Here is a 72,089-nt window from a genome sequence, read left to right as displayed (position 1 = left end):
TGCAACCTATAAGTTAGTTGGTACTGACCCTTTTTGGAAATAAAGGAACCTTAAAGTGAAATAAACGGAAAGGTTTCACACCATATATTCCAATTGTCCATATCAACTCTTAAGGATGGGTGATGGGCTAATAATAGGGCCGAATCAGGACTCTGTATGATCTAGTCATCATCAATGAGTATTAAAAGTCTAGCTTTGACACTCACACGATAGACGGTTGGTATGGAACGATTCAGTTGGATGGTTAGATCCTTACATTAATGTCCATAAGATGGACATGTCATATCCAATACTTAAGATCCACATGTGAAAGTTTCATATTCTTTATCATCCATTTAGTGAGTGGTCCAAATTATTCGCTCATTATAAACTAAACAGATGACTCAGATATAGGAAGCGGATATCAAACTTGGCCCTAAAGGGAAGGCCCAAGCATTAGTTTGAGTATCCAACATGCGCTAAATATGGGTTGCATATGGACAAGCTATATGCCTTAATCAGGCCATAATATATCAAATGAATGTGAACTGGATGGTTCGAAACGATGGGTCCATACGCATGAGGCCCACTAGCGGTATGGAAAACACGGTTGTGTGGCGAGGATATACTTAATGGGCCCGTAACAGTGTCAAGCCCAAGATTTGGACATAGGTGATTCCCGTTTGCGGGTCCACAAGCGGATCCGAATCAGCTACAATCGGGTCCACTAACCCGATGGAATATTGGGCAAGAGAACTCCAGTTTTCGACTCAAAAGGGTAGAATGCCCTATTTCGAGCAAAGACAGACAGAGAGAGAGCAAGTTGCCCTCGATGTCCGTCTAACGAATGGAGATGGAGACGGAGCTCCTCTATAATCCCCAGCCGTTTTCGATTTACTGCATGCAGCGACTGAAGAGATTGGGATGAAATCCCCAGCCGCAGCAGATGTATTCACAGTCAGACGAAAGCCGGGCTGCTGACATCTTCCACAGTGCCGATCAAGATGGCACTACCATCTCTAATGAAGGTTATCACGGCTGACGGTGTTCCTGTATGCGAAAGATGTCGGAGGTGGACTGGAAATCCACGTCTGCCTCCACTGAGGATATAGGTAAGGGTGCGAACCCTATGCTATAATGATGGAATGAAATCCGAATTGGATTTAGGGTTTACGAGATCCAAATTGGATTTGGGATTTCAACTGCAAATACCCAATCTGACCGAATTTGGGGATGATGGACCTGAAATCCTCAATGTATAGGATTGGGGTTTTGAATAGAGGTGGGCATCGGACCGAGTCGGATCGGATTCGGCCCAACCCGACCAGATTCGAAATTTGTAGAACCTGATCCGTACTCGTTCCGATCCGGGACCGAGTTTGGATCATCTAATTCGAACAGATTCGAACGTTTGTTTTCCTAAATCGATCCGTGTCCGACCCGGTCAAGAAAACCGAGTCAGATCAGATTGGGGAAAGCTTGAATCGTTCGTTTTTTCCAACGACATTAAAATCATTATATCAGTGTTCCGTATGGTGTGATCTACTTGATTATTGAATTCACTTAAAATTTAGTATCAACTCCTTAAATGATCTGAAAAAACTGATGGACGGTGTAGATAAACCAAGAAAATTCATGATGGGCCCACATAGTTTACCCAGTTGAATAAAGCCTATTGCTGTGTAGCTTCTTGAAGAAGCTTCACATCGGTGACATAGCTTCCTAGAGAAGCTTTATAAATGCTTTTTAATGCTATTTGAGGCAGCACCAGCTAGCCTATTTAATGCTATTTGTAGCTAGCACCAGCTAGCCTAGGAAAGGTCCGTGTAGTATACTCTTATCGTGCCGAGTAAACTAGGTTGGGCCCACTGCGAATGCATGTGGTTTATCCACGCCATCCATTCGTTTTTCTAGATCATTTTATAGGTTCAATCCAAAATTGATGTATACACAAAGTTTAAGTGGGCCATACCACTGGAAAAAGTGAAACTATTGATTGCAACCGTTGAAAATTTTTTAAGGCCCTCAGTATGCTTATTTGTCATCCAACCTGTTCATAAGATGAGAAGGACATGGATGAATGAAAAACACATATATCACCTTGATCTAAAACCTCTTTTGTCCCCAAGAATTTTTCAACGGTAGATTTTCAATTCACACATTTTCCAGTGGTGTGGTCCATTTGAGGTTTGGATATAATCCATTGTTGGCATAGAGATCTAAAATTATGTGTTAAAAGAAATGGACGGAGTGGATACAACGCACGAGTGACACAGTGGCCCACGGAGTTTACTCAGTACGCTTACCGTACTGAGTTACTCAGTACGCAGTCTGCTTCCCTACTCCCTAGCCTATTGGCTACGTGCTGTGCGAAGACAGCACTGACGCGGTTCAAAGGAGATCAATGTTACATCTTATGTGGGCCCCACAGTGATGTATTTATTATATCTACACCGTTCATCTATTTTTAGAGATGATTTTAGAGCATTATCCAAAAAAATAAATCATATCCAAAGATCATCTAAACCACACCATAAATAGCAATAGAGATCATGATTTTCACCGTTAAAAAATTTGTAGGGCCCACTATAACGTTTATTTTACATCCAATCTGTTTATAAGGTCACAAGTAACTGAATGAATAGGAAAAATAAATTTCATAAGATCTTAAGTACCAAATGAAGAGGAAAAACAAAATTTGATCCAAAATTTAATGTGACCCTAGAAAGGGTAATTACCTACTAATTTTTGAAATGTGGTCTAGTTGAAGGTTAGATCTGTCTTATTTTTTGTCTGAAGCCTTAAAATAAGCTGACCAAATGGATGGACGGTTTGGATATAATACATACCTCGTGATCAGACCCGTTACACCGGCACCTGCTACGAGTACGACTCTCTCTCTCTTTCGAATTAAACTATACACCACTTCTCTGTATATATTCTTCTCCAACAGAGAAATATCACGAAGCTACAAAACCCAACAGCAAAAAAAAAGCATTTGATCTATCAAAGAATATTTAATTAGCCTTCTTCTTACTTTTTTTCTTCAACTGAGACAGAGGGGCAAATATAAAGAGAAATAGATAGATATAGAGATAGAGTTGGGCGAGACATTTTGGCGCCGAACGAAAAGCCTAGGCGATGAAATTTTTTTTTAGATATATATTTATATCCGGGTCGGGTTGGGTCGGGTCGGGTCGGACCATTTCGGTTTGAGTTTTCGGATCGGTTCTGTCCGGATACACCTCTATCCGAACCTGACCCGAAAATGATCGGATCTGGATTGGCAAACTCGATCAGGGCCGATCTAGGCTGTCGGTTCTGTTCGGAACGGTACCGAGTTGGGTCGGATCGGGTCGGATCCACCGGATCGGGTCTAATATGCCCACCTCTAGTTTTGAAATCCATAATCTAGATTTGAGGAATTCGAAAAACCCTAACTGAATGTCTGGATTTGGGGTTCGAATCCAAAATCCTCAATTTTAACTGGATTTCTGAATTCAGGGATCCAAAAAAAAAATCCCTAATTAAATCTGGATTTGGTTTTCGAATTGGAAAAACCCTAATACTGATATGGGTTTCGAATTCGAAAAACTCAATTGCTGATATGAATCTGTAATAGATGAATCTGATCATCCATGCCTTTGCACAGTGGCTCTGATACCAACTGTGGGACTTAATCTATATGCGGAATATGCCCATGGATCTGTCTGTATAAGGGACATGGCGATCAGGGGTTCAGATGGCTTACCTAAATGGGACGCCGCCATGGAAGCCGGATAAGAATACCAGAATACCAGAATTCCCGTAAAGCTTAGGATCTTCCTTTCCTTCATACCATTTCTGCAATTCACAAGATGGGACTCGAATTTCTTCCATGGTGTAGGATCGGGGACCCAGCTCTCTTTTATAGAGTCTGTGGAGAGGGAGTTTGAAACCCATCACAACTCTCTCTCCCATGCTCCACATTGTAGCATCCTAGTACAACTCAAATTACTGTCTGCGTAAGACAGTTATAGCATTTCAGCCCTAGTACGCAAAGCTGCGCAGATAGACTGCGCAGCGCATCACCTGAAGTAGGGCCCACTGTTCTACTCAATCATCCAGTCCAACTGAATGACAATCCAGACCGTTGATCAGTAAGGCCCACTAAACAGAGTTCTTACATTTTATCCTCACGGTTAATCCATTTTAAAAGATAATTTCATCGCACGAGCCGAAAAAGTAAGGAGACCTAGAAGCTCAAAGGAAGAATGCAAACAACAACACCCACTATTGGAGTCTTCCTAAGGCCGACCGTGGTGTTTATTTGCTATCCAATCGGTTCATAAGGTTTCAAGGACCCAAGGAAGGAATAAATATTAGTTTGATCCAAAACTTTTTTTGGCTCTCAAGACATTTTCAACGGTAAACATTCAATCTTAACATCTTTCTACGATGGGGTTCATTTGAACCTTAGATCTCCCTAATTTTTAGGCTCATGCTTTAAAATTATCTATTAAATTAGATTGTAAGAGTGGATAACAAAGATACATTACAATGGGGCCACAAAAACTTTGACAAGACATATCTCTAGCTAGGTCCAGGTGGGGTAGTACCCATGCGCCCGGAAATTCGAGTCCACCCCTGTAATGATTGACTCAAACGCGTCTTTCCCAGTCGGCACGTGTGGCCGAGATTCACCTCATCTGTCTCTCCGCGAGCACTAATGGGTGGCATTTACTATCCCGTGCAGCGTTAATAGACTGGGAAAATTGTCCGGTTTAAAGCTTCGCAAGCCGGACCGCCCGGTCGATCATTGAACCGTGGGTTGATTGCATGTGTGATGGCACGAAGCCAGAGGGAGAGATAAAGTAAGGATCGCGTCTGAGGACAGTCGTCAATCAGAAGGTGGCCCCCTTCCCCATTCCCTTTAACTCGGGCCCCCCTCTTAAATACAAGGGGTGCGCAGTACGCTTCCTCTTCGGAAATTATGCTCCGGGTGATAAATATCGCCGATATTTTTAAAATATCGTGACAATATTGTTAAAAATATTCTACGCGATATTATCGCGAAATTCCGAAATATTTGATACTCATCAAAATTTCCGATATTGTCGCGAAAATATAACGATATGCAGGATTCTTTAATTGATATTATCAGGATACTACTAATACAGATAGTTTTCAAAATCGCAGAAATATTTTTATATTATTTTTTACGGTTTTAACTCAAAAATATCTAAATAAAAATCTTTCATGCCTCCAGAGAATGCTCCACTGCTCCCAGCTTGGAGAGTGCATTAGATCGATTCCTTGTGTAAATGATCTCAACCGTCTATATAAAAGATTAGATCTGATTGTTAAGATGGCCAAATCAGGATGATGTTTTCATGATGGCCCTTGAAATGATCATCAGACATAGTGAACAGTTTAGATCAACGGATTGATTGGATTACCTAGATATTCTTTGAAACCACTGGATGCTAATGTAAAAATAAGATGAATCGCCGATGATGTCACGATAAAAACTCGAAATCTGAAGATCTACTTGGAATTCCAAACGTGATAAATTGCCGAGAACGAGATCTGCCGCAATGACATCTTAAAGAGAAAAACTTTGATACACTGGTATGATGGATGATACGCGGGCACTTATAAATTACTTAAAAAATGCACTGGTGAAATATATTTTATTCAAATTAAACCGTCCAAATAACGGGTTACAGTTTAGATGTATCATTGGCCAAAACGTAAGCTTGTTTTGTTCTCTGACTTTAGGATTGGTGGATATTATTAGACGGTCAAAATGAAAAATATCCGATGATCCTCTCCCACACAAACAAGCGTCCACAAATCAGAGGTGGATTATTCGACCAATGCTTATGCTGCTTATCAATCATCATCACAGCCGGAGTATCAAATCACCCCCTTATCGCTTGTTTGTGTGACCATCAAATGGACGGCTGTAAGAAGATTTGGCCCCGTGATTATTTACTCAAGGAGGGTTATTAGATTGCCGGGGGTCCACACGCATGCATGCATGGACTGAACAAGTGACACGTGTGTACCTTAAGCCAGAGCATCCAAAGTTGTGGGCCCAGCAGGGAAAAACGTTATTGATCAATCCATCGTAACCGCTCGATCATCTGCCTTCTAATGGACTAAAGTTAAATAGGCCCAGGGTTGGGACAGATGTCATTGCAGATCTGATGGTTAGGATCATCAGATCAGTTAAGTTCTTGATTATTCCTTCCACGGTTTGACCCATCAAATGTGGTCGATTCAGATTGCTTAGACGGTGGATGATTTGTGGCCCATATTCTCATCAACAGTTATTGGATGGATGCCCAAAATTTCATCCATGGTGGGACCCACCATATGGATGGTCGGATCGACGTGGCAACGGGCTGGAGAAGGGGTGACCCGTCCACAAATGATCCTGTGCCCGGCGGGATCACCTAACGATGGAGGCAGAGCCGCAGGATGGAGTGAACCTTCCACAAATGATCCTGTGCACATGCAGGCGTACGGAGAAGTGTGGGACCAAAGGGAATGTATTGTCTCCATCCATGACGGCGACCGAAAGATTAACGAGCCAACGTGAAAGGTGTTACGCAGGTAAAACTTTCGTGGGTGAACCTCTTAGTATGTGAGGCCCACTTTGATGAATTTTTTCTACATCCACGCTGTCTATATATTTTTTTCAGATCATTTTAGGAAAAAATTCCAAAAATTAAGCAGATAAAAATCTTCAGTGAGCCACACCAATGGAAACAGTGGTGAATGGGCATTAAAAAAAAAATTTGTCAGACACAAAAGATTTTGATCAAGCTTCTTTTTGTATTTTACTTCCATCCATATCTGTTTGACCTTATCAACGGGTTGGATGGAAAATAAATTTTACAGTGGGCCCTAGGAAGTTTTTAATTGTGGGAGTTTAAGAATCACTGTTTCCAATGGTGTGGTCCACATGAGACTTGGATCTTCTTAATTTTTGACACAGATTTCCAAAATAGGCTGGGAAAACAGATGGACAGAATGGATATGTGACATATCAACAACGTGGGTCCCACCGTAAGCGTAACACCCACTAGGGTAGTGTTACCCAGGTAACACCTAAACCACTCCCATCTCCGAAAGGTATGGATTTCAATTTTCTGACATGTTAGTACAGTGGGCCCCGCGATTTGGACAGTGTGGACTGATGCACGGTAGCTCTGTGCCTCAGAAATGCTATTGGTAGCCATGCGCGTGTACGAACAAACTACCGCCTTGCACGTGTTTACACGGTACACGTGTATCATATCGGGCTCGTTTATCGTTTGCATTCTGCTGTGTATTTCCACCTCCTCGGAATCCGGTCTGTCTACTTGTTAGTGGGACACGTGTGATAAAAATAGACGGATGAAGAAACGATCGAGATAGTCAGAATTCAATGTGCATATATGGCCCACCTGAAGTATGCACTGTCCGAAGTCTCTAATAAGGTAAGGTTTCCACACTGATGAACGTCTCAGATTTTGCAATTGTTTGTCATTTAGGCAAGCGTGGGGCGATAGCCTTCGGCAGGTGCAGGTGCGCCGCAGGCCTGCAAAAACCGGATTCCTTGGGACTTGGAAGTGGTTTAGGTGAGACCCCGGATCCACCTACGTGGTTGGGACTCCTGACAGTGGGGCTCACTTTGATGTATGTAACTACATCCACACCGTCCATTCATATTGAAACCTTATTTTAGGGTATAATCCAAAAAAATGAAGCAGATCCAAATCTAAGATGGACCATAATACAGGAAATAGTGGTAATCGACCATTAAAAAATTCTAGTTGACCAAAAAGTTTTGGATCAAGCTGATATTTGTGTGGTCTCTTAATCCAGATCTTAGTGACCTTATCAACAGGTTGGATGGAAAATAAACATTCTTATGGACCCCATGAAGTTTTAATTGTAGGGATGCAATCAATAATATTTCTCATGGTATGGTCTACATGATATTTGGATATGCTTTGTTTTTGGGTTAATGCCTTAAAATGAGCTTTCAAAACGGTTGGACGGTATGGATTTAAGGATCATCTATCACTGTGAGCCCCACAATCAGGGTCCCACCCACCTCGGTGGATCTGGGTCTTAATCCGCTTCCGGATTCCTCGAGCGGGAGTGTGTGATGCCCGTCCATCCTCTCTACTGTACGATGTGATTTTGCCCGTAATTAATATGACCGGATCCAGCTCCTCTGGAGCATAGAAGCATGAAAGCTATATCGTGCGTCCACGTCATTTTTGCACACGTGTCATAGATGTATCTAAACCGTTAACCTGACATATTAGATGGCTGATGGTCCATAGTGTAAGTCCTATCCGTTAAAAGAAAAATCAGCGATGGCTCGAAATCTAAACAGAAATGGTCCACTTAAAATAAATTATTTATTATTTTCATATCAATGGTGGACCCCGCAGGGTGTGTGATTCGGATCTTCATATGCATTTACACGTACGTATACGGTACACAATCTCGAATCACGAAAATGATCGGTGCCTTCAGTTGCACTGGATCAGCTCCCGGAATTATATACATTATGTAAACGCGATGGGGGGTTTGCATACTAATGATGTACAACACTACGAGCGCACGATAGCAATGGACCACACCGTACTTTTATTATTATTATTATTATTTGTGTTAGCCTGTTATTACACCCCACTCTCAGTTCACACTTCACTGTTAGCCACCCCCTTTGGGGAAGGGATACCGAGACCTCATTGATGAAACGAAATATCTTTCACTCAGTCTACCACCTGAGCTATGGATCTGGGTGTTAACAGTGAATCGCTGAACCTGAAGAGGATTGTGTTTTGAGAAACTGTGGGCTCACTTGTATGTCCCACTTGGATGAGGGGTCAGAACAAGTTTCAGACGCATCCAAAGTTCATGTAAGTCCCGCCAAGTGCTTTTATATGTTTTAGACATATCTTCACATATCTTTAAATGGTATAGTCCACCAGAGTTTTGTATACGGCTGATTTTTGAGATATCCCATAACTTAAAAGGAACACATCAAATGCATACGGCTGATTTTTGAGATATCCCATGACTTAAAAGGAACACATCAAATGCACGGTGTTGATATTCAACATATATTATGGTAGGGCCCACACAGCTCTGCCTCATGGGAAGTTCCTATGAGGTCCACCTTAGACCTTATGGTACCATTTCTCGTATCGTTTTTATCCATTTGATTTTACCATATTATTTTAGTGTATGATAGCAGCATTAAAACATCGCTAAGTTTTTAAATGCTATGGGAGTTTTGGATGGATGATATTTGTATTTTCCATTCATCCATGTATGTGTGATCTCATGGAAAGGTTGGATAATAAACGAATATGATATTGGCCCAGGAAATTCCAACATCATTATCTCTTGTCGTTTGGTATCGTGCGGTCTACTTGAATTTTAGATATGTTTTGATTTTGGGTTCATTTAATTAAATGAGCCGGTAAAAATGGATGAACGGTGTGGATGAGGCACATACATTGCAGTGGGCCCTATGGAATTTACTCAGTACGTAATCTGCTTCAATCCTCCAATTCTCCCACATGCCAACGTGGCACATCTACTGCGAGATCCGGCCATCCATCATGTGGGCCCACCGCCAACATGTCCTGGCACATATACGAGAAAATGGACCGTGGAAAAGAAAGAAACGCGAACGAAGATCCCACATCCATCTTATCCCTGCGGCTCATCCGATGAGTGGGCCAGCCCAAGTTTCAATCGACGGTGGGGCCCACCACCTGATGAAGGGCGCGGGCCACGTAGGCACTAGTTTCCCGAAGAAGAACTTCCTGGCGAGAGAGTAAAGAAAACATGCGTGTCCTGTCTGTTTCTTTCGCTATATAGAGGAGATGAGATATCAGTGGTACATATAGGCATAGCAATGATTGTCCTATCCCACGTGTGCATCCTCTCCTCTGTCGATATTTGCAACTTCCAACATCGTCTTGTCTAATCCAACGGCAGTCAGCGATTCTTCCAATCCCTTGATGGGCCATGGTATGGCCAGTGTTGGCCAGGTGTATAAGTTCCTGCGAGGGCAGGTACCTTCGTTCCTCGTGTCATTGCCGTCGTACACGTGGCATAGACGGACGACATCCTTTTCGCGATTTGATTTTCCACGCAGAATGTAACTTTCAATTCTACCGAAACAGAAGGGAGCATTTTAATGGGGAGAAATGCTCTAATGCTGTCAGAGCACAGTTAAGTCAGGGGACGCGGATTGTCCTACCCCTGCCCGTCTCTAGCCCCCAAGAGGGAGCTCTGTGGGCACGCCCTCCATGATGTATCTGTTTATCCAAGCCGTTCATCCCTTTTCCGAGATCATTTTAAGTAACAAACATAAAAATGAAGCAGATCCAACATTTGAATGCTAAACACCAAATAATAAGCTTGGTTGCATTGAATGCACAAAGCATTAAATGCCAATTGCATTAGATGAAAGAGCCATACGTGGGGTGGTCCATTTGAGCGTTTGATCTGCCTCATTTTTATGTTTATGCCTTAGAATGATCTGATAAAAGGGATGAAGGGTTAGATAAACAGATACATCATGGTGGGGCCCACCCACAGACCTGCCCCTACGGGGCTAGAGACGGGCGGGGTAGGACGCAACCCGCCTCCCAAGTTAGGAAGCAAATTGCATCTGCCCCCGCGTGTACGATAATCCGTCTAACCGGAGCTCTTTGGGGCCACTGTTAGGTTTTATCCAGGCCGTTTATTCAATTTTCAAATTATTTTAAAATAAGACATCCAACCGTCCACACAGTGGGGTTGAACTCTCACTATTAAAAATTTCTTGTGAACAGTAGAAATTTTGGATAATATGATATTTGTGTTTTCCCTTCATCCATGTCTACATGACCTTACGAGCGGGTTAAATAGCAAATAAACATTATGGTGGCCCTGGGACAGTTTCAGGAATGAGTTTTATTAGTGCTGCTGCATGCTATGGTGTGGTCCACTTGAGCATTGGACCTGCCTAATGTTTAAACTCATACCTTAAAATGATCTTGGCAACAGAGTGCATGGATGGCAGGGATAAAATTCATACATCACAGTAGGCTTCATAGAGCTCTTGCCGGACAAGATGTCCACATGTGCTCTTTATTTTTTTTCTTTTTTCTATGATTTTTTTCACACACCACATGAGTACTTGAACCCATGATCTTGGTGTGGAAACTTACATTCTACCACCAAGTCATGAGTAATATCATAATTATATGGTGTTGCTAATTGCATTCACTAATAAGATGACTTATTACAATTGATACATTTGGACTATCCATTAAATTATAACACATTTTATGGGCTACTATAGAGAGTAATCAATTGATTCAATCCATCTTTAATTTGGCCTTTTCTTGTAGCCAACCTTTTAGGGTTTTAGGATTTTATTACTACTAAATTCCTCAAAAATCTTAGGATTTTAGCAAATAATGGTGTGTGAACCTAAAATGTTGTGGGAGTGCTATTTGAGAGTGAAATTAAAATAATACCCACCTTGTATCATTTTCTTTAAAAGGTATTGAAATCAAGAATTTTCAAACCCACATGATATTTGTATGATATTCAATCTATCCAATAAATATAATCCACCACGATATTTTGGAGAACAAAAAATTTCATCAATCTAAAGTGAAACACACTTTTAAAAATAATATACGCAACTTAAGGGCATTTGGATCATAAGTTAGTTTAGATAAGTTACTTATGCCACAAGTATCATATCTTGGCTTCTACTTGATCAATAGATAAATATGTTTGGTAAACAATATACTTATCAACCAAAAATTAGAAAAGCATTTTTAGTATCCAACATCATAAGTAATTATTCCAAATGTTTGTTTGGTCCCCCTCACATCTCTTATCCATCATGTAGGGCCAACCTTTGATGTAGATTATTCATTGTGTGGGCCCACCTTTGACATGGGTTGTCCATCATGTAGGGCCCACCTTAGTTGTGGGCCATTCATCATTAGGGGTCGATCTTTGATGTCCATGGTTCATGGCCCACCTTTAATGCTAGTCATCCATCCTGTGAGGCCCACCATCAATATCTATCATGTCAGCTCATCTTCAATATTCACTACCCATCATGTGGAGCCCACATTTGATGTGTACCATCCATAATGTGGGCTCACCTCCAAAGTCGGTCGTCCATCATGTGGGACCTACCTTAGATATGGGCTACTCATCATTAGGCCTACCTTTGATATGGATTGCCCATCATGTGGGGGAGCCTCCTTGATGTGGATCATCCATCATGTGGGGCCCACCATTATTAATTGCCCATCATGTGGAGCCCACCTTTGATGTGAGTTGCACATCATGTGGGCCCCACCTTCAATGTGAGTTGTTATGCGAGGCTCACCTTGGATGTGGGTCATTCATCACTGGGGCAGACTTTTGATGTCGATCATCCATCATGTGGAGCCACCTTGATATGGGTCATCATCATGTGGGGCCCACTAGATCATCTACCTATTCATTGGATAATTTTCTAATCTCATTAACTTAGAAGGAGTTCATCGCCACTTGAAGCATATTCTTTAAATAATTTTATAAATTGTTGTGTCACTGATGAAAATAATTAAAATAAGTTACTTTAAATTACTTTTACTAAAAAGTCACTTATTTAAGTTTAAAAATCAAAATAACTAATTTAAGGAAAGTAACTTATTAACTTTAAGTTAAAAAAGTTACTTATTGGATAGTATCCGAAAAGGTCATTAAAGACATCAAAATCCACATACACCTCGATTAGAAAGATTTTAGATTAGCATGATTATCACACTTGTGTGCATATGTTTGAGAGGTCAAATGCCATACAAATCCTATGTGGGCCCCAAAATCTTTTGACTTTCTTGAAAAGGCATTGCCTAGGTCATTTGATTTAGGGAACTTTCTTTAGCAAATTTAAAATTTATTAGGAATTTTTCAATAAAAATTCCTACAAGCATAAGCAATGGATGATGGGTGTAACAAATACAACAATCAAATTATTGATTAGACCTATTATTGAAATGATCCTGACTATCAAATATTAAATGCTAATGATCATATTGTTAAGATTGTAAATTGATATATTGTTTGCATGGCTGCCCATGAAATGAGCATTGAACCTAATGAGCAGTGGATGGATTGAATGGTATAAATGCCCCAATGCAGGTGGGAGCACCATAACTTACAGTGCAAGCATTTCGCTTTAGCTGGTGTGGCAGACAAACGAACACTAAAATACAAAAGTTAGAACTGGCTCCGTTTGGATGGTTAGTTATTTTTAAAAAAGTTTTTTATGCATTTGATTTATACTTAATCAGCAAATAAGTACATTTAGTAGGTATGTTTTTAAAACACCTCACCCAAGAAATCTACAAGTTGCCTTGTTGCAACACCTAGTCCAGAATGCCATGACTGTAGGGCCTACCTTAATGTATGTGTTATATATCCGCTATCCTCTATTTTGCAAGCTCATTTAAGGATATAGGCCCAAAATTGAACTAGATCTAAATCTTAAGTTGTAACATTCTGTAAAAATTTTGTACTAGATCCAAGCATGTACATGAACAAAATTGTCAAAGAATCATACAATCTTAACTAATTATCCTACACATATCCAAGTCAGGATTTAGGTCGATTAGGACCAAATCATTAATTTAACTAATTTTGAATATGTCACGCTATGAACTTAGATAATTCGAGTCTTAATTATTATGTACAAAAAATCTTATTAATTAATTTATTTCAAAAATGCTTGGATTAACCAAACAAACTCTAGACCGCTCGTTAGTGAATCGTGAAACTCAAGACTATAGAAATACATTCATATTAGTGGGCTTGTCATCTATCATGGGACAATGAGCTAAGATTGCACCTCGAACTATTCAACCTGGACTCGCAAGACGAACGCTTGAGATGTGTGATTACCGTTAGAATTGTTAAGAACTTGAGCTAAATATCCCCGTTTGAGTTTTGCCAAAGTTATGACTTTTGAATCGTTAGATTACGATTAAATTAAGGACATCAACCTAAGTTAATATCCTACACATATCCATATAACCACGACCCCGATTAAGAATCGATAACCATCAAACTAACTCCAAATCAGATCCATTAATTGAGGCATCCAAATAACTGGGCAATCATAACCATATATAGATCATCTTCAGGAACAACTATCTTACGATATAAATCGACCTGTACATCTCCTAGTGAGCTCCAATAGCTATAAGCAACCTCCCATATGGTTGACATTCCAAATACCTGGGTATCAGGGCCAGTTGCACCCTTTCTAGCACTATAAATACGCATCTAATTCACACTCATCCCCTTTATATGAATTTTCCCTAGCAAGAGAGGAAGAGAGAAAGAAAAGAAAAGTGAGGGCATAAGAAAAGCACTATACTTTCCAATTTAGGTTTCTTAAGGATAGATTACATGAATCTTATGGTTCCTTGGTTTGATTTAGCAATTGGTATTTTTTCTAAACCCAAATCCTAAAAGTGTGAATTGGTTGGGCAAAACCCTAATAAGGTACAGAGCATTTTTTTAGGTTTTCTTTTATCAACCCTTGATAGTGATAGCTAATGATTTTTTTATTTTTTATTTTGTATTGTTAGAGTTTTATATGCCGTTGTGCTTGAATCGCTTTATTATTGTAACATTACTATTACTTATTATTGGTAGTCAACATGTTTGATAAAGTGCTTAATCAATATGAAATTTCTTTTGTCAGAATCCGTTTATGCCTTTCGATCAATGTTATTGATGCACATTGGTTTACATTGATACATATCGGATTGTGCTAATTTATACATATGTTCGATTGATGTACTCTATTGGGGTATTAAGTTATATTGTGAATATAATTACAAATTTGCTATTTTGAATTGAAATCGTAGTGGATTGAGCCTTAATAATCGCTTAAGTAAGTGGATAGCCCGTTTTAGGTTGGCTATCCCAGTCTTATACGATCAACCGAAGTTAAACACGAACGACCATCAGTAGTTGGAACTACACGGGATGCTTTGTACCCAATATTGGTTTTGTCAAGGGTTTCTCGTAATCAATTGGATTAGTATAAAGCAAAGCCAATCGCTTTGATGCTTAGTGATTGTATAACATTTAATAGAATATGAAATACCACTGTTATTGTTAATTTAAGTTTATTCATAATTGTTAGTGTATTACAATTCTACAAAGACTTATGAGCCGAATATGGTGATATGTGATACAATATCCGAGTTGTCAGCCTATACTGTAGTGACAAGTCTCCCTGTAGTGCCCATTAAGCACTAATGACAGTAACGTGCCATATCACAATAAGATACTTAGTCGTTGGTACTTTTGGGTAACAAGCCTTTGTGATTGTCTTTAGGTGATGAGGTCTAACCGATTGATTGATTGTACAAATTAGACTATTGGGTGACAAACCGTGAACTGAATCAAGGAACACTGGTGAGTTCCGCAATGAGCCGCATGATCTGGTTAAAGACTAGTGATATAATGTCGGTATCCTGAATTCGCCAAATTACTGTTTAAACTTGGACTAATAAATACTCAACTAATCATACATATCATAAAAATTGTGGTGTTGGTGATGATGACAAGTCACATTTCACTTGGGCAGTTATTTTGTTAATGAGAAAATATTGAAACTGTTGTTATTCTCGAGCCATACATTACATATCATGCCATCCATGCGTTTAATAAACAAACATAAGAAATTGATTTTGTAATATTATCATTAATTGTGCTTGATTGTGATTAATAACATGTGTAACTTAAGGAAATGAAACTTGAGTTGATCACTCACTCCCATCCACCTAAGACGGTGTTTTAAAACACCAATCAAACAATATTATTGATGCAAGTACAACAAAGGTATATGCTTTAAATGATGCGTACGATGGAGTTCTCGTACTTCCAAACGTCGGATGGGCAATTGTAGTCCAGCTTATTTTATTATCGGGATGCTATGGATTATGTTGGGGAGGAACACTATACACTATTCTTTTGAACATGTATATTGAGTCCCCAGCGAAATGGTATCTATAATTGGATAGATGTGTATTGTATATCTTGAATTCTTGACTTATCTGTACTTGAATTCAAACTATTATACATTATTTAATTTAGATCTTACGATTGTTTGGATACTAATGTTACTGTTCATAAATATTACGTTTACACAAGGCAAAAATGACACCTGAGAGTTTGTACCTGACTTTTGAAATTTGAGGCATTGCACAGGTGGACCACACCATAGGAAACAGGGATGATTGAACACCCATCATTAAAAACTTCATAGGACCAACTATAATGTTTATTTGCCATCTAACATGTTGATAGGGTCGCATATTCTGGAACGAAGGGAAAATACCTATAAGCTTGATCAATAACTTTTGCAGCGCAATGAGTTTTTTATGGTGGGCATTCAACCAACCTGTTTGCTATGTTACGGTGGGCATTCAACCATCATGTTTCTTATGGTGTGGTCTACCTGAGATCTGGATCTACTTCATTTCTGGCTTCATATCCTAAAATAATCTAGCAAAACAGATGGCATGGATAAAGGTGGGCCCACGGTTGCAACCTCGCCAAAATGCCTTGTTACCCCTCTGCTCCTCTCTCCTCTGGCTGGAGGCGATTTGCAAGGTGACCCCAAGGCCAAGTACCTAGATGTTTCTGAGAAATCAACCTCCTCCATCCCTTTTACCGTATCATATTAGGAAGTGGGTCCAAAATTAAAGCAAATCCAAAACTCAAGTGAGCCACACGGTATGAAACATTAGGGAGGGCAATGCCTACTATTGAAATCTTCACTGGACCCGGTCATTTTGGTAGCACCCACCATGATGCATGTTAGAAATCCACACCGTCTGTCCATTTTCCAGCTCATGTTAGTGAGTGGGCCTAAAAATGAGGCAGATCCAAAGAAATGGGCCACTTTGAAAGAAACAAAACCACCATTGAAATCTTCACGAGCCCACTGTGTTGTTTATATGCCATCCAAACTGGTCATAAGGTCATTCCCACCCCACAAGATCATATGAAGAAACTAGCGGACAGGATGGATATTTCAAAAATCAATGTGGGTCCCATGACTATTTCAATAATAGAGGTTCACTACTAAAGTTTCGAGTAGTGTGGCCCACTTGAGTATCCCACTTGAGTATCGGATCTATCTCATATTTGGGCCCACAGCCTAGAATAAGCTTATGAAAACAGTGAATTGTGAATTTCTCAAAAACATCATGGTGGAAGTTTTAAAAATAATAATAATATTAGTTTATGCCACATGTACAACTTCTGAGTGCCTGCATATCAAGCATCATAAGCTGCCAGAGTATAAAATAATTCCCTCTTGAAACTCGAAAACTAGATGTGTCCATTTGGGTCGAGTCATGCATTCTATTTTTAACATGTTCGAGTTCTATGAGCCTAGTTGATTCAGCACCAAGTTAGCCAATTGATGAACAAATTTTCTTTTCTTTTTTTTCCTTCTTATCTTTTAAGCTTTGGGGCATGCAAATCATTCCATCTTATTGAAGATGAAAATACAAATATTTATCAAGGTCCACCCTTTTCTTCCAGCCCAGATGAACAGCCCCAACCAATCTCCATCATGCACACCAGAATTTGATCAGAATACCATGGTTCCACCTTGGATGGGTTACACATCCAATAGTTCACAAACCATGCTGATTGGAGAGGTTAAATAGCTTGGATTCCCAACTCCAGTTCCGTGGCCCGCACAGACAATGGAAGGAATCCACAGAAGCCCATCCGTTGAAGGGGTGAGACCCCAACCACCAGCTGATTGGAGGTTAGACAACACCTCAGTTGCTACTTGTACTGAGTTTCTCATCACAGACCCTCTTATAAAAATGACAGGTTCAACAAGCAAAGAAAGGCGGAAAAGTGCAGTTAGCAGAACACAACTAAGGTTTTTTTTTTTGTTACCTGCTCAGAAGAAAGTGTTTGGATGCACAAGCGCATTGCAGTTTAATCAAGGGAAAATGACAAAAGTTATCAATCTTTCGCCCTACTCATGATGCCGAAGTAGGGCCTTCAAATTGCTGTTAAGTTCTTCTCAAGCCCATCTTGACAGCAGCATAATTGTAATTTGCAGCCCAAATCCTTAATCTGAAGGCCAGGGAAGGGAATCACAATTTCGATGTTTCAAAATTGCAAGTGATTTCAATAGTGCATTCAAACAAACCCCAAAATCCAATAAATAACCAATCACGCAGGAAATATCCAACACATGAATACCTGGGAAGTACACATACTGCAGAGAATCCAAACCCACCCTATAAAGATAAAACTACCCAGAGGTTTTGTATTCATTGCGTCGTTTTGAATTCATTGCAGCGACCCAGCATTGTTTCATTTGTGATGGGATGCCACCACATCCATGTGGCTGTATTGTCCGTGCATCCCACCTTCCATCTGGCAGGCCCTACTGTGAATGGCCCTTAGTACAAAATCCGCAAGATTGGAAGATTCCTAACCATCCGACTGATGGATCTCCCCTTCAAATATGGACCATTGAACTTTTATATTCCATTAGCAGGTCACAGATGGAAGTGGGACAGCAAGGTTTGCCCAATCGGTTTTGTTTTCCTGTAAAAGGGCATGATTTGGATTCACCAGCAATGCAGCCAAGTGTTGGGTTGCGATGAACAAATACAGATTGGTTACCTGTTAAAAACTAGTCTATACCCTTTAGTTACTACCATTTGAATTCAATGCCAACTCCTCACACTTAGAGATTGCCGAAAGTTGAATATTTCAATTGTTGAATTCTACTTGTGCTGCATTCTATTCCCCATAATGTAAAATGGCAATATTTGGGAAATTTTCATTACCAATTTCTCTATCTGAAAAAAATTAGGTGTCGGTTACCAGCTTGCTGCCGTTGTTGACTCTCTAAACATCCAATCAATGGGGAAAAATCAAATTTATGTTGCACCCTGTGAAATGCAAACCCAAATAAAGCTGGATTTTTTAAAGGTAAATTAGTAAGATAATGTCAAATTCTAACCTACCTGACTGGGGAGACAGAATGAGTATTGATCCTGGATGGCCCTCTAAAATCACTGAAGGTTTTTCTTGGTATCTTGAATATGGAACATTAGCTGCAAAACAGTAACAATTTTACAGCTAAAACACTTCAGAGAAAATGAGAATTCACCCTACTCCATGCAATCAAATGGAATGAAAAGCATGCAATTCTTACCTTTGTCCCTACATAAAATGTTGTGAAGATGCCACCAAGTACAGGAAGTCCTGTAGAGAGATTAAAAGCTTGCATAAACTGAGATGGCTGTATGTTTGTAGAATGAGTACTAGAGATGTGGTCTTAAGCAAATACCATCTCTGTGTAGCAATCTCGAAATCAACCAATTTATGCCCGACGGTCCAATAACATAACCGACAAGGTTGGCTACCTGTAGAAGTGCCAGCATTGACAATCAGTAACAAGAGGCATTCCACCAAGACAGCTGATTCATGTGAAGTCTTTCCAGCTTAAAAGCATGGCATTGATGCAAAACATGAATCTTCTTCGAAATGCAGAAGTTGATGTTTGGGTCAGCACAGGAAAAATACTAGCATTAAGCAGAGCTTTCCAGCTTTTTGACGAGTGAGGTATGCACAGGGAGGGTTTGGAACATGTTTCACTAGCATTTTGGCACCATCCTACCAAGTCGACCTGGGGAACAGGGAACTCCTATACGTGCCCATATAGAATTTCTTCTCTCTAAAGAGTAGTCATATAGAACTGGTTTTAGGTTGGTTCAACATACAACCTATCTCATGTATGGGACATCTAAGCTGTTCAAAATGTAGGCCCCACCATGACAAGCACCTTGAACAAAAACAGATTAGTGCATTCATCAAGATGGTTATACATGTTAAGCTAATATACAACCAGTTGTATGAGACCATTCCTCGTCTTTAAATTCTCAATAATTTCATGTTCCTGGTTTATGTAGCCTAATAGCCTCTACTCTAAATCAACGCCTTGTGCTGCTCTTGGACCCACGGCAAAGCCTCCTGGGGCATATGTGGGACCCCAGTGGTTGATTAGGCAAAAACCCTTGGCTGTCACTCCACATACTATTGATTGGGATATTGCCAACAATGGGATCAAAGGGCTCTAATGAGCTTTGACCCTTCCTGGAGTGGGGAAGCATCTGTTTCAAAAATGTTTTCAAGTAAAAAACAGGTATGAAGCGGGAGTGGGAGTGCGACTAATGCAGGGGCATTTTCACATCGGGCTCGAGTAGGGTTGCCTATGGGATGCAGAGGCACACTCAGGGTGGGTGGCCCGTGTGAGGTAGGTGGCTCGTGTGAGGTAGGCCCCACCCATGTGAGGCGGGTGGCTCTTGTGAAGCGGAACCCATCTAAAGTGGGGCCCACGAGGGGGGTTCGGCTGATGTCCTAACCCATGGGATGTGGGACCTGGGCTATAAGATAAAGGAATTGATTCACCATGCTCTATCAATTTAAGCTTAACCCATGGGATGTGGGGCCTAGGCTATAAGATTAAGGAATTGATTCACCATGCTCTATCAATTTAAGCTTTTAGAGCAAGTGGTCAATTGTCCTACATCAAAGTGGTATCAAAGCGGGAAGTCTTGTGTTCGAGACTCCTCACCAAGGGTGATTAATTCAGGGGCATTTTCACACTGGGCTCAAGTAGGGTGGGCGGCCCGTGTGAGGCGGGTGGCTCATGTGAAGCGGAACCCATGTGATGTGGGGCCCATGAGGGGGGATCAGCCGAGGTCCTAACCCATGGGATGTAGGGCCTGGGTTATGAGATAAATGGATTCATTTGTCATGCTCTATCAGTTGGAGCTTTTGGAGCAAGTGGTTAATTGTCTTGCATCAGCGCCTCCATAGCGCGATTTGAAGCAAGAGCAGCACCTCATCAGAAGGATCATGCAACTAAGTGTCAACGACTAGAGCAAGCAAATTTTTTGCTTTATTAAAACCTATGATATTATGACTAAAACCTCTTAAGCTGTCTCATTTTGTCTTGGGAAGAGCATCTTCTGTTAGATGGTTTGCATCTAATCCAAGGGTAGAATTGGTTTTCTTAGGTTGATCTAGAGGTTAGAGAACATAAATCATGCAGAAACTGAATTAAAACATGATATCAAAATATAACAGAGACTATGTTAGTAAGCGTTGAAAGTTACAGAAATTCAAGGCTTATAAGAAACTAAAAGTCCATCAATGTAAGCTGCTAAAACATAAACAAGAAAGACATACCATGAGGCTTGTAATTGTAATAGCACCTGCCACTGCACCTAGTTCACGAAGAATGAACTCATGGATGGCACTCTTAGCCTGATCATAAAATACAAGGTAAGAATTTAAAAACACTAGAACCAGATATGAGGGTACCACTACTATGCACAGCAAAACAAGCGTGGGTCCATTTTGAAGAAGCATGTATAACATATGATTAATATACATGTACACATTTCTTAAAGGGCCGGGCTCAGGCCTAAAATATTGGCCCCTTTCAGGGTCGGATCAGGGTCAAGCTCAGGCCTTGCAATTTCAAGTTGTGCTCCAGTTGAGACCTAGCTCAGGCACGACCCATTGACATTCCTACCACTTGTACCAATTCAGTGTCCACGGAAACTTGCATATATCCTTGGATCGAGGATCATGTCATTCCTTAATTTTAAATAGGTTTCTCATAAAGAAAGAGGCACTTATTTTTTGCCTCCATGGTATTTTTCTCCATAAGAACCATTGGGACCCATCTATCCAAAAGACTCAAGGGCCATTTTTTTCCAGAAGATGACAGTTTCATTAAATCATGAAAGAAGAAAACAACAATATAGGAAGCAGCCATGGAAGGTGACCCTATTGTCACTCCACATTAAAACAGACTCAAAAAAAAACAAAAAAAAAAACAAAAAAAAAAAAAAACAAAAAAACAAAAAAAAACAAAAAAAACAAAAAAAAAAAAACAAAAGGTAGGATAGGATGCCTTGGCCCAGCTATCGGCTACTCATCCAAAGATGCCTAGTCCCAATCACTTTTCACAGATGCTGCAGTGGATCCTGAGAAGTTGGGGAGATTTCAAAACAATTGAGAAGCAAAGAGCAATCATTGAGACAGATTTCTTCTTGAAAATTCTATCATTTTTTTCTCTTTCCAAACACTCCATATACAGCATAAGGAAACAAAGGCCATATTCGCCTGCCCCATTTTGTGTCAACCATGAACACACTGTTCGAACTGATTCTTCTCAGAATTGTGTTAATCTTCTGAAAGGACATTTCTAGTGTGGATCTCACCTTTCCTCAATCTCTAATTGAAAAAAAAAACTCAGCAACATAGCTGCTATGCCTACCTCTTCTACCAACGATGCTGTCCTCTCTTCTCAAACTATCCACATTTCTATTCATGTTCAGGGTACTACGGCTATACTCCAATAAGTGAGATAAAAAAAATAAAGAGGCACTTAAGGACACATTAATTAGCATAGGCATTACCTTGAGTGCACTAACAGCTGACTTCACTATCATTTCAGGGATAAAAAATAAACATGTTAACCACGCCCATGAAAGAAGCCTCCTGTGCCATAGTAAATAAACCATCACGTGAGGACTGGAAGAGCACCAAATAATCTGGTGCACCTAAAATTAAGAGGAAGAATTACTAGTTCAAGTAACAAAATATATGCAGGGAGCAAAAGGAGAAAAGTTAGGTGCCAGCAGTACCATTCTAAATCATGCCATACTGCTACGAATGTGAATATGACCCAAACATTGAGTAGCTTTTTCCGAGAACCCCCAAGAGGAATGTACAAGTACCTAGAAATAATAAATGGCTTTTTAGTACATGATACTCTTCTTAAAGAAATTTAAAGTGAGGAATTATATGATCCTCAACCCAATAAAATGTACAGTATACATGGGTTTTCAGCTGTAGAAGTGGGGCCCATGGTTCAGTGATGTAGACAGTAAGCCTGTATGGCCCCACCATGAATGGACACTTGTGCCAAAGTCTCCTCCATAAGACAATCCTTAACCTTTCAATTGCAGCCTGAAAACAAACAGTCAAGGAGGAAAATGCAGCAAGATCCATATTCAACTGAAAAAAAAGACTCAGGATTCATGTTTATGATTTTCCAATCTGGGATTTTTGGGGCATGGTCCATCCAAGCTGAGGCCCAACAAGATAAAGGTCAGCATCACTGAGCCATGGGATGCATGCTTAGAAACTGACATGCAGAGTATACTGTGCATATCCTCAGCTCAAGAATCACTCAAGAAAAGTACCCTAAGCAAAAGCTTGCTAAGAATATAGCATGAAAGCCACACCTGACAAGCCATTTGTTGAAAGATGCATGCCAATTTTTCCAGAAGCTTTCCAAGTCATAGCAGTTGTTGATGCACCTAGGCATATTCTCAGGAACATCAACACCTCCTACCTGCAATCAAGGCCCAAGTAAGAAGTTGAAGCTATGAAATGAATGAAATTTGCTACCGTGTCCCCCTTCATATAATGGTTATTTCCTACAAGCTAAAAGGTCTTCTATGTAGAACTAGAGGCGACAAGGAAATGTTTTAAAGCGTCCTACATATGAAATTCGTTATTTCTTTTCAAATAGATTGATCAGAGTGGGGCAATTAGATGCAACATGAGGTGTTCCAAGGATTAGAATGTGGCCAGACTAGAATCAAGGACAAGGGCATCCAACGCAGCGTAACAGTAGTCCAATAGGAGAAAATGATGGAGAGAGGAATTAGATGGTTTGGGCATGTGCCACAAAAGCTGGAGACAGCACTAATAAGAAAGAGAATTTTGATTAGGGCCAAAAGGCCTGAAAGAAGAATGAGGTAAAGACCTAAATGGGCTTGGCTTGAGATGGTGAGAAGAGTTATGAAGGCCTGTAGGTTACCAATATAGGGTGTTAGGAATGATAGGCAAAATAGGATTCCTGAAGCAAACCACAAATAGTCAGGACAAAGCAATGACGATGATGATGAAGATTCCTTTTTAATATAATGAACCCACTGCACAGACCCTACAAAAGAACATTTAAATACTCATCCTGGGGTGAACCTATAGGGATCCATATCCCTAAAAGATTCTACAGAAGGTATCTAAATCCTCATCTTGGAGCAATCCCAGTTATCAGTTTTGCTGAGAACCAATCTTCCATCTTAGATTCTCATCCCATTTTCTGCAACCCAGGATCCTATAACCCTAACTCAAATCCTAAACCTTCAAAGAGAAGAATAGGCATATGCTTTCATTCTTTTTGCTGCATAGATAAAACAGTGAGGAATAGTACTGGTAATTTGTAGTTGCCAATAGGGTCATCTATGGAAAATTCCTAATTTCCTTACTTTGAAAATCTAGAGACTTCTTGAGGCATTATATGATATGTAGCCCACATATTTCAACAGTACACAAAGGTTTTCAATTCTGATGTATGGGTCCCATGTTTCAGTAGTCGAGACCATTGCTCTTTTGTGTCATTGTTTATGGACTAGGCCTCAAAAATCTCCTTGATAGGACAATCTTATATTTGCCCACAGATAGGGGGTTAAGAAGAGAAATAAAAACCATGTTCCACATTGAACAAAAAAAAGGTCCTCATTGGGATCTTCCGATCTGGGAGATTTCAGGGGTATTCCCCGCCAATGGTGGGCCACAAAAGACCAACTGTCCAGATTATCAAACATATGCCCACTTTTCATAATTGAAAACCCATGTACATTGTGGAATGATGCAGATCACATATTGTAATTCCTCATACTTAACATATACAGCACAGCTCAGAAATTGGATTTTATGTGCCATATCAGAACTACGGAAGAAGAAGAAGAAGAATATAGATCTACAGCTTTGGTATGTAGGACCTATTTGTGTGTGTGTGTGTGTGGGGGGGGGGGATCTAAACCTTTGAGCATGTAGGATCAGTGTTCAAAATATTGGCATCGCGTTACGTATCGCATCCTTGGGATACAAATACGTATCGGTTATCGCAAAGGATATATCATTTGTATCGGATAATTTATTGCACTTTCTGGGAAACATAGGGAACATGGTTGAATTTTTTGATGAAACTTCAAGGACTATTAAAAAAGACCTTAATACACACTTTCAAATCATAACATCTCAAAAAAGAAGTGCACATTTCTACATTAAATGAAAAAAAAAAATGGAAAGAGAGACGTGAAAGAGAGAGAGGCACCTCCTCTTTTGCCACTCCTCTTTCTTCCTTTCCTTGTGCACGCCCACCCCATCTCCATGAGATAGAGAGGGGGTGCAGTAATCTTGGTGGGCCATCAACCCCATCCCTTCCACCATCAAATTCATCCTTCAATCTCAACCATCCATCTTGATCACCAAGAAAGTGAATGCAAAGAACTGAAAGAGACCAAAGAATTGAAAGGACAAAAGTGACCCCGAAAGTTGAGCTTGTACAATGAAGGCGATAGTGAATGCAACGACATGATCGCCCCCGTATGTGGGGCGATTCCTCTTTAGCCTCCTCTCATAAAGAATCACGACCATCTGTGGCAACAGGAGGTTCGAAGGCAAAGGCTTCGCTGTCGTGATGTAATGAGGAAAGGGAAGAAGATGAGATCCTAGATGACCAAGGATGGAAGAAGGTTACTCGTCGTCGTCCGGCCCATATTATGAAAGATAGGAGAAGGGATTCATTCCCTACATTGTTCGTTCGAGGGCACCCGGCAGGATGGCTCCCTATCAACATATCAAGGGTTTTCGGGAGAGCAGGTGTGGTTATGGACGTTGTGATGCCGAGAGATTAGTTTAGTGGTGATTACAGAGGGTTTGCTCTGGTCCGCATGTCATCTGAGGAGGAGCTCGCTAGGGTAGTGAAATTGCTCCATGGTGTGAAATATGCTGGCCAACTGTTGCTCGTGCAACGGGCAAGGTTTGGGCCAGATCGCTTGGGTCAAAAGAGGAAAGATCCCATTCCACCCAAAAAAGTATACAAACCTAAATCCCCCTCCCATCAGCCAGTATCGAAGGAAGGCATCTCCTTTAGAGATGTCCTCCTCAACCAGAACCCCACCCCACCCAACGGACCCATCGATAATATCCCACCTCTGTCCCCCATGCCAGTACCTATAGCCGCATCTTCTATCTTTGTTAAGGAGGGGACCATTCATATTAATCAAATCTTGTTTAATAAGGCCAAAGAAGACCTTAAAGACACGATCGTCATTATCACCAAAGATGGGGCATCCATATCCCGGGTGAGAGACTAGATTGCAGAGACAACTGGATATCGTCCCGATAATTACAACATCAAACCTCTAGGTTACAACGAGCTCTGGGTGAAGGTATGCCCGGGCCTTAATCCAGAGATATTGTTAATGGCAGGACATCTTCATTCAGGTGGACCAGTAGCAAAAGTATTGAAATGGGAGGACTTCTCATTGTTCAGTAAAGAAAATATCTGCGTCCAGGTATGGGGAATTCCTTTGGAACTTTGGCATGACAAATTTTTCATCTTGGTTGCGGCATCTCTAGGATCTTTCTTGGGACCTGGACAACAAGACGAAATTGGGAGAGGAGCTTATGGTTATTAGAATGAGAATTCGTAGACAGAAGGGTTCCCCTCTTCTTCCTCACATCAGGGTATTCGTCGACGATCGTACGATCGATCTCCCGGTGGTCAGAGAAGCCCCTGATGAAATCTACCCTCAATGGGGTGACCTTTGGCGCACCAGAGAAGGCCTTTCCACTCCTCTTGCGGAAATTCCTTCGACGTCGACCAAGGGTCATACAACGCCCCCATGCTTCAGCGGACTACCTTCCAATCCTACGGTCAGTGGCTGCACCCATCCCGAAGTTGGTGAACTCATATGTCCAATCAGTAGGACGCGTGGGTCACCTGTCCGGCCTCGATCCTTGCCCCCATCTGATATAGGGCCTCCTGCCTCGGCCCCTTCTACGATCGGTAAGGAGATCGTTCCACGTGGCACTATTGCGTATTCAAGTTATCTTCCAGCATCAGGCATTTCCCCTTAGTGTGACATGTGTAGAACCCCAGTCAGCTCCCGTCACCTCCTCTCGTCAGATACACTTATTACGCAGTCTTGAGATCAACCCCCCTCCAATCCTGATAACCACATAGCCCACCTCGCCTGCGTCTCGAGCCCATCCCAGTTGCACGTGCTTCCACGTTTAATAGAGTCGGGTCCTATTTCTCCCCACGTGCAAAGGCTGTCTCCTCCATCCGGGTCCTCTCCTTCGAATTCGGGTCTGGTTTTAGACCTCTTTCAACCGTTTGTTTCTATCTTCCACCCTTCACCTTCTCATCCTTCGTCTCTTTCCCATCTTATCATCCTGACTCTCCGCCAGTGACCTAGAAAACACCAAACTTCCTCCTTTCTCCCCATCATTTAGATAACAGTAGCCGAGGTGGAGACTCTGAAGACGATTTTTCTGAGGAAGACATATCTAATCCGTATTCTAATTATCAATCCAGACCTTCATCCCCAGGATCATCGATTTATCCTTTTGGGGACTCGGCAGAAATGGGCCCTATCACATTATTCCAGGATTCGCCTGGCGATGTGATCATAGCCGAACCTCTCCAGATTTGTTCCGATCTTCAGAAAACTCTCCCAGAACTCCTCAACGGATTCTCTTCGGGATGGTGATAGAGAAGTTTTGCTCGGCAAGATGCTCAACAAACGATGGGTTTGAAAAGCTGTAGAACACGTGGGCAGAAAGCTTGGTTTATCCTTCGGGGATAGGATGGAAGATTATGACGCCCTGTTTTAATGTATTGAAAACAGGGGCCGCCCTCTTTCCGATCATCGCTCCCCTTCGAAGCCTTCTCCCAAATCTGGCAGTAGTCGGGAGCTCTTGCGGTTGGAACCAAGCTCAGGGCTCAAATCAGCCTCCAAAACCAAGCTGAGGAGGCAGGATAAGCGGGGAAATTCAATTGCCCAATGAAGATTATCTCCTGGAACGTTAAGGGGGTGGGCTCAAAGCAAAAAAGAAGCCTAATCAAAGCCTCCATCAGTAGAAAAAATCCAGATATTATCAGTTTTCAGGAAACAAAGGTGCTGATTTTCAACGATAATCTCATTAAATCCTTGTGGAAGGAGCTGGATGCTAAGTGGATTTCGTTAGATTCTTCTGGGTCTTCAGGGGGTATTCTCGTTGCCTGGAAATCGTCCAAATGGGCTCTTCAATCGTCGTCGATAGGATCCTTCTTAGTTTCTGTAACTCTGAAAGATATATCATCTAATTTCCAATGTCTATTAATTTCTGTTTATGGTCCCTCTGCCGATGCAAGCAGCGCGGACCTTTGGGATGAATTAACTCTTGCTAGTCATTCATTCTCAGGTCCATATTGTGTGATGGGTGATTTCAACATCACTCGTTTTGCTGAAGATCATTCCCACATTCGTAGGACCTCTCCAGCCATGCGTCGTTTCTCAGATTGGATTCAGGCTAATCAAATCGTAGATCTCCCGTTGCTTGGTGCTAAATTTACTTGGACAAATGGTCGTAGAAGCCCCATCAGATCCAGGTTGGATAGATTTCCCGTCTCCCCGGACTGGATTGAGGCCTTTCCTTCTATTCTTCAGCTTGCTCTCCTTAAGACAACTTCAGCTCATTGTCCTATTCTACTAATCATGGAAGATGATAATTGGGGCCCGAAGCCTTTTAGATTCAATTCCTCCTGGCTCAGAATTGAAGGTTTTAAACATAAGATCGTTATGTGGTGGGCGACTTTTCAGGTGGAAGGTTTTGCTGGCCACAAACTTCTATGTAAGCTCAGATCTCTTAAGATGAAGATCAAGGAATGGATCCTTGAGGAGCTATCCAAAAAAGAAGCAGATTCGGAAGCTCTCCTCTTAGAACTCCAACATATTGATGAAGACCAGGATGCAAGGTGTCCCGTATCGGTATCGGTTGGCGTAACGGTGACCTCCAAAACCGATACGGATACGGGGGCGTAACGGCCCGTAACGGTGCAAAATTATTTTTTTTGTCAAAAAATATGAAAATATGGATTAAATCCAGAATATTCTAAGCATTCCAAATATGCATTCATTTATAAATTGGAACATGTTTATGGTGGTGTAACGGTCCACTCTTTGGTGAGAAGTTGTATCGGACTATCTGATGAATTTATGAACCAGATAACCTGAATTTGACTACAAAATTCATATATTTAATTTTCTAACTATCTACTATCAATGATAGATATATTAGAATGAATGTAATATGAAAATATCTTACATTTAGGTGTTTGCAATTATTTTTTAGGGCCAAAATTCATGCGTAAATAGAAAAAAATATATAAAAAAAATATAAAATGGCACCCCAAATATGTAAAATGCACATTAACATGTTCTACTATGATTAACACATCATATGACATCATTAAAACAGCAAAAGAATCATTAAAAAATGATTTTTCGAATTTTCAAAAAAAGGGCCGAAATAAATGCGTAAATAGAAAAAAATATAAAATGGCACCCCAAATATGTAAATTGCACATTAACATGTTCTACTATGATTAACACATCATATGACATCATTAAAACAGCAAAAGAATCATTAAAAAATGATTTTTCGAATTTTCAAAAAAAGGGCCGAAATAAATGCGTAAATAGAAAAAAAATAAAAAAAAATATAAAATGGCACCCCAAATCTGTAAAATGCATATTAACATGTTCTACTATGATTAACACATCATATGGCATCATTAAAACAGCAAAAGAATCATTAAAAAATGATTTTTCGAATTTTCAAAAAAAGGGCCAAAATTCATGCGTAAATAGAAAAAAATATAAAAAATATATAAAATGGCACCCCAAATCTGTAAAATGCACATTAACATGTTCTACTATGATTAACACATCATATGATGTCATTAAAACAGCAAAAGAATCATTAAAAAATGATTTTTCGAATTTTCAAAAAAAGGGCCAAAATAAATGCGTAAATAGAAAAAAATATTAAAAAAATATAAAATATAAAACCGCAAATCTGTAAAATGCACATTAACATGTTCTACTATGATTAACACATCAAATGGCATGATTAAAACAGCAAAACAACCATTAAAATTTGATTTTTCGAATTTTAAAAAAAGGGGCCAAAATTCATGCGTAAATAGAAAAAAATATTAAAAAATTATTAAATGGCACCCCAAATCTGTAAAATGTACATTAACATGTTCTACTATGATTAACACATCATACGACATGATTAAAACAGCAAAACATATTAAAAAAAGTATAAATACCTATTTTTGACGAATTTCTGAAAAATGGCCCACCGAGCTTTGATTCAAAAAAATCTGTGATATAATGTGTTTTTATCTCAAATACCTAGCTAAGGTTGGTCGAAATTAGTAGTAGAAGGAGTGAAAAACAGTTTGGAAGCAAGAGGTTTCAAAAAAACAGCAAAAAATGAGCTAAAAATGAAAAAAAAAAAAAAGTTACCGTTACGGGCCCGTAACGGCTCGGCCGATACGGGTACAAAAAATCGTATCGGCCGATACGGCCCCGAAACGGGTAACGGTTCGCACCGTTACCGTACGGCCGATACGTAACCGATTCGGCACACCCTGCCAGGATGATATTCAATTCTCAAACGAGGTTTTGAGCAGGCCGATCCAAATCATCCAATCCCTTTCATCTAGAGCTCTTCAAGATAAGGCGGTTTGGAAGATAAAGTTTAGACCTAAGTGGATTGTCGAGGGGGATAAAAACACGAAATATTTCCACTATATAGCTAATATGCACTCCCGGGCCAAGGCCATTATCGGTATCATGGACAATGATGTGTGGATTGAAGATAAACAGAAACTTGCTGATCTCGCAGTCAACCATTTCAAATCTCTCCTTTCTGTGGAATCCCGGGTCAGACCTCGGCTGGTTGACCTCTCTTTCAACAGTCTACAGCAACATGAAGCAGCCCTCCTAGAAGCTGAATTCTCCGCTAAAGAAATTAAGGAGGCAGTCGATTCCCTGGGGGGCGATAAATCTCTGGGCTCTGACGGTTTCCCTATTAGCTTTTTCCAATCATGTTGGGATTTGGTTGGTCAGGACGTGATTCTCTTCATCCAGGAATTTCATAAGAGAGGTAGGCTGTCAAAAGGTCTCGGTGCTTCCTTCATCTCGCTGATCCCTAAGGTGGCGGGGGCCGCTAATTTTTCTGATTTTAGACCAATTAGTCTGATCGGGGGGCCATATAAGATCCTAGCTAAAGTCCTCTCTTCTCGCATCGCGAAAGTCATTGGTAAATTAATCTCGCCAAATCAGAATGCTTTCATAAAAGGAAGACAGATTACAGATAGTGCACTTATAGCTAACAAGATCCTTCACTCATACCAGAAATCTTCCAGGGAAGGGATCTTCTGCAAGCTAGATATTGTCAAGGCTTACGACCATGTTCATTGGGACTTTCTTCTTTATATGCTTTCCCGTATGGGTTTCGGGTCCAAATGGAGATCCTGGATAGAAGCGTGTATTGGCTCCGCTCATTTTTCGGTCTTACTCAATGGTTCCCCAAACGGATTCTTCAAGAGCTCGAGATGGTTGCACCAGGGGGATCCCCTCTCTCCTATGCTATTTCTTGTTACCAATGAAGCCCTGTCCAGAATGATGATTAAAGGTCAGGAAGAAGGTATTTTGAAAGGATTGGCCATGCCAGGTTTTCAGTCTCCCATTACACATATCCAATTTGCTGATGATACGCTCATCTTTTCTGAAGCCTCAGCATCTTATATCTCCAACCTTCACTTCGCCCTGTATTGCTTCGAGGCGGTATCTGGTCTGCGGGTTAATTTGGCCAAGTTCAAACTATTTGGGGTTAACGTCCAGCCTGATAAGCTTTTTTCCTTCGCTGCCTCCCTCGGTTGTCCTGTTGGGGCCTTCCCCACTTCATTCGGGGGCCCCCTGGGTTCTCCTCCCAAAATGATGTGGGATCAGATTATCAATAGATTTCAGAAATACCTAGCGAGGTGGAAATGTTGTTATTTATCTCTTGGAGGCCGTCTTACCCTTATCAAAGCGGCGCTGTCCAATCTTCCTCTTTACTTTATATCCTTATTTAGATGCCCTTCCTCTGTTCTGAAAGCTATCGACACAATCATAAGAGATTTCCTCTGCTTCGGGAAGGAAAATCAAAACAATATTCTTCTCCTGGAATGGAAGGAGGTCTGTAAAATATTAAGCGAAGGTGGGGCCAATGTTAAAGATATGAGAAGAATGAATACTACCCTTCTCGATAAATGGACTTGGAGACTTGGATCAGAACCAGAGGCCTTATGGGTGAAAGTGGTTAAAGGTAAATACGGATTGTCTCAAGGGGGTTGGTGGACTAAAGAGTCCTCGTCATACAGGGCATCCCATGTGTGGAAAGGCGTCCTTAAAGCTAAACAAGCAGTCCTCCACGACATCAGTTTTGAGTTGGGAAGGGGTTCCTGTATCCGGTTTTGGGAAGATGTCTGGATTGGAGAAGAGCCGCTAAAGTTTAAGTTTCCCCAATATCTTCCGCCTAGCTCCTGTTAAGAATATAACAGTTTCAGATTGTTATTCAAGCTCTTTTGGTCAAACAGTGTGGGATGTGAGATGTGTTAGAAATCTCAGAGATGACGAGATTTCAGAATTTATGGATCTCCAGCTCTACATTTCCAACTCTCTGCCGCAGCTGTCAAAGCCGGATAAGATTATTTGGAGGATAGATAAATCCAACTCTTTTACAGTTAAATCCTTCTATTCCTCCCTTTCCCCTCCCCCCTGATAGCTGCAGAGCTTGCTTCCCCTTTCATTTGGAAATACCCTCCCCACTCGCCCCCCCACCCCCCCCACAACAGAATTTTAACTATTGACAACCTCCGTAAAAGAGGGATGCAGCTAGTTAATATTTGTCTTTGTTGTATGAAGGCAAAGGAATCAGGTGCCCATCTTCTGGTGAACTGTCCGTTTATTTCCCATCTCTGGATAGAGTTCTGTCAGAAATTCAACATTTCCTGGTGTATACGAGATTCGGTGAACTCTCTCCTCACTTCTTGGCATGGTTGCAGGCTCGGCAAAATCAGAACCCTCATTTGGAGAATGGCCATTTTGGCTATCTGGTGGTCTGTTTGGCTTGAAAGGAATGACAGATGTTTTAATAACATCTCCTCTCAGTTTATGTTGTCGGGGCTAGGGCTAAAAGACTGTTAGTAGAATGGGCTTCCAATGTCAAAGGGTTGAAGGGTGATGATCTTTGTTTTTTAGGTAGCTAGTGTCTGTCTGCCTTCTTAGCAGGTGGGCTGTTTTTTTCTTTGCTTTTGTTTTTCTTTTCGTTTTTGTTGTCCTCTTTTTGGGTTTTAATGAAATCCTTCCGTTGCCTTTAAAACAAATAAATAAATAAAAAGAGGTGCACGTAATATGTTCCTTTGTATAGGGTCCTAAGTTATGCACACTATCTGATTGAACTCATGCAACTATATTCAAATTGAATGCAAAACATTCAGAGTGTATGTGATGATCATTTCATTAAACACTCCTAAATAATTCGAAATTAGTCTCAATTGACAGCTAGTTGAAGGAAATTTTCAAAAAAATATTAATATTTTAATAAACTTTTATTAATTTTTAATTAAAATTTTATTTTTATTTTTCAAAAATTGACAAGGACTTAACAAATCAGTAGATCAGCCCTCATACATGCTTGATTTCATGTGTGGAGTGCAACATTGCAAGCAATTAGAGAGAAATTGGGGAAATTTTGAATTTTCCCCAAATCAGTCCACCCACACTCAAATTTCGAAATTAGAGTGTATGTGATGATCATTTCATCAAATACACTTATGTACTTTGAAATTAGTCTCAATTGACAACTGGTTGAAGGAATATTATTTATATATCAAATAAAATAAAATAACATGAAGAACCAATGGATATCAAAATCAAGCTCCAACTCCATGATTTTTCATACAAGACATAAAGAACCAATGGATTTGTAACCATTTGGCACTGATTTAACATAATTTCAACAAAAAAAAAAAGGGATCGGAAATTAAAAATGCTCACCAGATCGAACATGTGGGATATATCTGTACTACCTGTGCGTTTCACATTGCACAAGTGGGATACAAGATATAATGTGGGATATATCGGCCGATATCATCGATATTTAAAACATTGTGTAGGACCTATTTGGAGAAATATATATATTATCCAACTGGTTGGACCAAAGGTTATAGTCCATCCAACGAATAACATATAACTTTGAGTTCATGGGAAATCAAACCCGTTCAATATATTGGTCCACCATGAGGAACACCGTATGCAAAAAAATCGGCCCTACCCACTTATTAAGCAGACCAAAATTATTTTTGCTTATCTTTCAATGGATACAAACGTTTTTCTATGGTGTGGCCCACTTGATGAGTAGATAGGCTTGATGTTTGCAATAAGTGATCCATATGGTGGGGTCAACCTATTAGAAGGATTGGATTTTACAATCACTAGAAATATTAGAAGTTATCCACTGGGTGGACTGTAAACTGTGGTCCAACCGGTTGGACCACGCGCATGCGCACACACACAGAGGGTGTGCGCATGCGCTGCAGGGACTTAGAACCACATTCACAATAAATTCCTCAAATATGTGATGGTGAAAAATAAAAGATGTAGCCCAAGTACTTGATCCAAAGTCACTGACATGCAACATATGTGTAAATACACCCAAATACCCGAAATAACAAAGAAAAGAAGATGCACAAAGTTAGAAGATGCGAGGTCAACGGGATGCAATCTTGTGCGAATTTACGAGAAGATCTAAAGGAATATATGAAACTTAGAAAAAGCAGCACTCATTCTCCAGTTAACATACCAATGACCAAAATCGAAAATAGCGCCAAATCAGAAAGAACTTTAACCACATGAAGTTCAATACCTGAAATTGACAGAAAAATAAAGATTAATTCAATTCAACCTATTTATTTAATCTAAAGAAACCTCAACATTCTAAAAATATCTCTTACCCCATATCCAATGATAAAGACCTCAAAAGGAGAAAATTCTCTCCACAAACCGCTGAGCAGCACAATGATGAAATAAATATCATTTGTGACTAATATAAAACTAACAAAAATTTAACCTCCTCCAGTTCACAAGTAGCTCACCTGATTGTAAACGCATTATAACAGAAGAAATGGGTCATTACTTCCATGAGAAAAAGACTAAGAACCCATCGAAATCCATACCAAGCAATTTGTCCAATAGAATGATTCCTCTGAGGCATATCTAGCTGCAAAATAAACATTCTCGTATGTGAAACTGAAACTAAAAAAGGTAAGGAAAGCTATAAGAGCAACCTCTGGGATTTTCTGACTGACACCTTATTAACCCTAACAAAGGTGTACACATTTAGAAAGTTTTTAAAATATTTATAGAAATAAATGGTCAAAAAACAAGTTACGTAGGCACTCTTGTGAGGAAAGGAATTTCATATTGTTTTACAGGAAGATAGTAAAATAACCATGTGTAGTGGATGAAACTAAGGGAATCTACATCAAATTCTGGAACCTGAAGGTTGTAGCCCCAGAGGAGTAAGCCTAATTCAAGGGCTCACTAGGCTTGTATTCTCATCAAGCAGCTGTTGGATACCACTTTTTAATTACTACTCTCTTCAAATGGTTTAAATCTATACGAAGAGATTGCAATCAGCCTCTAGATCATTGATTGTGAATGAATAGTACCACAATCTTATGAACTTTATGTTAGTTGTCACTCATCCTTCAATGAACAGAATTTCCATTCATAAGGATTACAATAAGAAAGAGGTCTTTCAAAAGGCAAAGTTATTGCTTTGCATGCACTCACTTGATAAAGAAATGGCAATCTTACTCACAGGACCAATGAACAGTAACTCATATGTTCTCACTTTACAAAGAAATGGCAATCCTTCGAAAATGACACAAATGAACAGGGCAGGCGTGTATGAAATCCTAACCGGTTTTTCCAGCCGAGCCCGATCATGTGACCTGGTACGAAAATCATTTCGGTTAGACAAACAACGACTTGGAGGATAAGCTGAACCTGTTAAGACGATAAAGTTGACCGGGGGCCCACAGTCACTGGTCAATTTCATCAGTTAGGACTGTCCAGGTGATCTGATTTTTGTACCAGGTCCTATTAATGGTGGGACCTGCCTGATGAACAGCTCAGATCTTCCATGTGTGCCCAGATGCAAAGGAAGTAAGTCAGCTAATCCTAAATGCTTGTAAGATTATCATTCTCTACTTTATATTGCATGTCCTTTTTTTATGCATTAAAATTAAATTTCTGATTTCTTTGTGGCCCATGTCATTCTTTAGTTTATGGCTTCCAGGAATATCCTACAAATTCAAAAATTTATGTAGAGACTAGTGGCAGGGACATTACAGAAGAACTCTGTAATGAACTTCAAAGATGTATCTTGATGTCAAAATACGTTGAACCGTAGCGTTAAAGAGAATAGGAAAATTGTAGCAAAAATCATGACTGAAAAAAAGACTAGAGTACTAACAGGACATTGAAACACTAAAATTTCCCTTGGGGTAAAAGTCACAGGCTTTCTTTTAGAACAGCAATTACATAATGACATAGTTAAGAGGTGCTTGCACGTGCTATCTGTGCCTTGTCAACTTTACTTTCAGTTGTAAGTACATTTTCACTAGTTAGAAGCATTTCATCTACGAAAATATTTACAATTCTAAAACAACATTTTTCAAGAAATATATGGCATATTCTTAGATGGGACTAGGTGATGGTGACAAGGATGATGATTGTATGGCATATTCTTGAATGAAATATTGCAATTAAAAAAGGATAATTATCCAAGAGAACATTGCTAACCTGAGAAGCAAATGCATTGAAGCTCACAATTGGTCCTGCAATGTAAAGAGGAGCATATACCAAGTAACACAGGTACATACTAAATGAGAATTTGTCGGTGTGAATGCTTCTCTCCTGAATGCACAGCATGGCCAAAATTATTCCTACAGAAAATATACAGCATCTGAAAATAGAAGATGCAACCGGTAACTAATGAATAACAAATATATAATGCGCACAAAAGAACTTTAGGATCCTCAGTTCAAGAGAGAGCATCTACAGAATGTAAATTGTACTCAATGTTCATAGTATTGGTATCATTACATGTATCGCTGACCAGGGATACGGAAACATGTGTTGATATCACCAATGAAATGTATCGCTAACTGAGGGAAACATTGGGGAAATGGTGGAATTTTTCAGTGAAACTTTAGGAAATGCTACAATACACATACTTGCATTAGGACTAAAAAATTGCAAAAAGGAGGCATACATAATAATTTTCCATTTAATGGGTGCCTAAAGCATGTGTAGTCGTAAAAAACGAGTGCATGATCCATCCATCCATCATGCATGTATGCATACATAAATACATACATGCTTCCATCTATCCATCCTTCCATCAATCCATGCATGATTCATGCATACATACATACTAACCCATCCATCAATCCATGCACACATACATACATGCATTTATGATACAACCATATATTCATGGAAGAAATAATTTTTAAATATTTATTTATTTTTAAATATCTATTTATTTTTTAAATGGAAAGATAAATGCGGGCATTGGACCCCATCAATCATGAACAAGCACACATAAATAAGAAAAAAGAAAAGAAAATAAAGTGGATATCTAAAAAATTAACTTGAAATTATTTTTAAAAAAATTAAACATATATTTTTAATTATTTTATTAAATTTTTAAATAATTAAGAAATATAAAGATGTAAAAACTACATGAGTTGATAGATTGGTCAACTCTTATCAATATACAAAAAAAATTAGGCCATCAATTACTTAATTTAGGCAAGAAAATGGGGAAATTGTCCCCCAATTTCGACTCTTAAATCTTTGAATTTTCAACTCAAATCCATGTCAATGCATGAGAATCATGCACAGACATGGATTTGAAGAGAAATCCATCCGAAAATACAAGAAAAAACCATTATTTTGCATTTTTTATACCCTCTAGATTCCAGTCCACCAAGCTTTCGATCCACGATTGCTACCTCAAATAGGAGATTCAATCCATAAAGAATGAAGATCAGCTGAAATCCCCCCCCCAAAAAAAAAACAAAAAAAAAAAAAAGAAGAAGATCTGGGAGGAAAAAAAATCACAGATTTTTTCCTTTTTCTTCCTTTTTTTTTTTATTTTCAGGTATTTATGCATACACGCTATCGCTGGATAGAGGGTCAACTTGTATCGACGATATTATCATCAATACAAGCAACTTTGGGGAGATAATGCTGATATTTTCATTAATCAATACAGGTCGATATATTGCCGTAATATTGGCAATATTTGGAAAAACGACACTTTCCACATGATGGTATCACCGAGCTGCGGTATAATATCAACATTATCGGTGATATTCAGAACACTGACTCTACTAGATGATTCTAGCAAGAAATAGCCAAACCATCAAAATATATCATACAACAAGCTTCTCATTTAACACTGGATTGCATCAAATTGCATTCTTGACATCCCTGCTCACTAGTGATATTTCTGAAATGATCATGTTATTACCTCTAGATGAGTATAAAATAATGTGCATTCTCCAAAACCTTTTTTTAAAAAAAGGTACAACATAATTTCAATTGCAGTAAAAAATTAAGAAATTCTATATTTTGTTGAAAATAATAAACTTTTTGTTCAAAGGAAAGAAAAGCATGTTATTGGCAATTATATCTACCTCAAAAATCTAGCCTGCTTGGATACGAGGAATTCATGGGAATGTAATATGTTTTCCTTTAATTTGACATTTCTTATTGTTTGGATTGTGAAAAAACTATGGATTTTATAAAGTCATAATAACACTTATACATAGTTTTAACTTTGGTGCAATATACGAGGTGACTGTTGTCTAAGAAATTTGAGAATTGCACTTGCCATACAAATAGCACCCCCTTTTCAGAATCCACAGGGCTACAATGCTGGAAAAGATAATTGTTACATTTATCCATGTCCACGCCATAGATTCCTCATATCCAAACAGGCGCCAAGGACCTTGGGATGTTCTAGATTTACTCTTCATATTTTATGGATCTTCGAAAAAATTCGGCACAAGTGAAAGGAAGATTTTCTCGAAAGGCTTATGCTAGAAACTTGATAATATAAAAACCAAACCTACCAAGCTTTAGTATCTTGATTGAAAAAACACATTCACCACGAGCTACAAAACAATTCCATGGGTTCCAATTTACCTATTCAACTGTTTGCTTCCCTATATAGTGCACTGTGAATTAAGAGAAAATGTGCAATCTCTTACTATTTGAAATATTGCCTTCGGTAAGGAGTTAACTCCCTCCTAAACCATCAAATCGCATTTTGGGAGTATACATAATAGAGAACATCAAACATTAAATTCTTTTACCAGCGTTTCTACAGAAATTCTTTTCTAAATGATGAGCAAGAAAAGGTTAAGGAACAAACCATCATAACATAGATCTAATTGATGTGAAAAATCAGATCCTGGAGAGTTAATTGAAACTTTAAGAGCTTAATTCATTCTAACACAAAAATGGCAATGAAACCTAATTATGGCTGTTTCCTTTTCTTTTAACATAATTATTTCACCGCCAATCAGGAAAAAAAAAATTCATTTCAATAACTGATAACCAATTTATCTATGATGCCCATGGTGTCAAGCAAATTAACTTCATTTCAACTTGCTCCACAAATAAGCATTTACAATGTCTCCAACATGAGAGCATTAGTAGTTTCTGCATGCACCATGGTTCTAAATACCTTCCAAAACCGAGTCGTCTCAGCTTCGGTGGGCAACAAAATGAGTCACCAGATTGTAACAAAATGAGTTGGAGTAAATCATACTGGTTTTGTTCTCCAAGCGAGTTGAACTCTGAACCACTATTTAAGCCATGAGATACACTGCATGCTTGATAACAAGAATACTAGACTAGAGTCATCCACTAAACTACTATAATCCCACTCCACTCTACCCTTATAACTGCCCCATGTCCCTGGGACCCAATCCGCTTTCCTCAGTCTCTACCATTGGACGACATCCACAGGCATGTAGAGAAACTCCGTATCCAGTTTAGAATTTTAAAGAAATATTGTCCATTTTCTCAAATGGCAATTACAGCCCAACATTATTAAGATAAGAACACACATTAAAAGTTGGTACCTGTAAAGAAAGGTAACACGTCTTTCCAGAAGAACAAATGCGGCAACGCTGCATGTGTTTCTGCAACCATAAAAAATGCAAAGAAATGGTGAAGTTACCCATTTCCAGTCACCTCACTGCAAAAAAAAAAAATGATAGCTAAATGCATACGATGCTATCCCTACTTACAATCCCCCATGAAATGGAGGATGCACATGCCTCACGATCAACCATATTTTCTAAAATGAGAAAGATTCCGCTAAATATTGTGTCATTAACTTTCAAAAATTACCATTGGAAGTAGAATAACTGAAAAGCTCATGGAGCCTAAAAATAAATATAAATTAGGGAATCATGAAGATAGGGGCACAACTGAATCAGGTTGAACTGATGGATCATTGGACCCGGCCTAATAATAAATGGGCCTGAATCTGAATCTAGACCTGTTGGGTTGAGACTGGATCCAAAATGCCAGCCCGAATATTAGATGGGCCAGGCCTGGAGCGTCTAGATCCTCTCAAAATCAACCCAACTTGGCCCAGGCCAATCACAAATCGATGTAGACCTGACCCATTAAATTCATTCAACTAAGGTAACTGGCGAATAATTAAAACTTTGAGACCTACCTGAAGAAAACATGTGACAGGTGTAACGGGAGTCTTTGTAAATACAAAATAGAGATTAAGCAAACCCAGCTTAGATGTGACCCCAATGCGACATGTAGAAATATGGATTGGGTCAAAATCCTCCTAGCCTAGACCCAGCCACACCCTACCCAACCTAGCTTGTTTTTGAAGTAGGCCTGGGCCTAATATTGATTGGAAGACTTAACATATCAACATAGCTCTCCTTTACAACTGAAGCTTTGTAGGGAAATTTTGACAACCTTGCCTTCTGTTGCTAGTGCCGATATGAGCACTTGATATGCTACATAATTGCACTGATAGGAAATTTTTGACATTAGGCATATCAGCACCAATAGGTTGCAAGACTATTGTAACTCAAGACATTTTCCACAGTATTGTGTTATCAGTTATGCGTTATGTCTTGAGTTGAATATAGTCATGAAACCCATCAGTGCTGATACACTCAACATAAAAAATAATAAAATAATAAAAATAAATAAATAAATAAAAATCACATTGGTACCAATATGTAGCCAACCCCAATTGATTGGGATAAGGCTTAGATGATGGTGGTTATTGGTACCAAAAATGTGTCATGTCAAATGCTTATATGGGTGCCAATATGTTAAGCGACCTTAACTTCCACAAACGACAAAGAAAGGGTAAGATCATCAAACATCTGTCAGAAGTGCCAGGGACAGTGGGAGAGGACTTTGCCGATACATTGAGTCTTCAATGGAATTTTTTTATTAATTTTAAAATTTTTAAGGGTCTTCTTGAACTTGTCCCTTGTTTCTATTCTCGATCAAAATTATCTGAATCAGCAAATGATGGAAATGCTAAACCAAGATTAACATTACACTTATATGATGGATCTCAATGATTGCGGCAAGAAACTGCAATCACATATTAATAGAAACAAAAACATAGGTGTTTCAGACACATTATGCATCGAGGAGTTCAACAGTTCAAAAAGACCAACACCCACCCTCATTTTAAGTGCTCCTGCATGTTTGGCTGCTCTCAGATTAAATAAGTCTCATTGATTTTTTATTTTTATTTTTATTTTATTTTTATTTTTTTTGAAAGATAAGAATTTATTGGAAAAGGAAGCAAGAGCCAATAGACAAACTATACATATTGAAAAAATAAATAAATAAAATAAAATAAAAAATACAAGACCCACCCCACTCCACACGAATCCCACCCTCCACATTACGGAGCCTAATCGTGAAAAAGGATCAGAATCTTAGAGAAATCCAACGCCGAGGAGACACTACGATTTCCGAACACACAATTATTCCTCTTTGGCCCACACCAACCAAAGGATTGCCATCAAAATGGAGCGCCACTTCCTTTTGTCAAGCCTTTCACCCTGATTTGAATGCCACACACAGAGTAAATTATCAAGGGAGGAGGGCATCACCCAAGAAATATCCACGAGGCGAAGAACGCTCCACCAAAGATCAGAGGAGAATGGACAGTGGATAAACAAGTGGTCCACAGATTCTTCATCTTTGAGACAAAAGGGACACACATTTGGAAGGACCATCCCACGCTTTCGAAGATTATCGATAGTAAGAATTCTATTTCTGCTTGCAAGCCAGCCGAAAGCCCCCACCTTAGGCAGAATACAGTAGGCCCAGACCACACCAATGTGACAACGGGAGGAGGAAGGCCTCTCAGAAGAAAGAATTATAGAGAGATTTGACTGAGAATGTTCCTGAGTTGGACAGCTTCCAGGCCATGGTATCATCAGAGCTTGGATTGGGATGGATCTCCTGCAAAAGGGAGAGCAGCGAAGTGAACTCCTGAAACTCCTCATCAGAAAAGTTTCTTCTGAAGGAAGGGATCCAAATTCCTCGATAGAAGCAGTCTTTAACAGGAATGAAAGGATTGGAAGAAACAGAGAAGAGAGAGGGAAAGGCATCAGCCAGTATGGAAGTGCCACACCATTGATCAAGCCAAAATCTAATTCTATTCCCATCGCCAAGAGAGAAAGACACATTCTCTTGAATGCAGGAAGACAGCTTGGTGATGTTTCTCCAAAGGAAAGAGGAAGACATTCTCTCATTGACAATCTTCATCTTCCGAAAAACCTGGTTCACGCATTGCTCCCTATATTCAACAAATCCAGTTCAAAGGATAAGGATTTTACCACTTTGGGGCCCTCATCTGAATTACCAAGGTGACTAAATCTTATGTAATTGGCATTGTTAGAAAGCTTTATTTTAGTCACTTCATTGTTCCGAGAATGCTTACAACTTAGTGTAATGCCTTCAAAAAGCTATGGTTGTTAGAGAATTCCCTCCGAGTCTTGCCACATGTCGGAAAGATTGCAATTGCACTACGGAGTTCTCATTTTACCCAGCTAGCTTCCATTTTGGCTACTGTTCATAGCTTGTGGAACATTATATTGAATCCAACATGGCAACACCTTATCAATTAAAACTGATAACCTATTTTGTGTAATATCGTTGGCAATTGCCGGGGCTAATCAATTCCTCTCTTGCTCGTCTATAAAAGGTGCCCCCATTTATTTCACCCCATCGATTGAATATCAATTACCACATGCTCATATCAGTCACCCCCATTATGAGATGGTGAACCAGTACAATTAAAAAAAGGGTCATATCAGCCCATATCAGCTGATATGACCGAAACAGCCAATGCAGCCATAAAGGCCCCTTTTATTTTTGTCTTTTTCCCCATTTTTTTCTCTCATTTTCAACCTTTTTCTTCATTTCAACCATGGAAGAAGTATAGAAACTCATTTTAGACTACATCTAGGCCTATTTTGGGATGGAAACACAAGTTTTGAGTGGGATTTGATGAATTGAAGCTAAGTGTACCATTTTAGGAAAAAAAACAAAATTAGGGGTAAACCGTCACTTTTTCTCTTTCTTCATCTCTTTTTGTTGTATTTCAATGTAATGGGCCACAATCCACCACCATGCTCAATTTGAGTTCGACTATGGCCTATTGAGTTGACTTTCAGTAAGGCAAGCAAACAGACAATTCTTATCAAAGAATGATTTAACACACCATTGAATATATGCTATATATTCAGAGGGGGTAGCATTTTCTTCGTATTTTTTTTTCATTGATACGGGTCCAATACAATATGATACCCCCATATTGTATTGTATCATTTTTGGGCCCATCCGATACCAATCCCCCAATAGTGATATTTAAAACCTTGTTTCAGCCAGTAGTAAAACAGAAGAGAGGACTTCTTTCAAGATAGGCTAAGCTCTGTCGCACTCCATTGCAGACTCATCTATCATCCTCCTCCATGTTACCCACTAGTCTGACAGGTTTGGTTTTCAAGTCCTGTTCCTACCAGTCAAAAAACTTCTCCTCTGTGCCAGTGTGCGGACATGAGCTCCTGGCAACACCTCGTTTCTTTCTTTTCTCAACAGGAAAGAGCTTCCTTGTGGCCTACTGGCTTGGTTTTAGCTTCCTTGGAGGAAAAAGCTAGAGCCCCACCACTTGCAAAGAAAAGCCGACTCAGTGCAGAGTGTGTAATGAAAAAAAGAAGTTTGTGCTAAACTTTATTATTTTTCCCACTCATCTACCGATCGATTAATAGACCAACAACTCCATCACATTCTTCCACACAGGATTCACCAGAACTCTATCAATGTATCTCGTGTATTCAAAACCCAATCAACAACACTGCAAAGTTTACGTATCCATAGAGTTGTTTTCAAGTACACTATATTTCAAGGGTATAAATGACCGTACAAATTTTCAATATAGGTTGAATGAAATTGATGATTTCAAACATGCATGACACCCTCTACCAACATGTATCTTAGTCAGCTTTTATAAGTTTTAATTTTCTATAGGAACATTTGTGAATTTTCTTAAGATAAATAACAGTTTGAGCATAGATTTCCCATGACAAAAAGTTCTAGCTACCCCTCCTTTTGCAACATTATTGGAAACAACATTAGCCTCGTAAAGAACATTATTGCACTCAGCATCTAAAGATTCACATGTCCAAAATTTCATTTATGATATATAAATCTCCAAGCAATAGCACTGGGTTTTCTTCATTGCCCATGATATACGAGGTATTCAAAAACGATTATGTAAGGGCCATTAGGAAAAAGTGGGCCGTAAAGGTCCATTACAGGGCCCATACAGATTTTTCAAAAAAAAAAAAAAAGGCCATTATGGCCTGTATCCTAATGATAATGGTGGTGGCTGTTATAGCCATAGTTACCATTATTGAATATCTTGATGATATGGCACATATTGAATCACCCCCCAAGAAAGAAAAGAAGACGAAAGAAAAGGGTAGATGTGATGAATAAGCCTTCAAGAAGAGTTCCTGCTTCCATTTCATCTAAGTCTTTGGAACCAACTGAACCAGAAAAGCCGAATTTCAGAATTCCCTGATATTCCCAAAAACACACCCCTGGTATCGATTGGCCCCGAATTGAACTAACATCAGAGAACCAATGAGAGGATCTTTTCATGACACCACCCTTCTAGTAGACCAGGTGATGCAAATATCCCAATAAACATAGTAATTGAATCAGAAAGAGGTTCAGCCCTTCAGCATGTGCTCAGTGGTGGGTAGAGTGTAACAGATCAATTAAATTACGATATGCAATAAGGCTTTCCAAGAAGCTATAGTATAAATGAGTTGAACCAGTAATACTAAGTACCTCTTGGTCAAAACGAGAGTCTTGATGTGCCCAATGGTAATCATAACCAAAGCTTATCATGCGTAAAATAACTGTTATACAGATAAACCCCATTAATAGTGAAACAAGAAAAGGAAGTACAGTGAAATATGATAATCTGAAAAGAAACAGCAACAATCATATACATCTATATGTGCAAGAATGAGAGAGAACTAATCAACAGCAAATAATGTGTTGCTACTTGCTAGCATATAAATCCATTATACATAACATTGCACAGTCAAAATGCTGAAACCCAATGGATAGGACAGGATTCTTAAGCACGATTTCCTCTCTTTTGCAGCATCTTCATCCACACCGACCTTCATCATGCCATTGGTCTATTATGCCTGGACCCTGCTCATTTGTGGCCCTCAGGCAACGTCATCAAGACAGCAATACTCTTATACCATAGGAAAATTTTTATTGACAGTAAATGGTGATTGATTTCACCAAATCCAAATCCCCTTGAGATGTATGTAAATTTTATTTTATTTTATTTTAAAAGGTTACTGAGATTTTATTGAAAAGAAGGCGCCAAGATGGCACACCAGCAACAACCCAAGAAAAGAGACGCGAAACTTCTTCAAAAAATCTATACATGAAGTCCACTCTACAACATACAACTTCGCCTTCTTAGAAACCCTCTCCAGTATGTTGCTCTCATTTCGAAAGCATCTCCCATTCCTCTCTCCCCATAATGACCAAATAAACAGCCAACAGACAACCTCCAAAACACCATAGACTGCTTCCCTAGGCCCACATCCTGCCAAGCCATAAAGAGGTCCCTAATTGAAGCCAGCATAGACCAGCACAAATTCAAACGCCTTAGGATGTCCTCCCGCACTTGCTGCATGAATGGACAGTGCACAAAGAGGTGATTGACTGATTCCACACTCCTCATACACAAAGGGCAGATATTAAGAATGATCATCACCTGCTTTTGGAGGTTGTCAACTATCAAGACCCTCTTTCGACCCACTATCCACCCAAATGCCACAACCTTGGGGGGAACACCATAATGCCACACATATCTTGTTTGACCCTCCTCACCTCATCATCGAGAAAGGCATTCTGGCAAGGGAGTGACCATGCTACAACACCACCGCAAAAGGAGAAAAAATTAGCAAGGAGAATATTATGATCCTATAAGAAATGGCATATTCTCGGAACACCAACTTCAAAGAGTCCACTCCAAATCACAAATCTTCCCAGAATCTGATATTCTCCCCATTATCCAAGGAGAGCCGAACTCCCTTTGCAAACTTTTGCTTCATAAAAATGGCCCCTTTCCACAGTGTTGATGCCATGTAAGTAGATTTATCCCTGATCCACTACCATCCATCTTTAGCACCCATACTTGTTGGCTATAACTTCTCTCCACGAGGCACCACCCTCTGACCCAAACTTCCAAAGCCACTTTCCCAATAGAGCATGGTTCATTACCTCAAGGTCCCTAATATTTGCTCCTCCTTCCACATAAGACTTGCAAACCTCACCCCACCCGACTAGATGGAATTTGTTCTTATCTTCCAACCCTTGCCATAAGAAGTCACGCCTTAGTCACTCAAACGTAGCTAGCACTGACTTTGCGTACCTGAATAAAGACATGAAGTATAGAAAAATGCAACTTTGATGAGGGTTATCCGACTACCAATCGACAAGTAACGGTTCTTCCATCTTGAAAGCTTCCTTTCAAATCTTTCTACCACTTTATCCCACAAGTGTTTAGCTGGCTTCTCAATGCAAAGGGGCAATCCAGGGTATGTGGAGGGGAAGGAACCTGCCACACGACAAAAAACCCCCTAGCAACTGCTTGATCTCTCCAGAAGCAAATGGATTCCAAACATCTAATAAGATAAATTACAAATATAAAATGCAATGACCCTTAACACAGATAAGCTGTATAGAAGAATAAAAGAATGGGAGGATGACCGTGCTGAGTTGCTAAAATCTTGACCTTTTAAGTACAAAGACCACTCTGGATGATTTTAGTAAATGTTGATGCATAACCATCAAGAAGCTCTAAAACTTCAATCATGTGATACAAATTTCCTCCTATTTGGGATATAGGCTTCACTTATTTATGCATGTGACTAAACCTTACAAGTAGAACCAACATGAAGGGATTTCCTCACAGATCAAGAAAATGGATGAAAACGTACCAAAGTTAAAGCAAATATGCCATCTAAAAGTACCACGATAGTTGTCCAAGAAAGCCCAACTTTGCCTGTTCATATGAAGCATCCACAAAAAAAAAAAAAAATGAAGGATCAAGAAAGTATACTAATGATGTTTGCAAAAAAAATATTTTAATTACATGGAAATAATTCTGTGCAATCAGGCAAGCTTAATAACTAACCCGATTGTGCGGAAAGAATACCCTTCATATATTCGATTCCATATAAGAAAAAATATGTTGAACATCCAAAGTAAGCATGAGAAATACTTTGATTGTGCAAATATCTGCAGAAAAACGTCTATTGGAAAATGATAAGAGGAACCATATACTTAGAGCCAGTCAGAAGTGATGATAAGAGGACATTATTCAAACCGTCAATAAATAGAAAATCAAATGTAAGGATTGTTTTATTGTCCAAAATTGAAAATGTGCATAGGTAGTTTGCAGAAAATCACCTTTACAAGAACAAAGTTCATTGAAGCTATTGAAAGGACAAACATGACACTGCAATTCTAAGGAAAAATTAGGCAGAATCCCATGCAGCCAAGAGAAGATGATAGATTTAACAGAAACATTAAGTGTAATCATAATACATACCAAGCTCCATGTAGATACAATAAATAACTCAAAGAAACCAATAACCAAATAACAGACATCCCCCTCCCTTTTAGATGATATTGAGACCTCAAGGTAGTTGCCACAAGGGTAAACATGCCCATAACAAGGGTAAGAATTGGTAAATTTCCACGGAAGTTCCTCCATTGGGCATCAGAAAGGTCCTACAGCACATAGCAACATCCAATAAACCCCCAAGAAGATGCATCTATTAATCAGAATATGCATTAATTGCATAGTTAGGTTTGCATGCAAATAGTGAAATACAATTGAAACCACCAAGAAACTAAGCACTTAAAGGTCCTATGCTCATATGTCAATTAGACATGTGGGCATACCAGAAACAAAATTGAAACGTAATAAGTTCCACAAAGGTTGTTTCACGTATCACATGATACTCATCATTAGAAAAATGCATGATATTATGTGTATGCATTTGCTCTTTCTACATCCTTTTGCAATTTTCTTTTCATAAATGCATGATGTTGTGGGATCTCACTAAACAAAAACCATTTGCAAGGGTCATATGCCCTCTCTTAGCACAAGCTTCATTGTCATGCTTCAATAGGATGCCTCAAATATAACGCAATGAAACATTGGAACAAATGTATACTGAAAGACGACTAGGACGTTTAATCAATCAAAGTATGGAACATTGAGGAAAGGTGAATTGAAGAGCATACGAAGTGTCATATTGGCCATGGGAAGACCCCACACAAGGTCTGAACATACATCAGTCATCACTGTCCAGCTTTGGTGTTGGAAGGAAGCCGAGAGCCTCTCTAGTAAATTTTGTTCTCTGGGAGGGTGAAAGTGAAAAGTTAGGCCTTCGGCCCTACCAATGTTACCTAAGCGGCTAAGCCAACCTAGAGGCAGTGGTACTGTACCTCAACAATTAGATCACTGATGAAGGTTGTTGGTTTTAGTAAATTGTTCACACAATTCAAGACTCCTCCCACTAAAGAAGTATCGTTCAGGCACAAGAGTTGATAGCATTGACATGCCGATTTATATTCAAGGAACAAAGCCAAAGAGTGACCAAATAGAAGAGTAGAATGAACCAATGGACCTTTAGGCGATACCGCATTAGAGTCAAACAGTGCACCCAAAAACTGATAGTGTAGCAGGACATCTGGAGTAAGACCAATGATGATTATAATCACTGGCATTGCTGATACAAGGGAATTCAAGCTTGAATGCAAGTGTTGTGGTGTTCATTTCAGGTGGAACCAAGGTTGATAGCACCAACATGCCGATTGGTTGTTCAAAGAACATATTGAAGCTAAATATAACTCATGCTTCCTCACTCCTGCACTTGGTTGCAGCCTCACTTCACACTTAGTGCAACTATAATTATTCCCTTTCAGTTCTTTTTTTTTCATTAGGACCCACTTAGTTATGCTACTGTTTATCCTCTCAACAATCTTTGGCATGAAAATAAAAATGCTATGCAATTCAGAAGTGCATCCAAATGCAACTGATAATTCTCATCATGCCCACAATTTGTGTTTCCTGCGGTCTCCAGCATGTGGGTGGATTTGGATGCGAAGCTGGAATTTCAAGTATCAGTATTCAGTTCAATCAAGAGAAAAGTAATAAAAGTGCAACGGCAATTACTAGTCTTCTTATTGAGTGGCACTCAAACTGCAATTACATTCCTCTGAAGTCCAACTTGAGCGATAATTCCGATCTGGAGCATGGTTAAAAGACTCGGCAACTCAGATCAATTAATTCAGCCCTGAGTCAAGTGGCGACCTGGCCGAGTCGGACTGAATCAGCCTAACTCGGCCGAGTTGGGGTGACTCACAGTGTCAAACCGGATTGAGTCCCACCATTTCCGAGTCTCACCCAACTCAGATGAGTCTTAAAACCATGATTTTGGAGCCCAATACACCAACATGAATACCAATCAATTCCCGTTTGCTGGAATAGTTATTGTAAATATGCAATTCAATTCAACGAGGACTGAATCTTTACTAGAAAGCCATAGTTCAATTCAGAGATCCAAAGAAGACTAAGACTGTGTTTGGTCGCACAAGCAAATGATGGCGAATCATTGGTTTAATCAAGAGTAAATCAACAAAACAAATGATGATGTTTTGCAATTTGGGATTACGTTTCTTTCAAGTCCGACCTGAAATAAACCTAATTGCAATTTGGATTATTAGGCTAGTAATTGCAATTCAATTCGTTAGTGCATCCAAATGCACCCTAAATCCCAACTAAAGAGGCGAGAGAAGAACATACATTCAACCGATTCCACATCCATCCACGCCGCAGACCGGTGAGTCTTCCGGAATGTTCTGGAAAGAAACAGAGAATATAAGAGAGAGAGACGAAAATTTGAACGAGCCGAGAAACTGAAATGGGAATTTACCACGAGTGAGTTGGAGAGATCGGTAGATGATCAGAGCGTAGAAACAGATGGCGTAGATAACGAGAAAGAGGAGTTCCGATCGCTTCCACGAGCTGCTTCCGCGACTCATTTTCTCTTACCCTAAAATCTTAGATTTCATCGACTGATCAACGGTTCTGCTGCTGCCAGGGGGAGAAGGGCTTTGAATCTCCATAAAAATGGAGGTTTTGCCTTTTGATGCCGGGAGATTACGATGGAACCGCGCCAGCGTACCTCGCACTAGGTAACTCGCGCATAGGGAAACATGCGAGTGGAATTTTCGTGAGATCCACCCCGTCCATCAGGTATCACTCTAAGATCCAGAAATCATGACCATCCAGAACTCAGGCAGGCCACACACATGGAAAAAGTTAGGATTTGATATCCACCGTTAGTTTTGTGTAGGCCCCACTGTGCTGTTTAAATCCCGTCCAATCCATTCGCCTCGTCGAGATTAAAGAATTAACCAAAATTCAAAGTATTCCATAACATAGCTGGGCCATAAAACGTGAATTTCGAAGTTTTTAGGCATAATTTTATTTTGTGGCCCACCTAAGTATTGGATCAGTCTTATATTTGAGATCAGATATAAATTAGGAGTGATGCACCTGATGGACGGGGTGGATTTTACTCATGGTAACTCTTTATCCACACTTCAGAGCCCGGTAGTTACATACAAGAGGTACGCAAGCGTTTTCCGTTATGAAAGGCGGGCAAATCGGAGCAGGTATCGGTATATTGATTTATCGGAACAGTCCTTGGTGGGGAAATATCGGGCTCTTTGATCTGAAACGGTTCTCGATCTTGTGGAGTCATATTCTCTATGATAGTTCATCAACAATTGAAAATTTGTGGTGATTCTTCAACGGTGCATATGGTATTAGTTGTAGTAAATCCAGACCGTCCATTCCTCCGGCCCAATTGTGAATGGAGCATGAGCAAAATAATATACTAAGAAGATGATAGTAGTCATCTTATTTTGTCCTTGGAATTTTGGAGCACTGAATTTTTTTACTTTTAACATACATTTGATAGCCATCAATTGGATGGTTATGAATTCTTGATCTACGTGATTTTAGGATGCGGTCCACCTACAATGTGTCCCACAATTTAAACGGTCCAAATAACCCTTCATAATTGCCACATGCAAGAAGGATGAGTCACCATCAAAATGGTGAAAGTTTAAAGCAATCTTCAACTTAAGCTGTGTGGCTCTGTTATTATCTGTCCACTAGTGTAGCTAAGTTTACATCAGGACATGAGCCAAAAAAATGAGACAGATCAAAGTACATGGGACTCAAACCACGTAAACAGTAGGAATGGAAATGCCCCAATGTTAGAACCCAGGTGGGGATGAGGGTGATATTTATATGCCATCCAGTCCATTCATAAGTGGACTCTCATCTATGGTGGGGCCTTCTATTGGTGTTTCTGGGTCGATGAGTAGGCCCCATCTTCTCGTCCGTGGACAGCAATGGAGTCTATAGGAATGTAAATCACAGACCGGTTAATTCAAGTTTTGAATTCATAGTTCAATCTAAGCCATTCTAATTGTGGCCCTAACATTGATTTTTGTGGGTGCATTAAGCAAGCTTAAAGATATTAAAAGAAAATTCTAAAATCCATATTTGAAGTTTGCTATAACTACATATATGCATTGGAAAGTAGCCTACATGCCACTACAACACTCTTATGAAGAGAAATAAAAACAGGAAAAACGAGCAACTTACTGAAAAGACTGGCCTCCACAAAATAGAAGGAATTATTTCCTTCTCATGAAATTTTATATCGATCTTACATGATATTTTGCTTATTTCTCTAAAACATGTATAATTGCAATTCGCCGCACATATTCAAGGAGATAGTTCCCATATGCAGCTGCATGTACCTTCTTTTATCATTAAACGTCCACTAAATATAGGCACAGTAGCATCACCAGCACCACCACATTGATGCCTTAACTCAAGATTTTAGTTGATTCATTGGTCAAGTGGGCCACAGTTTGCAAGACAAGTGTATGGCTCTAAAACGACTTGGCTGAAGTTTTCTAACCTATCCACTTGTTTCCAACATCGGGGCCCACCTTTCAAGTGGACAAGCTTAATTTAAAAATAAAAAGAAAAAAAAATGGTCAATCCGAGTAGTTGATAGATTTAATTCCGGGCTCATGTCATGTATAAAGGTGCATGGCTCTGCACTTATATGCAATTAACAAAATTTCCAACCAGAGAAATCTTCCATTAAATGAGTGCTGACTTTTGTAGAAGTGAAATGACTATAGAAATCGGGTGATTGGGACTTGCAGAAAAAAAAAAGAAAAAATTTAAAAAAAAAGGAAATTTGGAAATTTATTTGTTGAAATTGATTCGAGTGGCTAAAAAACATACTTAAACTAAAAAATGTTTCAAAATAAATAAATACACTTCTTTTAGTGAAGCCAAACAAGGCCCAAGCTATATGCAATTATTTGGTTGGTTGGATTGGAATTCGTGACAAATGGACATACATGTAGCAAAGTGGTACAAGGTGTATGCCCGACAAAGTATAAATGACATGGCACCACATGTTACAACAACTTATTTTAATTCACACCTAAAAACATAAGGGGTCATTTGGATGCATGTAATTTTTATTTTGTTGTAAATATGTTACACCTTATGTTGAGGGTCAAATATTGCATATTAGACCTCATTTATTACATAGATTTACGAACATGGTACGGTTTAGCGGCTCAATTTAATCGTGTTTGTGATGCAAGGTGTATTTACGAGCTTGGACTGAAAAAGGGTGCTAAATGCATGGATTTGACGCTCCAGAATCACCAAGGCAAGGGATGGACCCCAGGGGAGCAAGATCAACGGATTTACACGCCAAAGATCTGAGAAAATTGAGAAATTGAAGATCAACAGGCCCGAAATTGGTCCAGAATGCAAGATCACAGGGTTCCCACCATCCGTTTAGCTCGAAACTTTCTATCTGGCCTGAGGAACCCAAATTAACTGTACACGTCAAATTTCAGTCATCGGATCCTTATGGAAGTGGCCCAATAGACAGATCAGTCCATAAAACTCTGATTTAGGGCCCACCTGACATCTAGATATGCCTCAATCTTGGGCTCAACTCATTAAATGAGCTGACAAAACGGATGGATGGAGCAGATTTCTTGAGTACATCATGATGGACCCCACATGTACACTATGTGTACATAGGGTACACATGCATTGGACGTGCACTGGTCCAAGATCCGGTCAACCATTGCGCTGACCCGTTCCTTTCTAAAAACCAAAACGGAATTTCTGTTTTCCGCCAGAGAAATGGACGAGCGTCCGCTGAACCACGAAGTGGGCCCACACTGTCTATTATATGTGCAATCGGGTCCGTCCATTATGCTTGGGAGGAAAAATATATCGTACACCAAGTGTTTTCTGGGACCCATGCATGTGTACACACACGGATGCAATTTCAAACATATAACGGACGGTGGCTTTACAGATTTCGTGAGCCACGTCAACGCAGATCCAAAACCAGCCATCTCTAAATAGTTTTTTGTTCTGATTCTAGTGGACGGCGTGAATTTACTATGGAACGTCGTCCTGGGGCCCACCGATCATCAAAGCAGCGGTCCGTAAGCTCTGTTACGCAACAGAGCTTGCGGAGGAATGTTGTGGGCCACCCTCTGAATTGATCAGTCCGATCTGGACCGTCCAGTGGACTCCAAAGGGCCCTGTAACCATCGCCTAGGTGGCAGATTCCCAGAAGGCATTGAGAAACGATTTCCAATCGTCTAAATGCAGGTCGGACGGCAGCGTAAAAAAGTCTATGGACCACACCGAAATCATTCAAGAACCGCCCATTCCTAATGGGTTTTTTGAGTTGAATCCGATGGACGGCGTAGATCTCTCAAACATCGACTGCAGTGGGCCCCACCAACATCGCAGCGTAATCAGTTATGCACTCTGTTATAGAGCGTCCGAGACCCGGACGCTGCAAGCTATTTTGCAGATGTGGCTAGGATCGGTCCAACGATCCTGGCCGTTAAAAATCTCTCCAAAGAAGGACCGACCAAGGCCAAGACGATTGAACGTCTTAGATTTTTTATTCATGGCCGTAAATTCGATCGGATGCAAGTGAGTTGTATGTTGCTGCCGCACCAAATTGAGGGTGCATAAACACCTCCAGCCGTCTCCAGGCAGCTGTCTACGCACTGCTCCCTGTGCGTATGCACCATCCGACCGACCTTTCATCTCTTTAAAGGGGAAGAGAAGCGAGAGAGAGGGGGACGGAGGGTGGACGTGAATGCAAGTTCCCAGCGAGATAGAGGGAGAAGGAGAGAGATTTGTTTTATGTTTTTTTTTCTTATTTGTTTATTTTCTGATTTTTTGGAGGATTAGCCGAATCATGTCAGGCTAAACCTCTTAGCTAGGGATAAGAGGTGAAGTTTGTGGCATGATAGAATGATCATACGGTTTTGATTCATGTTGAACTTGTTATTGATTGGTTTGATTTTAAGGAAAGCTTTAGTTTTTAATGGTTTATTGTGACTGATATTACAGTAAATTTGCGATGGCTTGAGTATTTCCTTTTCATTATTCTGATTATGCGGTTAGGAAGCCCTGTTGTTCACCATCATTTCCTGGGCATGGTTGGATGACGGAACTCTTCTTGACATTCATACATCATTTAGATTGGCTGTGAATTAGTTTAATTTTGTTGTTTGCTTTGTCTCATGAGCATGGTTTTGTGATGGAATCCATTCTAATTTACACCCGTTTGATCTCTTGAAAACTAGATTAACTAAAGTTAAGAATTGATTTTCAAGTTATATCTTCCAACTGGATGAAGATGGGACTCAAAGTCCAATTGAGTTCATGAATCAAGCGTAGATCTCCCTGATCTCTACAAGTGGATCCTCTGAATCCCTAGTTCCCTACTTCTAAATTCTATATATTTTTGTTTACTATTTCACCATTAGTCCTCAAATTCATTCGATTTAGATTTCATCTTAATTTAGTTCTAGTTCTAGTGAGTTTCAGATTACGCACAGGTTTCAGTCCCTTGGGATTCGACCTCGGTCTTACCGAGTTTATTACTACATCACAACCCTATACTTGGGGAGTGAACAAGTTTTTGGCACCGTTGCTGGGGATTGACGGTTACGATTCTCTGAAAATAATTAGTTTTAGAATTAGTTTGAGATTGTGATTTTACTAACTTTCGTTTTAGACTTTTATTTCTATTTGATTTTTAGAACTAACTTGTTTCTTGTTTTGTAGGATCCTGACATAAACTTCTAAATTGGTAATCCCTTTCTAATTTCTCTACTTTTTCTATTTTTAGAATTAGGGTTTGAGTTTTAGAAATTTTCTAATTCTAGTATTTTTCTATTTTTAGGAAATAGTTTATTTTTAGAAACTTTCTAATTATGGGTCTTATTTTTAGAAACTAACTTTCTATTTTTTTAGTAACTTTCTAAGTCTAACTCTTTTAGAATCTAACTTAGTTTCTTAATTTATCTTTAGAAATTCTCTACTTGTAGACTTTTTGTTTAGAAACTAACCTTCCTATTTTGTAGGCTTTTGAGATAGAAATTTCTAATTCGGTAAGCTCTTTCTCTACTTTCTATTTTTCAGTTCTCTTTTAGTAACTTACTTTCTAGTTTAGGACTTTCCTAATTTATTTTAGAAATTTTCACTTTCCTTTAGGAATTTCTTCTTTTAGAAACTAGTTTACTTCTATCTTTCTTTTTAAGGATTTTCTAATTCTAGACCTTCTTTTCAGAAACTGACTTGTTTGTTTTCTTTTGCAGGTTTTTAACTTAGGGACTCCAATTTGGTAACTTCTTTCCAACCCTCTCTTTCTTTCTAGATTTTCTTTTTCCTTTCTTAGGATTAGGTTTCAAATTTGATTGAGGGCTGCGAGTGTTTCATGCCCAAGTGGGCCCGTAACAACACTCGACGTCTCTTGACTGAAGAAGGATTGGTTGAGGGGTTAACTATCCATCGCAGGACTAAACATCACTCGAAATCCCCTGAGTTAATTGAAGTGATGGCTGAAAACCAACCTCTTCTACCCCAACATAAGGTGGAGGACATTCAGGATGAGAATAAGGTGCATCAAGCACCCCCGCCACGTACTTTACGAGATTATTTACAACCAGCGGGGATGAGTACGCCCTCATGCATGATTTTTCCTGAAAATACAGGATATATGGACATCAAGCCAGGGATTATCCAACTCCTTCTTAAGTTCCATGGGCTTGAATCTGAAGAACCATATCTACATTTGAAAGAGTTTAATGAGATCATAGTCACTTTATATTTTCAAAATGTGTCTGAGGACACAGTCAGGCTGAGACTCTTTCCTTTTTCCTTAAAGGAGAAGGCTAAGACGTGGTTACATTCACTGCGTCCTAAATCCATTGGCACATGGAATGATATGCAAAGGGAATTTATAAAGAAATTTTTTCCACATCATAAAACGATTACCCTTAGAAAAGCAATCATGAACTTCACCCGAAAGGAGGATGAAACATTTTACCAATGTTGGGAAAGGTTCAAGGATTTGGTCAGTTCATGCCCACAACACGGCTTTGAAACGTGGTGCATTACAAATTTTTTCTACAAATGGACTGACATCTTCTATACGCCAAATGGTCGAAACAATGTGTAATGGAGAATTCATTAATAAAAATGTCGACGAGGTATGGGATTACCTCGATAGTCTTGCTGAAAAAATATAATCATGGGACTATTACCCAAAATCGAACACCACGTCTAGGCCGACTCAATCTAAGGAGAAAGGTAGATTGTATCTCTTGAAAGAAGAGGATGATCTCAAGTATAAAGTGATTACGCTCATAAGAAAAGTTGAGGCCATGGAAGGAAAGAAGGATAAGGTTAATGAAAGTGTTTGCGGCATATGTGATTGTAACATTCATACAACTGAAAATTGTCCTACGATACCCGCCTTTCGAGAAGTGTTGAATGAACAATCCAATGCCGTAAATAATTAACAAAGACCTTTTAATGGACCAACCTCTAATACGTACAATCCTGGTTGAAAAAATCATCCAAACTTTAGTTTGAGAAATGGACAAACTGCTACCCGTCAAAGTTTCTTCAATCAAAATCTAAATCAGGGGAAACCTCAAGAAGAACCGGTTCAAAATTTCATGCAAGAGCTGACCTAGGCAATGCGAGACTTTATGCAAAAGGTAGATTCACGTATGATGGTTATAGAAAATGAGATGCTTCCTTCACAATCGCTCCCCAATCCTAAACCGCAATACGAGATAAGTGATCCCAGTTCTTCAAATCAAATGGGGCACGTTAAATCCATCACCATTCTTAGGAGTGGGAAGATCATTGATAAAACTCTTCCGGTTAGGCCCGAAAAGCCTCAAGAACCAGAAGAGGACAACAATAATGGATCTAGTGAGGCCCCACAAAAATTAGAATCGGAACTTCTAGAAAAGCCAGTTGCTCCATTTCCCCAATGGTTGGTCGCATCAAAACTTCTCTCTAACTCTCAGGATATTCTAGAGGTGTTGAAACAAGTGAAAGTCAACATTCTTTTACTTGATGTCGTAAAACAAATACCTTCATATGCCAAATTCCTGAAAGACTTATGCACGACCAAACGACGACAGAGTATTCAAAAGATCTTCTTGATCGAGAAAGTGAGTATCATCTTAAAGCAAGACGTGCCACAGAAATTCAAAGATCCCGGTAGCCCAACCATATCATGTGTAATCGGGGACCATCGAATTGATCATACACTTCTTGACTTAGGAACGAGTGTCAATTTGATTCCCTACTCGGTATATAAACAGTTAGGTTTGGGTGAATTAAAACCCACCCTAACCACACTACAACTTGCTGATCGCTCTGTTCGTGTACCACGAGGGATAATTGAGGATGTGTTGGTCCAAGTTGATAGATTTTACTACCATGTAGATTTTATCATCCTGGACACCGAACCCATCAATAACATGAGCACTCAGATTCCCGTCATTCTTGGTCGCCCATTCCTTGCCACTTCAAATGCAATTATCAATTGCAGGAATGGTGTCATGACTATGTCCTTTGAGAATATGACATTGGAGTCAAACATCTTTTTCAATAACGGCAGAAACTTAGAGGATGATGACGATTTTCACGACATTAACATGATTGACTCTTTAGTGGGAGATACGACACCTTTGACCTTATCCTCTGACCCTCTAGAGACGTGCCTGACCCACTCCCATGATTTTGATGATGACATGATTAGAGAGACGTGTGCCTTGCTTGATATTGCACCGGTACTTGAAGTTAACCGGTGGAGGCCACAATTTGAAGAGTTGCCCCAAACTAATGTAGTGCCTCTACCGTCTAACCTCAAGCCATCGAAGCTTGACCTAAAACCTTTACCCTCTAATTTAAAATATGTCTATTTAGGTCAAGATGAGACATACCCGGTGGTGATCTCTACCCACCTGGAGAAAGAACAGGAGAGTATGCTCATATCTACTCTCATTGAGCATAAGGGAGCCCTTGGATGGACGATAGCGGACCTCAAGGGAATCTACCCTCGATTTGTACTCACCGCATTTATCTTAAGGATAATGCGAAGACCGCTCGACAATCACAACGTAGACTAAATCCAAACATGAGGGACGTGGTTAAGACCGAGTTTCTTAAACTATTGGATGTGAGTATCATATACCCCATATCCGATAGTCAATGGGTGAGTCCAACTCAGGTAGTTCCTAAGAAGTCCGGGATCACCATCGTAGCCAATGCCAATAATGAACTCGTGCCAACTAGAGTTACTACTGGTTGGAGAATGTGCATTGACTATAGGAAGCTGAATACTGTCATGAGGAAAGATCACTTTTCTTTGCCCTTCATTGATCAAATCTTGTAAAGGCTAGCTGGTCATTCCTATTATTGTTTCCTTTACGGGTATTCGGGCTACAATCAGATTGAAATCACCCTTGAGGATCAGGAAAATACCACATTTATATGTCCCTACGGCACCTTTGCCTACAAAAGGATGCCATTCGGATTATGTAATGCTTTTGCCACCTTTCAGCGATGTATGATGAGTATCTTTTCTGACATGGTGGGAAAATATCTAGAGGTCTTCATGGACGATTTTTCTGTTTTCGGTTCATCTTTCAGCAAGTGTTTAGAAAGTCTTAAATGTGTGCTGAAAAGATGTGAAGAGAAGAACTTGGTACTTAATTGGGAGAAGTATCATTTCATGGTTCATAAGGAAATTGTCCTTGGACATATTATCTTGTCCAAAGGAATCGAGGTGGATAAGGTAAAAATTGATCTTATCTCTAACCTACCTTCACCTAAGAACATACGGGACGTGCGATCTTTCTTAGGACACACAGGATTTTACAGGTGATTCATACAAGTGGACTGAGCCATGTCAGGAAGTTTTCACTAAGCTTAAGGGCATGTTGACTAGTGCACCCATCATACAACCACCCGACTGGAACATTCATTTTGAACTTATGTACGACGCTTCTGATTATGCTCTTGGAGCGGTTATAGGTCAGAGAAAAGATAAGAAGCCCTACGTCATTCATTACGCGAGTAAGACTTTAAATCCTGGCCAAGTGAACTATTTGACTACGGAAAAGGAACTCTTAGCCGTAGTGTTCACCTTGGACAAATTTAGGTCCTACTTGATCGGATCCAAGATCATTATCTACACAGATCATGCGGCACTTAAGTATCTTCTTTCTAAGAATGATTTTAAGCCTCGCCTGATACGATGGATCCTTCTACTCCAAGAGTTTGATTTGGAGATTAAAGATAAAAAGGGAGTAGAGAACGTAGTGGCCGACCACCTTTCTCGCCTTAATACTTCTGATTCCCTTGAGGCGACCCATATCAATGACATGTTCCCTGATGAACAATTGTTTAGAGTCTCTCATTTACCTTGGTTCACTGATATTGCTAATTATCTTGCCACAAGTTCCATACCGGCACAATGGACTGCACAAGATAAGAAGAAATTTTTTGCTGAGGTGCGCAACTTTTTCTGGGACGATCCATATTTGTTTAAATATTGCCAAGACCAAATCCTAAGGAGATGTGTGCCAGACGATGAGCATCAGAGTGTCATCTCCTTCTGTCACTCACAGGCCTGTGGTGGTCACTTTTCTGTTAAAAAGACCACGGCCAAGATTTTGCAGTGTGGCTTTTATTGGCCCACTATGTTCAGGGACACTCATGAGTTTTACAAGGCTTGTGAGCATTGTCAGAAATTGGGAGCATTGTCCCGTCGAAACATGATGCCTTTGAATCCTATCCTTTTCATAGAAGTATTTGATTGCTGGGGTACTGATTTCATAAGACCATTCCCCCAATCTTTTGAAAATCTATATATTTTGCTCGCTGTAGACTATGTCCCTAAATGGGTTGAAGCGATTCCGTGTCGGAATAATGACCATCGCACGGTCATTAAAGTCCTAAAAGAGAACATCCTTTTCCCGATTCGGAACGCCTTGAGCTATCATTAGTGATGGGGGCTCACACTTTTGTAATAGACTATTCGAGAGTTTAATGAAAAAATATGATATCTCTCATAAGGTGAGCACCTTATATCACCCACAGACAAGTGGGCAAGTTGAGATTTTAAATAGGGAGATCAAACACATTTTGGAGAAAACGGTTAACCCTGACCGTAAGAATTGGTCAATCCGATTGACTGATGCCCTATGGGCTTACCGTACTGTATTTAAAACCCCTATTGGAATGTCTCCCTTTAGACTTGTCTATGGGAAGGCTTGCCACTTGCCTATGGAGTTGGAACATAGAGCCTACTGGGCAATTAAAAAATTAAATTTCAATCTGAACAATGCTGGCTCGCCATGCAAACTTCAGTTGAATGAACTCGAAGAAATCCGGAACGATGCATACGAGAACTCGAGAATTTATAAAGACAGAATGAAGGCGTTTCATGACCAGCATATTCTACGGAAATCATTCACACTTAGTCAGAAAGTCATTTTATATAATTCTCGATTACATCTCTTTCCAGGTAAGCTTCGATCTCGTTGGACTGGCCCTTACATTGTGGTCACTGCGTATCCTCATGGGGCTGTTGAGATAAGAGACCCCGACAATGGCAATGAGTTTAAAGTAAATGGACATCGATTAAAACCATTTGTCGAGAAATTTGATTCAGAGGACATGCCCATGCCTCTGACTGCTCCTGTTTACCAGGGTTGATCTCCTAGTCTGATGGAGGTATAGGTAGGCATATGATTAGGGTAGTTTGCTTTATTTGTCTGGCTGAAGACGGTAAACTTAACGCTCCTGGGAGGTAACTCATTTTTTCATTCCATTTCATTTTCCTAGTAAGTTAGTTCAATGTTTGTGGGTAACATTACTGCAAACCCTCATGAGACTACAACTCGTCCACTAGGGGCAACCTAGGGGTTTAAAGGCTTGTTGCATACGCTAAATGCAATCGAGAGCACCTGCGAAAGTGGTATAGGTAGGATCTTCTTTTTTTGAATTTTATTTTTGTTATTTTTCTTTTATTGATTTCTCTTGTGTGCTGCATCGCTTTTACGTTGATATCTCTGGGAACTTTTGTTCAGGTACTATCTTTCCATCACTCTTCTTTTACTTTCATTATTCCATATGCATGGCATGCTTGTTTCTTTTACATTGAGGACAATGTAGATTTTAGGTTGGGGGTGGGAGATTAGGTTACCTAATCAGTATTTTCTTAGTCTTGAGCAAAAATTGTGAATATTTTTAATTTTTTATGGAATTTCTTATGAATTTAAAGTGATTTTGAAGGATAATTGTGATTTTAAAATTACAAGATACAGACTGTTGGTAATTTATGAATTTGGGATTCAGCTACCTATTAGATTTCACAGTTAAGTTTGAACATTAATCCATGGCTAGAGGTTTTAAATAGTGGTTGAGTTATGATTTCACAAAACACATCTCACTTGCACATTAAGGGTTCAGTTCGATATTGAAGGATTAACTTGGTAATCACTAACCATGAAAGGAACCAACCTGAGAAATTTGAATGGATTAGGCGAACAGTCTTTACCATAGGTTTGCTCCCTATAAGTGATGATTTGATTCCCCATGGATGATATTTGAAAAAGAGTTGGGTGTGAAGTCTTTACCATAGGTTTGCACCCTATAAATGAGGATTTGATTCCCCTTCTTGACGTTACTTTTAATTAAAGAATGAAAAGATGATGTGTGAGGCAAGTTTTAGTTATCATGAATTCTCTTATTGGTTACCAATGATATCCTTAAATAGAGAAGTGAATTTTAATGTTGATAAGTTGAGATTAAACTATACATCCATGGAATTCAATGTTTAGAATTGTTTTAATTGATGGACCAATACTCTGAACTTAATTATGAAGTTTATTGTGTGCTTGAGTCTAGGAGAGAATTATGCCCAACATTCATGAATCTTAGATTTTTCATATCTGAATCGTTTTTCAAAATATCACTCGGTTTCACAAGAATTGTCTCGTAATTGTTAACTTATTTTTCGCATACTTTGCTTAGAACTAGCAAAATGCTGGTTGGGGGTTGTGTTGAGAGTCAAATATTGCATATTAGACCTCATTTATTACATAGATTTACGAACATGGTACGGTTTAGCGGCTTAATTTAATCGTATTTGTGATGCAAGGTGTATTTACGAGCTTGGACTGAAAAATGGTGCTAAATGCATGGATTTGACACTCCAGAATCACCAAGGCAAGGGATAAACCCCAGGGGAACAAGATCAACGGATTTACACGCTAAAGATCCGAGAAAATCGAGAAACTGAAGATCAAGAGGCCCGAAATTAGTCCAGAATGTAAGATCAGTCCATAAAACTCTGATCAGTCCGTTTAGCTCGAAACTTCATATCTGGCTTAAGGAACCCAAATTAACCGTACACGTCAAATTTCAGTCATTGTATCCTTGTGGAAGTGGCCCAACAGACAGATCAGTCAATAAAACTCTAATTTAGGGCCCACCTGACATCTAGATATGCCTCAATCTTGGGCTCAACTCATTAAATGAGCTGACAAAACGGATGGATGAAGCAGATTTCTTGAGTACATCATGATAGACCCCACACGTACACTGCGTGTACATAGGGTACACATGCATTGGACGTGCACTGGTCCAAGATCCAGTCAACCATTGCGCTGACCCGTTCCTTTCTAAAAACCAAAACGGAATTTCTGTTTTCCGCCAGAGAAACGGACGAGCGTCCGCTGAACCACGAAGTGGGCCCACACTGTCTATTATATGTGCAATCGGGTCCGTCCATTATGCTTAGGAGGAAAAATATACCGTACACCAGGTGTTTTCTGGGACCCATGCATGTGTACACACACGGATGTAATTTCAAACATATAACGGACGGTGGCTTTACAGATTTCGTGGGCCACGTCAACGCAGATCCAAAACCAGCCATCTCTGAATAGTTTTTTGTTCTGATTCTAATGGACGGCGTGGATTTACTATGGAACGTCGTCTTGGGGCCCACCGATCATCAAAGTAGCGGTTCGTAAGATCTGTTTCGCAACAGAGCTTGCGGAGGAATGTTGTGGGCCACCCTTTGAATTGATCAGTCCGATCTGGACCGTCCAGTGGACTCCAAAGGGCCCTGTAACCATCGCCTAGGTGGCAGATTCCCAACAGGCATTGAGAAACGATTTCCAATCGTCTAAATGCAGGTCGGATGGTAGAGTAAAAAAGTCTATGGACCACCGAAATCATTCAAGAACCGTCCATCCCTGATGGGTTTTTTGAGTTGAATCCAATGGACGGTGTAGATCTCTCAAACGTCGGCTGCAGTGGGCCCCACCGACATCGCAGTGTAATCAGTTATGCACTCTGTTATAGAGCGTCCGAGACCCGAACGCTGCAAGCTATTTTGCAGACGTGGCTAGGATCGGTCCGACGATCCTGGCCGTTAAAAATCTCTCCAAAGAAGGACCGACCAAGGCCAAGACGATTGAACGTTTTAGATTTTCGATTCGTGGCCGTAAATTCGATCGGATGCAAGTGAGTTGTATGTTGCTGCCGCACCAAACTAAGGGTACGTAAACACCTCTAGCCATCTCCAGCCAGCTGTCTATGCACTGCTCCCTGTGCCTATGCACCATCCGACCGACCTTCCATCTCTTTAAAGGGAAAGAGAAGCGAGAGAGAGGGGGACGGAGGGTGGACATGAATGCAAGTTCCCAACGAGATAGGGGGAGAAGGAGAGAGAGATTTGTTTTATGTTTTCTTTTCTTATTTGTTTATTTTCTGAATTTTTGGAGGATTAGCCAAATCATGTCAGGCTAAACCTCTTAGCTAGGCCTAAGAGGTGAAGCTTGTGGCGTGATGGAATGATCCTACGGTTTTGATTCATGTTGAACTTGTTATTGATTGGTTTGATTTTAAGGAAGACTTTAGTTTTTAATGGTTTATTGTGACTGATATTACAGTAAATTTGCGATGTCTTAAGTATTTCCTTTTCATTATTCTGATTATGCGGTTAGGAAGCCCTGTTATTCACAATCGTCTCCTGGGCATGGTTGGATGACGGAACTCTTCCTGACATTCATACATCATTCAGATTGGCTGTGAATTGGTTTAATTCTGTTGTTTGCTTTATCTCATGGGCATGATTTTGTGATGGAATCCATTCTAATTTACACCCGTCTGATCTCTTAAAAACTAGATTAACTAAAAGTTAAGAATTGATTTTCAGGTTATATCTTCCAACTGGATGAAGATGGGACTCAAAGTCCAGTTGAGTTCATGAATCAAGCGTAGATCTCCCTGATCTCTACAAGTGGATCCTCTGAATCCCTAGTTCCATACCTCTGAATTCTATATATTTTAGTTTACTATTTCACCATTATTCCTTAAATTCATTTGATTTACATTTCATCTTAATCTAGTTCTAGTTCTAGTGAGTTTCAGATTACGCACAGGTTTCAGTCCCTTGGGATTCGACCTCGGTCTTACCGAGTTTATTACTACATCACAACCCTATACTTAGGGAGTGAATACCTTAAAAGAGTTTTAAATGTAATTGGTTAACCTGCTATTTTGTTTGGCCTTTTAAGTAATAATTTATTTACAAGTAAGCAAATGGTGTATTTGACGAGTCTGCATAGTGTTTACAATGAATAAAGTATGTATCCATACTATAGAACTTGCACGGTGAACCTTTCAAAATCCACAAATCATATAAGAATGACTTATAATTTTTACAGGGCTTTAACAGAGCATTAAAGCATGTACACATTAAACAAATTGGATGTCTTTCCCCTATCACAGTATGCCCCAAATGCAATTTAAAAGTTTTTAATGGTGAACGTCTCATCCTTACCTTGTGTGGTCCATTTGATAATGGATGAGTTATTTTTTAGGACCATTGGATAGTATAAAGGAAAGTACACGATGGATAGATTAGATATACCATACACATTACAATGGACCCCACATATTATGAGTATATATTAACTATTGTGTTCTAACATGTACAATGACTTTTTAGCGATGAAGACTTTGCCTGAAATATAGCTTTTTATCGGCTTTTACATTGTTTACCACCCTTACAGGCAAATATATGCATCAAAACAACTCCTATAATTAAATTACTAGTAATCCCTTTGCAACTTAAAAACTTTATAAGCATCAAAACGGCCACTAAAATTCTATTAACCCCTAATGTTGAGATGCAATCCTCTATACTATTCTTGGGCCCAAAAGCCAATCATATACAAAACACATGTTGACCACAACAAATGGAACATGGGGATGGATATGCTAAAACAATAGGCATGTGTCTAGGGGCACCATGGCTTGTATATTTCATCCAAACCGTTAATCAAGTGTTACTTGGGAGGATAAAATGTCTGTACAAAAAATCAGCCTGATCCAAACGCAGGCCCACGCCGCATGAAATTGGTGATTTCGGGCGCAATTTTATATTACTTTCATTGATATGGCCCATCTGAGCTTGTTTATCGGGTTGATGTTTACGGGGGTTCTCAACTGATGGAGTGTGTAGATTATACATCCATACCGTAGTGGCTCCATAAAAATATGACGTTTTACCATTTGTGCTGAAAGAGGAGTTACTGAAGAATGTGCCAGCTGACTGTGTGTGGTCACATGGAGAGAGTGCCTATAACTAATCGAACACCACATGGGGCAGAATGAGCATCAGATCTACTCCGTCCATTAGGTGCACCGCCAGAAGTTCCACCATGGATTCTAAAACCAGTCCAGTCCAAGACTTACATGGGTCATACCATAGGCAATGGTGTAAAATCATGAATAAAAACTTTAAATTCACCCGTTGTGGCTCATATGAGTTTAGAATGTCCTCATTTTCGGTCAATATGTTAATACTGGTGTAGTACACCAGATGAGTGGATTGGATGGCACATACAAATCATGTTGAATCCTTACAAATCATTAAAATTTACGAGGCAAATCCTCGGTGGCAGACTCACAATAGTTTCAGTGACGAGGAAAAAACGATCACTTCCACTCAATCTTTATTGGGCCACCACCAAAGTGTTTATACACGATCTAAACCCTTCATCAGGTAGGTGCCACCGTGATGTATGGGTTTTATCCAGACGTCCATACATTTTTAATATCATTTTAGGGTACAAGCCAAAAAAAATCAGGCAGATCTAAAGCTCAAATGGACCACACAGTGAAGATTAAAAATCTACCATCCAAAACTTCTTAGGCCTCCAAGAAGTTTTGGATCAAACTGGTATTGATGTTTCCCTTCATCCAGGTCCATGTGACCATATCAGTAGATTGGATGGCAATTAACCATCACAGTAGCCCAACGATGGTTTCAACCCTGCATGTCATTTATACCACTGCTTCCTATGTTGTGGTCCACTTGACATTGGATATGCCTTATTTTTGAGCTTGTACTATAAAATGATAAGAAAAAATGAATGTATGGCATCGATAAAACATATATCACGGTGGTCTATCTAAGACCCTGTCTGTTCCTAGCCTGGCGAGGGTAGTGCCCAATCTGCGTTCTCCTGCAGAGATTTCATTGGTGTGCATTCCATGCCTACCTTTTCTTACGGCGTTATCCATTGAGTTATGGATATGGCTGACTTTCTAGCTCATTTCATAAAATGAGCCAGCAAAACCGACGGGAGCAGTAGATGTCACACCGATATCCCAGCGGCTCCACAAACTTCCACTGTTACCATGAGGATGCGTATTGCGTGATGTGTGTCATTATCTAAGTCATCCATCGGTTTACGTCTCATTCTAAAGCATTGGCCCGGAATTGAAGCATATTCAAAGCTGAAGTGGACCGCACCACAGTAAATTGTAGGGATAAGACGTCCACCTTTGAAACTTTCTCAGGACCACATTGATAGTTCTTTGTCATATAACCTGTTCATAAGGTCACACGTGGATGAATGGAAAACACAAATTATCAGCTTGATTCATTACTTTTTCTGGTCCACAAGAAGTTTTCAATAGTAGACATTCAATTCCCACTATTTCTTGGGTGGTCCACTTGAGTTTATGATATGCTTCAATTCTACGATGGTGCGGATAACTCACATACAGTACAAGGGGCCTCATAGAATTTATTCAGTACGCAATCCGCCTTCTTAAGGTGAAGGAAAATGATGGTGTGAGATTTTGATGAAGAGAGCCATCAATCATTTCTCCACGTACTATGAGCTGTTGTACTCTCGGATGCATGCTATTGAGCTGCATGTACCTATCTTCCACCAAACGCCCAAAATATCCGACCTTTGTGGGCCCACCATGTTGAATATCTAAATCCATTCCGCCCATTAGGCGAGAATCCTGACCGAACGTACGAAATATCAGCTAGACAGAGAACTCTGATTGGCCGCACCTTGACGAGCGGTGTGAAATTCCTTCTAAAACTTCTTAAGTTCGCATCGTATGGCTCACCTGCTTTTTTTATATTCATTTTCTCCTGGTGATCTACACATGATCAATGGGTTTTATGAAAGATATGCAATGATAGCCCCACGCACAGATCTATGGTTCACATCCGATGCCTATTGTCCATGTGATGTGGCCCAACTGAGTTGTGGATTCGGGTTAAATTTCCCGCTGGGAAGTAGAATAGAGTACCAAACATGATGGACGGATTGGATTTTACGTTTGCAATATGATGGGCCTAACAGTGCTGGCCCCTCAGGTATTGTTGATGTTCCTTTTCGATTCACTCAACAATCCATACAGAGAGGCATGCTCTCCTACGCACCTATGCACGTGCGTGCCTTTCCACACGTGTCATCGGTGTCGAATCTTAACGGTCCATAAGATGCGGAATCCCATGAAACCATAAGGGGTGAATTTTCACCCTGATCTAAGATTCTGGTGGGTCATAGTAAAGAGAAATTCAAATCAAGGGAAGAAACTGTTTGCAATTTTATGGCCCACCAAAGTTTTGGTTCAAAGTAAAAATTAATGTCAGGAGGTTTCATGAGGTTCTGCTTCATGTGGACCGTTCAGATTTTCTAGAATCATCAGATATGATGAGTTCTCAAAAAAGTTCACAGGTAGTCCTCGCATGTGAGCGTTCCGCCCATATGGTATACCTTGGTACCATATATACTGCATGTGGCATGTGGCTTGTTTCCAATTATTTCTAGGAAACGTACAATTGATTTTATGGAAATAATATTGAAATTTGCTTATTTGAAAAAGTACATGTTTGGTAACACATGCTTAAAAATAGGAATTTCAACAGATGTTTCCGTGAATTGAATCCCCAATGTTTCTTATGGCATCGTCTACTCAAGCAGTAGATCTGCTTAATTTTTAGGGGCACTCCCTAACATGATATGTCAAAATGAATGGACAAAGTAGATGTATTTCGGTCATTGTAGTGGACCCACTACCTTATGGGCAAGGGTATAAAAAAGCTGTGTCTGTCCAACTTCTTTGAAAATGAGATTTGTCAAGCCTAAAAATGTGTGCAGTACAATCCATGAACATGTGACATTTTAGCCATCATGGCATATAGGTCCAATATCCAATCCATACATTAGGAAAAAATGGCACCACTTTATTAATGCCTTAATTGATATTTAAATTGATTCACTTGTCAGGTTGGTCATATTTTGCAAGATAAGTGTTTACTTTAAATCATTTGGCTAAAGTTCTCTAGTGCATCCATTTGTTTTGAATATTGGGCCCCACCTTTTGAGTTCGCGAGATTAATTTTAGAAAAAACATGGTTAAACTAAGCGATGGACAAAATTGATCAAGACTACGTGCCATTATAGCAGGCATATAATTAGTGGCTCACTTCTGTGCAATTAAGCGGTTTGTTAGGCTAATTACTTGAATAATTATATAAAGAAAATATTTCATTATTATAATTTTATCACCACTAAATAAAACACAAGAATTATTGGTCAAATGAAAATTTCTTTAGAAAGTATGTTAAAAAGTTTGTAATCACCGTAGCTTCCATGCCATTACTTAAAAATCTCAAAATCAAATGGTAACATCATTGTACTTTTGTGATGATGATTTTACATTAATATAAAAATGCCATCGTTATAATTTTTACTAATTAGCTAAATAAGAGAAATGCCAGTAAAATGCAAATGTTGCAAGGGGTTAAGTAATTTATAATTATTGCGCATTTCTTTTAATGTTGTAATTGGATTTATAAATAGGCCTTTTGTAAAACCTAGCAAGATAAATCTTTTATTTTAAGAGTGTTGAAGTAGGTAGAAGCCGAATATCCTTAAAGAATGTTTGGTGTATGGTATTAGGTGGGAGCATGTGATATGAAATTACATTTGGTCTTGTGCAAATTTCATCCGATGTTCAGAAATTACGAGAATGATTGAATTAATCTGAGTATTATATCATCTAAAGCCAATAATAGATACGGAATTACTTCTAGTAGATTTTGAAATCTACTACGTATACATGTGCTTTATCCATGCCGTTTATTCATGTGTCTTTTACACATGACATTCAAGTTACATATGCACATAGGTGATTGATATCAATTGTGAAATCTAGTCCACTGTTTACAATTCCCTTGTTTACTAAATGCAGGCTTCACTTAATATAATATATTTCTCAAACGAAGAATTTGATATCATAGATATATAATCATGGTGTAATAATGATGTTAATTCCATTTAATGCAATCCTATACCATCTAATGCATGATTAAGTTTTACGCCATGTCATGCTTAGCAAAGTATCATTGGACAGGAGAAATGATACCATACCACGCGTTATATCAGATCATGGTACGTTTCCAATAAATATTTACAGCTCATGTCCAACTGGAAGGGAGAAATGGATTATTAGATGAAGTTATTTTTCCTTCATTGAATTCTCATCAAATCTCGTACCATATTATTTAACTACAATATAGAGAGCAGAATTCCTTGCAAGCGGCACATGTTTTATTCAAGCTCGAGAAAATAAATTCTATTAACCCATCATGTTGAACTGTACTCAATGCTAGGTCTTGGCCATACAAAACAAGCCAGCCATAACACATTGAACATGAGAATGGGAATGAGGTATGCCAACAATAGGTTTGTGTGTGGGATCATCATGGCATGGGTATTTTATCAAGTTTGTTGATTGAGTATGACTCACGTGGACCCTACAAAAATCAGCTTGACCCGAGGCAAGCCACCTTGCATGAGCTTTGAGATTTTGGGCACAATTTTACATTATTTTCATTGGTGTGGCCCATTTTAACTTTGTTATGGGGCTAATATTTTGTACGTACAGTGTACATACAGGTTCTCAACTGGTGGATGGAGTGGATACACACCTACACCATAGCGGCCCCACAAAGCCAAGTGGCTCAGGTGCCTTGAAACATGTGGTAGCTAACCATGTGTGGTCATATGGAGAGCATGCCTACTGCTAGCTGAGCACCACACGGGAGAATATGTATAGATCTAACATGTCCATTGTTGAAATTTGTGGTTTTTGAAAGAATCAAATTTCAAAAATTTTAAGATTTTAGCTTTGCTATGAAAACACTGGTTGGTAATTTCTAATTAAAAAGTATGGTGTGTGCTTTTGTTCTACGTGAAATGAATAAAAGAAAATCATAATTTATATATGAAAGTCTATGTAGTATTCTTATTTGGAGCTTTGAAAATTGAGACGGTTGGGCTGCACCATCCAATACATAGTATAGTATATTAGAATACTATTAACACATTTATTATTTGATTCTATTACAAGATCTACGTTAACCAATTGAAGCTATTCAATTAGGTAAAACGAAAATAATTTAAATTTTTTTTTTTTTCATT

At 39.5% G+C, this 72,089-nt stretch overlaps 1 protein-coding gene and 1 non-coding gene across 13 annotated transcripts; both read right to left on the bottom strand.

Moving 5' to 3' along the window:
* Window positions 1-18,692: 18,692 nt before the first annotated feature.
* LOC131241144 (membrane-bound O-acyltransferase gup1) lies at window positions 18,693-51,052 on the bottom strand. Of its 12 annotated transcripts, none has more exons than XR_009168965.1 (20): window positions 50,735-51,029; window positions 50,605-50,660; window positions 48,340-48,521; window positions 48,198-48,246; window positions 47,923-48,026; window positions 47,726-47,790; window positions 45,543-45,613; window positions 40,259-40,318; window positions 36,900-37,013; window positions 35,186-35,310; window positions 35,045-35,096; window positions 34,894-34,956; window positions 23,370-23,479; window positions 22,767-22,859; window positions 22,539-22,620; window positions 21,298-21,375; window positions 19,394-19,469; window positions 19,259-19,308; window positions 19,064-19,157; window positions 18,693-18,992 (listed from the first exon to the last, which is right to left on the bottom strand). XR_009168965.1 is itself a non-coding variant. In XM_058239827.1 (20 exons), exons 1-19 carry the CDS (start codon window positions 50,841-50,843, stop codon window positions 19,116-19,118), a joined length of 1,581 nt encoding a protein of 526 aa, XP_058095810.1. In that variant the 5' UTR covers window positions 50,844-51,028; the 3' UTR covers window positions 18,693-18,992; window positions 19,068-19,115. The 12 variants fall into 12 exon arrangements, 11 of the variants coding, with proteins under 11 accessions (XP_058095810.1, XP_058095817.1, XP_058095816.1 ...); XM_058239827.1 differs by having other exon boundaries at window positions 19,068-19,157; window positions 50,735-51,028; XM_058239834.1 differs by having other exon boundaries at window positions 19,068-19,157; window positions 48,198-48,254; window positions 50,735-50,819.
* Window positions 51,053-57,235: 6,183 nt separating this feature from the next.
* LOC131241752 (small nucleolar RNA R71) lies at window positions 57,236-57,342 on the bottom strand. Its single transcript, XR_009169314.1, has one exon. It is a non-coding gene; the product is annotated as a small nucleolar RNA R71 (small nucleolar RNA).
* Window positions 57,343-72,089: the final 14,747 nt, after the last annotated feature.

The sequence above is a fragment of the Magnolia sinica genome, chromosome 3 (assembly GCF_029962835.1).
Source record: "Magnolia sinica isolate HGM2019 chromosome 3, MsV1, whole genome shotgun sequence".
Lineage (NCBI taxonomy): Eukaryota > Viridiplantae > Streptophyta > Magnoliopsida > Magnoliales > Magnoliaceae > Magnolia > Magnolia sinica.
Note: the sequence above shows the minus strand (reverse complement) of the source record. Positions and strands in the feature narration are given on the sequence as shown.

Coding starts and splice junctions, on each gene's coding strand:
- LOC131241144 (XM_058239827.1), bottom strand. CDS start 50,843: ATGAGTCGCGGAAGCAGCTCGTGGAAGCGATCGGAACTCCTCTTTCTC. Junction 48,247..48,339: donor TTGTATCTACATGGAGCTTG/GTATGTATTATG, acceptor TTAGAATTGCAG/TGTCATGTTTGTCCTTTCAA. Junction 22,860..23,369: donor TTCAACAAATGGCTTGTCAG/GTGTGGCTTTCA, acceptor TATTATTTCTAG/GTACTTGTACATTCCTCTTG.